The sequence below is a fragment of the Caretta caretta genome, chromosome 24 (assembly GCF_965140235.1).
Source record: "Caretta caretta isolate rCarCar2 chromosome 24, rCarCar1.hap1, whole genome shotgun sequence".
Taxonomy (NCBI): domain Eukaryota; kingdom Metazoa; phylum Chordata; order Testudines; family Cheloniidae; genus Caretta; species Caretta caretta.
The window spans coordinates 4719259-4789579 of NC_134229.1; the positions used below are offsets into that span (position 1 = coordinate 4719259).

Here is a 70321-nt window from a genome sequence, read left to right on the forward strand (position 1 = left end):
CTGTGGAACTCCTCGCCAGAGGATGTTGTGAAGGCCAAGACCATAACAGGGTTCAAAAAACAACTAGATATGTTCATGGAGGATAGGTCCATCAAGGGCTATTAGCCAGGATGGGCAGGGATGGCGTCCCTAGCCTCTGTTTACCAGAAGCTGGGAATGAGCGAAAGGGGATGGATCACTTGATGAGTCCCTGTTCTGTTCATTCCCTCTGAGGCACCTGGCACTTGCCACTGTCGGAAGACAGGATGCTGGGCTAGATGGACCCTTGGTCTGACCCACTATGGCCGTTCTTATGTTTTTATGCTTCAGCTAAGGGGGCATAGTGCTTCAGTTGACACATTAGCAGCTCATGCCTTCTAGCTCTGAAAGTCCTTGGTTCGAGGGTCGGATTGTGTCACCCTATGGCTAATACGCAGGCAAAAAACAACAACCCCAAGGTGCTATTTTTGGGTGGGTTTACCATCATTTTATTAATTTACATGAATAAACTCAATTAGTCAAACTCTTTACTTTCCAGCCTTTCACATATAGACACTGAACGGCTTCTTCATGGGGGGAGCCTGGCGGGTGTTGGGATTAAAAAACAGACCTTCACAAGCACAGTGAGCTGGCTGGGGGCTTGTGTGCACTGCTGCCCTCTGTTGGAATGGAATCAGAGTGGCTCAACTGTGCATCATAGCCCCTATACTGCTGCTAATTAAGGAGATGCTTCTTTAGCTCAAGTGGAAAGGGACCTGTGCTTTGCAGAGCAGGGGGATCTGAGTTGTGACCTTGCTATCGTTGTGAATTTCCACAAGCATGAGTAAGTATACGGAGAGTCAGGAAGTTTTTTTATCTCCAGGGGCACCCATCCCCTGTTGAAAATAGGTGAGTAATGGATACAAAATGCCATTTCCTTGTTAGCTTTAAACTAAACCAAAAAAATCTACAGCTACTGGTTATTCCTCGGAGGGGTCCAGCGACCTCGTGGGAGCAGGACACTGGATTTTTACTGTGTCCCATGGATTCTGTCTTCTCCTGACAACCCCCTGCTCCAGATGGCAGCTAACAAACATCAGGAGCCAAAACCTAGGAGAGCAAAAGCCCCGAGAAGACCAGAGATGTTCTGAGGTTGGGGGCTTTGCTATTTCCATTGTCGCTTGCTCTCTGTGTCGAAAGGGTGGAATTCACCCCTGGGTAGAGGGTCCAAATCGGCCCAGGGGTTGAATTTTGTGTCAGATTCACCGCTCCAGAGAACAGATTCCTCTGTTCACAGAACAGGGCAAGCAGCCTATCGGCCTCTCCCTGCCAGCACTCCTGGAGGAACCACGTCTAGACATGAGACAGGATTCTGGTCTCCATGGCCGGTCCAGTCCTTGGTCTCTCTGCTAAGGCTGACGATGAGAGGATGGGCCAAGCGAGCGTTATGTGCTGCTGGAAACCAGCCTGAGACCCACTGGGAAAGAGAAATATGCATGGGACATGGATCTCATGACCCTTGAAAGGCACAGGCAGCTGGGAACCAGTGAAGAGCAGAGCTGCCGTCCCCTACCCGGCGTCCCATCATCACCCCGCGCCATCCCTATTTCACCGAGAAGCAGTAGGTCCCGTACGTCCTCTGCTCCTTGTTGGGAAAGCCGAAGCTCCGGACGCCGGGGTCCGGAAGGCCCCCGCAGCGGGTGCGAGGGGTGGTGATGGGGTAGCGGACGCTGCCGTCCGCCAGCCAGCCCCCGTCGCAACGGTCCAGCTGGGAGAACTTCCAGGCGGAGTAGAGCTGCCCGACCTTGGCAATGGTGGCCCCTTGGTTGCGGCAAGCCTGCCCCGCCTCTTTGAAGCTCAGGTGGCCCCGGAGGAAATTGACCTGGCCTGGGGAGAGAGAGAGGGAAGGGAGGGTGTCAGGGCGAAGGTCACATGGGACGCTGGGTGGTGTGGGGACCTGCCATGGAGATGCCAAGGGTCCCTCTAGCCTGGCTAGAAAACAGCAGGTCCCACCTAGCTCATGGGCAATGCCTGCTTCAGGAAGGTGGCATGGAGCAGGGGACATTTGCCATTGCCCTGGGAGGAATGACCCAGATGGGGAAGAGGGGCTATCACACCAGACGGAGTAGTGAGCTGACCCAGAACAGGAGGGGGTACCAGACGAGCTGACCCTTTGGTCTGATCTTTTCTCCCTATGCTCTGCGGTTGCATGGAGCCACCACGTTCCCTCTGGACGTACCCCTCACAGCGGAGGTGAAGCAGAATGCGTCAAACCGGTCCTTCTGCTTGTCCTTGGCCCCGTAGGTCCGAACTCCCGGGAGGAGAAGCCGCCCTCCACAAGGCTCTCGGGGGTTAATAATGGGGTAGTGGACGGTCCCGTCAAGAATCCAGCCTGCGTTACACCAGTCCAGCCCTTCGGTCCATGCTGTGGGTTAGTGAGAGAAAAAGGGATGGGCAAGCTCAGTGCATTGCGGGCAGAGCACGGGGACCACGGGGCACTGATGAACGTCAGAACCAAGCTACAGGATACCTTAATAATGACCCTGATTGTCCACTGGCCCGCATCTCGTGCAGAGCAAAGGGGGGGTCTATCCCCAGCTCTGGGAGAGAGAGTGGTCCAGTGCTTTGAGGAACCGGTTCTAATCCCAGCTCTGGGATGGTGGGGTGTGGCATAGCAGTTCGAAGAGAGGGGGTTGGGGGCCAGGACTCCTGGGTCCTATTCCCAGATCTGATGATCCTACTGTCCAATGCTTCTCTAAACCAAAGCTGGCTGTTGTAACGATTCTGTAACATCCGATGAAGTGGGTTTTAGCCCACAAAAGCTTATGCCCAAATACATTTGTTAGTCTCTAAGGTGCCACAAGGACTCCCGGCTACCACTCTGAAACCTGATTACCCTTCTGTCTCTGATATTTACATGGCAATGATCTGCAGACCTGTTAAAGCATCCTAAATAAATAAAGAAATTAACTATTTCCCCCCCAAGCATATCTAGAGCAAAGTCTGTGAATTAGCCACCAGAGGAGGTGGGTGAAACAGACAGAGGCTGGTTACCTTTGTAGAGCTGCTGATAAGTGGCCAGCCTGGAGTCCTGCTCCTCACAGGCCTGCTTAGCCTCAAAGTAGTTGAATCTGTAGCGCCCCTGGCTGGTCTGGTAGGGGAAGACGACACCTGGGTGATCGTAAGAGAAAGGGAGTGAGCTGGTATTCTGGGATCAGAGGGTCGATTGGGAATCTCAGGGCAGGGTGCCGGCCTCTGCACCTGCTTGACAATATTTTGACGGAACCCTTTTCTGTCGGAAAATGCAGGTTTGTCGAAATCCAAACGATTTGCAGGAACTCGTCGACTTTGACGACATTTGCCGTGGGAACAAGTTGATGCAATTCACTTCACCTTTCTCGTTTCGATACAGTCGGAAGCATTTCGCTTCACGGCCACTTTTTTTTCTTTATGTTATAATAATATAAAAATAGTCAATATTATTGAGACATACTATTGGATACTGTGTAGTCTATTAGCCTGTGTCAATGTCCCCGAAATGTTTTGAAGTTTCTGAATCAAAATCCTTCAGAATTTCTGTTCCATGGTGAATTTCAAAATTTCGACTTCTCTTTCCGGATCCGGAATGAAAACAAAGTTTGAAATGTCAGGATTTCCCATGGGACAGAAATTCCGTTTCCCAACCAGATCTGCTGGCACCCCGGGGAACCCCCACGGTATTATTCCATTACAGCAGCGCATCGAAGGCTCACATGAGATCAGAGACACAGAGCAAGAGGCAGTTCTTGCCCCGGAGAGCTCACAGTCTGAATAGGCAGACAGAGGGTGGGAGGGGAAACCGAGGCACAGCTACGGGGCAGAGGCTTGCTCAAGGTCACCCAGCAGAGATTTGGGGAGGAGTGGCCGCAGGGACCCCCTGCAATGTGTCGGGATGGCTGGAAGGACCCAACTCACCCCTACGCTCAGAAGGAGCTGGAGGCAGAGGGGAAGCGAGCTAAGGCTTTTAAAACCACTTTCCTCATGGGCTCCCACCAGGGGATGCAGGTTCTCCTACCTCCCCCCAGGACCCACTTCCACGGGATGCAGCTTCCCCTCTCTCTCAGCCTCCTCTCAGGGAACCCCGCCAAAGGACGCAGCTCCCCCTGCTACCCCCCCGAGGGGCCCCCCTGCCAGGGGACACGGCTCCCCTACTTCTCCCCTGGCCCCCCGCCAGAGGACATGGCTCCCCCCACTTTTCCTCCAGCCCCCCACCAGGGGACGTGGCTGCCCCCAGCCCCCGGGGCTCCCATCGGCAGAGGGTCTCTCCCCTGAAGAGGATGGGGCCATTGCTGGACGGAGGGGGACCGTTCCCAGGCCGCCGTGGGAGCCGGGACTTACCGTCCAGCATCAGCGTCAGCGACAGGCTCTCGTCTTCCAGCCCGTTGACCAGCTGGCAGCGGTAGCGTCCCTCGTCCTCCAGCGCCACCCCGGCGATGGTGAGGGAGGCGTCGTTGCGGTGGCCACGCCTCAGCCGGGCCCGCCCGCCCAGCTGCCCGTAGGTCTTGTGCTGGGCCCCGCTGGTGACCAGGATGACGCTCTCCAGCAGCTCGGCCGGCTCCACCTTGCTCCATTTCACCTGGTAGTGGGGGGGCCGTGCCCGCAGGACGCAGGGCAGGGTGACCGTGGCGCCACGCTGGGTGTGCACCACCTCCTGGAGGGGCTCCAGCAGGTACTGCAGGCGCGGGGTGGGGGCTGTGAGGAGACACCGGCAGGGGGAGGTGCGTCGAACCCCCAGCCTCGCTTGGCCTGCAGCCTCCCGAGATGCTCGAGGGTCGCGGCTCTCCTCCGAGACCTGCTCTGTTTGCCTGCTGATGCCCTTCAGTCCCAAACGGCAACCCTGCACCCTGCTATTCCAGCCCCGAGCTCCCCCCCCGCAGCATCCCCGATGCCCCTCAGTCCCGACCCGCAACCCCACCCTGCTATTCCAGCCCCGAGCTCCCCCCAGCACCCCTCAGTCCCGACCCGCAGCCCCACCTTACTCCCCCAGTCCAGGGTTCCCCTTCCACATGCACGGCTGCAGCACTGGGGTCCTGATTTGCCTCCTACAGTCCAGGTTCCCTTCCCCTGCCCCCCTGCTGAGGCCACTCAACCCCAGCCTGCTGCCCCCATTTCTATTCCAGCCCCAGGTACCCGACTCACAGCCATGCCAGTGCACCTCAAACCGGCCTCCTGCTATTCCCGGCCTCCCCCGGGCTGTGACCTCAACTTTAAACTGCAGCACTTTGTGACGCAGATGGGTTGGGACTAGGGTAAGAGCCAAACTGCCCCATGCTGGAAAGGGGAACAGGGGAAAGGAGCTGGCAGATTCGTTGGGAGGGAGAGAACATGGTTACGCACCTGGACCCCCAGTTACCTTCTGGTAAATACTTAAAGCAGCTGGCAGAGAAGAGAGGCAGACTGAAGCCAGCAGCATCAGCTGGTGCATACTTAGCTGTGGGGCCAGGAACGTGCCTGAAAAAGGATTGAGGTTTTGTTCTAGCCGGACTCACCAGGTGGCACCGTTCCACATAGTTATTTTGCTCCTGTGGAGTTTTTGAAGAAATTCTTCATGGTTAGAGTTTTGCGATTAAGTTTCATTTAGGGGGAGCTGTTGCAAGCAGCAGGAGTGTTTGCTCACAGGGAGCGCGTGGCAGAGCAGGGAATTGTATCCAGATCTCTGGCTAGCTCCCTAACCACTGGACAATCCTCCTTCTCTCCCCATTCATATAATCACAGCAATGTCGGGCTGAAAGGGACCTCGAAAGGTCATCAAGTGCAGCCCCTGGCACTGAGGCAGGACCAAGTAAACCTAGACCATCCCTGACAGGGGTTTGTCCAACCCTGTTCTGAAAAACCTCTAGCGATGGGGATTTCACAACCTCCCTTGGAAGCCTGTTCCAGAACTTAACTCCCCGAGAACGTTTTTGCTAATATCTAACCTAAACCTCCCTTACTGCAGATCAAGTCCCTTGCTTCCTAGCCTAACAAGGAGAACAATCGATCCCCATCCCCTGTAGAACAGCCCTTCACATATTTGAAGACTGTTCTCAGGTCCTCCCTTCAGTCTTCTTTTCCCAAGACTAAACATGTCCAGATTTTTTCACCTTTCCTCACAGGTCAGGGTTTCTAAACCTTTTGTCATTTTTGTTGCTCTCCTCTGGGCTTTCTCCAACTTATCTACATCTTTCTTAAAGCCTGGGGCCGAGAACTGGACACAGGACTCCAACTGAGGCCTCACCAGTCTGCACAGAGTGGGACAATTATCTTCTGCGCCTCATGTACGACACTCCTGTTAATACACCCCAGAAGGATAATAGCCTTTTTTTGCAACTGTGTCCCATTGTTGACTCACATGCAATGTGTGATCCACCCTAACCCTCAGATCCCTTTCAGCAGTACAGCTGGACTCACCAGTTATTCCCCATTTCATGGTCGTGCGTTTGATTTTTCCTGCCTAAGCGAAGTACTTTGCACATGTCTTTACTGAACTTCAGTGCTGCAGGAGAGCAAGGGGATATCGCACGTGTCGTGCAGGATCGAATAGAACAGACCATAGTTTGATTCTTTGTGTTATTGGCTGGTACAGCACCTAGCACTGTGGGGCCCTGGCTCCTAATTGGGCCCCACAAGGGGTTATCACAGCAATAATAATGGTTAACTACAGGATTTGGGTTTCTCTCTAATACTTACTCGGTCGAGCTCCCAGAGGGTCTCCGGCCACTTCTGACACCTGGGCTGTGGAGAGAAATGGGATTCAATGCAGCTGGCCCATTGGTTCCCCACTCACCTCCCCCATTGGCCTCGCCTATGGAGAGCAAGAGGCTGTCAGGGCAAGCTGACCGAGCCCGGGTGAAAGAGGAACCAACTCACACACCCACCCAAGGCTCAAACCAAACCCAGAATGGGCTTCACCATGGTCCCGTATGCCTGAGGTTCACCCACTGCCGATCAACACCAGGTGGCCAGACCAGCCGTGCCAGGCATTCATGGTCTGCGTCCGCTGCCTCCCGGATCCCCAGCTTGTTCCAGTGCCAGGCAGAGCTCAGCAGGTTGTTGGATGCTTCCCTGCACTGTCCCAGACACCTCAGCAGGACTAGTCGAGGCGATTGGCCGAAAAATTTCCTCCAAACTTTTTTTGTGCCAGAAAACGCAGACTTGGGTCAACCAAACCATTTCACAGATCAGTGTTGAATTTGCTGAATTTGTTCTGGTCGTAAGAATTTTTTTTGTTACAAATCCGCCCGATATGATTCTTTCCGTTCAAAACACTTTTGTTTGGCCACTTAATTATGTAAAAAAATGGTTTAAAAGGCTCACGGAGTAACTGTTTTGTTTGATCCGAATCAATTCTCACCAGCTCCAGGGTTTCGACACGGCCAGAGAACTGAAAAAATATCAGTTCTTCACACAGCTCTCGTTCCAACACATGGTTCATGCAGCATCCCAAGAGATTTCTGAGCCTCACCCCAAATTCTGCCTCTGCTTCCATGTCCCTCTTTGCCTCCAATTAACCCCAGTAATACGGCTATGAATGCTTCCACTAACAAACAAGTTCTTTGCACATCTCTCGCATCTTCCCATGCAAAGATGTCAAAGCACTTTACAAACATAAATACATTAAGCCTCATGGCCATCAGGAAGTTTAGACTTGAAATTAGACGAAGGTTTCGAACCATTGGAGGAGTGAAGTTCTGGAACAGCCTCCCAAGGGGAGCAGTGGGGGCAAAAGACATATCTGGCTTCAAGACTAAGCTTGGTAAGGGATGGCATGATGGGCTAGCCTAATTTTGGCAATTAATTGATCTTCAACTATTAGCGGTAGATATGCCCAATGGCCTGTGATGGGACACTAGTTAGGGTGGGATCTGAGTTACTACAGAGAATTCTTTCCCGGGTGTCTGGCTGGTGAGTCTTGCCCACATGCGCAGGGTTTAGTCGATTGCCATATTTGGGGTCGGGAAGGAATTTTCCTCCAGGGCAGATTGGCAGAGGCCCTGGGGGTTTTTTGCCTTCCTCTGCAGCGTGCAGCACGGGTCACTTGCTGGAGGATTCTCTGCACCTCGAAGTCTTTAAACCACGATTTGAGGACTTCAATAGCTCAGACATAGGTCAGAGGTTTGTTACAGGAGTGGGTGGGTGAGATTCGGTGGCCTGCGCTATGCAGGAGGTCAGACTAGACGATCATAATGGTCCCTTCTGACCTTAAAGTCTATGATTCTATGATTTTCAAAGAGGCCAGGGGTGGGCCAATGCCACTGACTGCCAATGGGATTTAGGCACCTCATTTTCTTAGGGTCATTTGAAAGCCTCCCCTGGTCCCATACTGTGGGTATTAGCAGCCCCTATTTTAGAGACAGCAAAACTACAGCACAGAGAGGTTAAGTGATGGCCTAATTTTACACAGCAAGCACAGGCCAGAGCTGGGGACAGAGCCCAGAAGTCCTGGAGGTGAAATCAATGGGTATTTTGCTACTGACTTCAGTGAAGCCAGGATTTCACCCCGGGCTCGTAGCGCTATGTCTTATTTATCATCATTATCATCTGGACAACAGTTGTATGTAGGTTTCAGAGGAACAGCCGTGTTAGTCTGTATTCGCAAAAAGAAAAGGAGTACTTGTGGCACCTTAGAGACTAACCAATTTATTTGAGCATGAGCTTTCGTGAGCTACAGCTCACTTCATCAGATGTTTACCGTGGAAACTGCAGCAGACTTTATATACACACAGAGAATATGAAACAATACCTCCTCCCACCCCACTGTCCTGCTGGTAATAGCTTATCTAAAGTGATCAACAGGTGGGCCATTTCCAGCACAAATCCAGGTTTTCTCACCCTCCACCCCCCACACAAATTCACTCTCCTGCTGGTGCTAGCCCATCCAAAGTGACAACTCTTTACATAATCAAGTCGGGCTATTTCCTGCATAGATCAAGGTTTTCTCACATCCCCCCCACCCCCATACACACACAAACTCACTCTCCTGCTGGTAATAGCTCATCTAAACTGACCACTCTCCAAGTTTAAATCCAAGTTAAACCAGAACATCTGGGGCGGGGGGGGGGGGGGGTAGGAAAAAACAAGAAGAAACAGGCTACCTTGCATAATGACTTAGCCACTCCCAGTCTCTATTTAAGCCTAAATTAATAGTATCCAATTTGCAAATGAATTCCAATTCAGCAGTGGGGTGGGAGGAGGTATTGTTTCATATTCTCTGTGTGTATATAAAGTCTGCTGCAGTTTCCACGGTAAACATCTGATGAAGTGAGCTGTAGCTCACGAAAGCTCATGCTCAAATAAATTGGTTAGTCTCTAAGGTGCCACAAGTACTCCTTTTCTAGTTGTATGTAGGCGAACCGGTCATGGACCGGAGTCCCACGCTGCAAGGAGCTGTCCAGCTTCCTTCCCCACCCTCCACTCTTTGGCCCCCTCCTCTGACCTGTGGCCCCAATTCTCCATCACCCTGCCCCTTGCGCAGTCATGGAGATCCGTGCAAAAGGCATGCAAAGCGGGTGCAAATCGCCAGTGGATCAGTGCACATGTAATTTGCACCCCATAGGGAACGGGTGGGAATGACAGCAGAAGGTGCAAGGCAATGGAGGATAAAAACTCTGTTTCTATAAAGCGTCCCCCTACCCTGCCATACCTCCAGCTCGACACTTACTGTACGAGGTTCCCTACAGCCCATTGTCCTCTACAAGATGCACTCAGTCTGTTACCCTTTGGTAGGAACGACTCTAGACAAACACAAATTGCATCGTTCTGTGGCTTTCACATGGGTTGATTAACATTTCTGGAATCCAAGGGGCTGGCAGTTGGCGGCTCTGTCTCTTTTGGTTCTGTGTTTGGTTCTGAGTTTGGGCTCCTAGGCGCTACCCCAATACGCTAACACATCATGAGAGACAGGCCCTGCCCTGAAGAGTTTACAGTCTACACAGACAAGAGGTGGGATGGGGGGAAAGAGCGAAGGGAAGTGACTGGCCCAAGGATCACCCAGCAGGCTAGTGTCCTACCCACTAGGCAATGCTGCCCTACCTATTGAATCTTCTGAACCTCCTCTCACGTCGCTGAGGAACCACCCCCACTGTTAGATCCCTTTGGGGATCGTGGGTAAGAGACGATGAAGGGAGGCAAAGGAGTATTACGGGGAGTGCGGGTGGTGTGTGGCTGGGAGGGTGAAGCTAATTCAACTCGACCCCTGCCCTCTACAGCAAACCAGGAGGGGGTCTGGCTGACTTCCCACTAGCCCACAATAACCAGCATTGTGAGGCTGAAGAGCTGGGTCTGGATGTTTTGACTCAGCTGCCTCTGACTAGTTCCTGCAATGACTAGAGGCTCCAAGCGAGACTGGGGTCCCATTGCGCTAGGTGCTGTATGGACACAGTCCCTTAAAATCAAAACAGACGGGGAATGGGAGGGGAAACTGAGGCACACAGCCTTGCCCTAGGTCACACAGCAGGTTAGCTTCAGATATGAGACTACCCACATCTCCCCACTCCCATGCCAGTGCCAGATCCACTAGACTGGGGTCGTGAAACTTACTGACCCTCCGAGCCACACATGAGAATCTTTAGACGTTCGAGAGCCAGGGCGCACCTCCCAGGGCTTGGAGCTTCAGCCCTGTGGGAGGTGCCTGCCGGGGCTCAGGGCTTCAGCCACACTCCTGCTGAAGTCCCAAGCCCCAGCAGATGCCCTGAGACCCTCCTCTTCACTGGGCATAATCCCCTACCCCACCATGCTGCTGCAAGGCAGAGGTCCTGAGCTTCCCACCCACCAAGTATGGTAGGTGGAGAGTGGGGGGAGCCCGGGGGACACCACGAGCCGTGCTTTAATGGTAAAAGAATCCCTACCAGTAGAGCCATGTGTGGACACACTAATTTGTATCTGCACCCGAACCACACCCACGCTAATGAACTTGTATCTGACCCGCCCTCCATCTTTTATATGCATCTGCCCCAGTCCCCTCTCACATTGTTAGAGCCCTGCACGGACACACAAATTTGGATCTGCAGCCGATCCCCAAAGATGGTAAACAATGCACCCGCGTCCGGGGATGCAGACATCCATGGATATAAAGCGGCTATCTGCGGAGTTGCAGGGCTCTACGTACCAGCTCCGGTCCCGTACCTTGTACGTTCACAGGGAAATCCTCTGCCAGCCCACCGTACCCCTCCAAACCGAGCCGTGAAAAAGACAAAGCAATCCTTTGAGAGCTCTCCTCCACCACCTGCTGCTGCACGCCCGCCCGGGCCAGACTGCTGGCATAGGGGTGACTCAGCACCCTGTTACGCATCTGGCATGACGCACGCTCGCAAAAACCCGGTCCCGTCTCCATCACAAACGTCCCATTGTTGGACGGGAGAGGAACGGAAAGACCAAACTTGCCGTTGGGTTCATTGGAAGAGGCGGCTCCTGGCTCCTTCCATGGCTAGTGGACACATCTGCTATCATCGGGCATCGGGGACGGTGAGAGGCCTGCCTGCTCTGGGAGAGGAAATCAAATAACCAGAGAACAAGTTCTGCTTTGGAAGATCTAGGCTTTGTGCTCTTTGGACAGCATCAAAATTGTCTGGGTGGTGGCTGTATCTCCTTTTCCCTCTCTCTCTCCCTCTCAATCCCTCCCTCCGGCCCAGGACCAGTAAACAGTTGGTGTGTCTGTATTTTCCCCTTTCACGACCAAGGAGGATGTACAATTTCCCATTGTGAGCATCTTTCCCTTTATTGTTCTGCTCAGCAGAACAGAGCAGCCCCAGTGAACAAGCCCATCTTTATATGCAGCCGCAGAGTTGGGGGAATTCAGAGTAGCTGTCAACACCATTCAGACCCACATCTCCTCCGAACCAGATCCAAAGCTGGTGGAAAGACACCCATTCGCTTCCAGTGGCTTTGGATCAGCTGATCCCTTGAAGCATGAGAGCTGATCATCTCTGAAATGCTACTGTAGGTCTGTAAATTAACTGGTCTTCTCCTCCCCTGTGCCCCCGGCCCCTCCAAACACAGACTGGCAGAGTTTGCTTGAAACAGTCCCCACAATATGTTAGCAAGGGTTGCTCCAGATGGGAAAAGGTTAATGAGTTCCGATGACTCTCTGGTGCTAGGGGCTGGTTAACCCGACCGGGTATAAAAGAGGTGGGCGTGGGTCTCGGCGATAAGAGGATCTAGGGTGTGGGCTGAGCAGTCTTGAGGAAGGAACCCAAACAGCAGGCAAGCTTGGGAGGTCACAAGCCTATCTAGGTTCCTATACAGCACCCATTACAGTGGCAACAGAGTGCTCTACCTGGATCTACTGCTAGTGGTCCCAGCTGGTATAAACTGGTACAGCTCCCATTGATGTCAATGGAGCCTCACTGGTTTACACCAGCTGGCGAATTGGCCCATTGACCTCAAGGCATCTCAAGCACGGCACTGCTAGAAACACAGCATGATGCTACATGGCAGCATCCGCACTGGGTAGGATGCTGGAGACTTGATCTAAAGCCAGAAGCACCAGAGACTCAAGGAAAGGGCGCTAGGGGCTGTACAGACACAGAACAAAGAGACGTTCCCTGTCCCCGAGAGCGTCCAATCTTTCCAAGCAAACGATCGCTCCTGCTGTTTGGCTCACTGTTTGGGGCGGGGCAGGAGCTGCATTCTGTTTCGGGTTTGGCTGTTTCCCTCCCCAACCCCGCCAGTGTGCAACTTTTGATCGGGCAGCTTAGTCCCACTGGGAGATGTCCAAAAAAAAATTAAGTCTTTTGAAAATCACAAGGTCAATAGTTCTATCTGACGGGGGCGGGGGGCAAAAAGCCGGATTAAAAAAAAAAAGCTCGAAAAATTATTTTAAAAAAATAATAACCAAGGGCTGAATCCAGCAGCACGAAACCAGCCTTCCATAACTCCGCAACGTTTGCGCAATTGACATTACTAAAGTGCTGGTCAGCGCTCCGGGCCTTTCCTCATTCCACCTACCCCCCCACGCCAGACAAGCGATTTGGGTGGCTCCCTTTTTGGGGATGGCCCAGTTAAGATGCCTTAAGAGGGGCCTGATTTTCGGAGAGCGCGAAGGACCCGTCCTCTGGAAACCAGGCCTCTTTCGTGTGTCTCAGCTGGGCACTGGAAATCACTCGTGATGTTTGGAAGAACAAGCCAGGGTGTTCTGAAGGCAGAAATCCCTCATTAGCCCAAAAGAGAGAGACTCGGGAACGGACAGGGCTGGGTGAGGGCAATCCAGGGTCCTAGGCGTACTACGACACCGGTCCCCACCCCGGCACAGCCCCGAGTCGTGCTGCCACCTGGTCAGATTTCCCCCGGATCGCCCGTTTTTCGAGGCAGCCGTCCTGGGAAATGTGTCAGGGTGGTGCGGTACAGGCTGCCACTGCCAGCTGTCTGGTTTTGCAGGCTCAGGAGCGTCCCGGCTGCCCTGGGTTTTTGTACCTCAGAGATGCCAATGCATGCAGCTCCCGGTTCCGCTCCGAAACGGAAGCAATGCTCCCCCTCTCCCCTCTGGAGAGACGGGGGTGGTAGCTGGGGATCCCCTCCCCCACAAGCTGCGTTCAGACCCCTCCACACACACAGGCCTATAATCCCAAGGTCTCAAACCAGCCCCGACAGGGACGCGTAGCTCCGCTTCGGTAACATACCTGCCTCATTTTGGCTGGGGCCTGATCCTGAGGCCGCTGAAGTTGATGGAAAGGCTCCCCATTCATTTCCCCAGGCTTTGGATTGGGCCCTTGGTCACAACCCCCCCCCCCCCAGCTAAGGCTGGGGATGATCTGTCTCTGAAAGGAGATGAGGAAAAAACAACGGGGACACAATGAGGCTGTGTTCTGGGGACGCGGGATGGAACTGGGCCTTTTCACTCAGCCCCCCCCCGCCCCGGTACCCCTGCCCTGAAGATCCATCTCCAGGGAAGAAGGAAATGTACATCTCTCATAAAACACAAGACAAGCGGCAGTTTGTCTCTGGCAGCAAGGGACAAAGCGATCCTGGCCTCTCCGTGACACGCACTCCACCGAAAACAAGCTTCCCCTCCGGACCGGATGAAAACAAGTCTCCGGGCCTCACTCTTGCTGGCTCGAACGCCCCCTTTACACCGATCGCCCGCTGCAATTCACAGTCACGCTCACTTTAAGGCCCCTTTGTGCTGCCAGGCCATACAAAGGAAGCGGATGCCGAAAACTGTGGGGGAGAAAAATCATTTTTCAGGGACTTTTTTTTTAAAAAACGTCTGTGAAAATGGAGGATTCCCTCAGAAATCTCAGTTGCAACAAAACAGCCATTTTGCTCCAGAAAAGCTAGCTGTTTATCCAGGCGCTAGCCACATAACCCCCTGCAACATCAATGAACGTATCTGCTTGGCGCTTCTTTGACTCTCTGCTAGCCCCATGTTAGGAGTGGGGTGCTGAGGCATGGGGAGATGAAATGACTTGTGCAGATGAAGTCTGTGGCAGATTGAACCCAGATCTCCTGGCCCCTACTCTTCCACACAAACTTACTTCTTTGCTTGCCAGTGCTGTCAGAGGTGGCAATCTGCAGCTAAGCAATGATCCTGATCTTCAGCTGGTATAAACTGGCATCACTCCACGAAGCTAAGGGATCTGTGCTGATTTATGCCAGCTGAGGATCTGGCCCCTTGAAACCAGGGCCAAAGTTAGTGGGGCGGGGGGAAGTCAGAGTCTGGCCATGTGCTGTCCTAAAAGGGATGGGGGCAGGGGGAGGTAAACGAGTCCCCTTGATCTGTTTGACCCAGACCTGAAAAATGTGACAGCAACATGAATTGCACTGGGGACAGGACAAACGTGCTTTGTAGCCAGGGGAGGTGAAGGTAAGTCTTGCTGTAACCAGACCGTGCTGAACGGAGCGTGGCAATGGCTTTGCACCAGGGTGACCCGACTGTGGGTTGACCGGAGAGTGGCCTTATTGATGGGTTGATGTATTGATTATTGATTGAGCTCTTAGACTGCAGGGGGTCAATAAAGGTTCGGTTAGCTGAGGGCTACAGCCTCAGGAATATTATGAGCAGGAGCATTACAATGAGCGGCCCTCAGCGCGCACAAGAAACAGCTGCAATTTATCACAAGTCCCTTGAGCAACAAATCTGCTAACCAGGCCACCGGACACTGAAGTCCAACAGCAGACGTTCAGGGTGTTTAGCACTGTGACTAGCATCATTCACATCTCCTGCTGGGGCAACCTGGACTGTCAGTCACTATTTTCTTCATCATCATCTTCGTCATAATGCTAGTGCCTCCCGAAATGTTGGCCCACATCTTTAGCCTGAGTTACGCTTTCATCTACTAATGCTCAGACCTACCCATAAGTATTCCAGCCCTTTGCCCCTTGTCCAGACTTCCTCCTCCCACTAATTTAGGGATGCCCCCTTTCTCATATGCTGCCTTGTTAGTTCCCTTTTCACTGATTAACATGGGCGTCACACAGTTGCCATAGCGACGTGTGGCCGAGCTAAAATTCCCCAAGAAGTTTCTACCAGTCATCTTGCCAAATTAACAGATACATTGTGACAGCTTTTCTAAAACATCAGCAATTAGCATGGCTTGTCCTGTAATCTTGGCAATTTACGGCTACCGCGTTAACTAGTGATCTTGGTGAACAAAGTCATGTCAATCTAGTTCAGGCCTCAGGCCTTGTGTGGCTAAGTCGAATATCTTACAGGCCAGAGACTCTGTGTTATGACATTAATTTATACATATATGTTATATTTTAGGATCTACCCCCCAACCCCTTTTTATTTTTTAAGGGGACAAGAGAAATTGGAGAAGGGCTTATCCTCCGAAGAGTTTCTCTGAATACTTTGCATTGAATTGAGCTCTGATGAATGCTGCAGCCCAGAAACTGGAGCCTTCTATTTCCCCAAGAGCAGGTAAAGATTGTTCTCCGCTCCTCCCTATACACCTCATCTTTCCCATGCAAGGCTTGCCTCTGAGGGCCCTGTGCACTCTTCACGACCAGTTCAACCCTTGGTCTCTCCAAGAGTCTGCCAGCCAGGTGGTTACTTTTGCAATGCGGACACCTCTCTGCTGGGAACTGGGATGAGATCCATCCTGCTCATTTCCTAGGGTCCCAGCAGCTCAGGGTGACTTTTACCAGCAGGAAATTAACTGAAACCAGCGACCTAGAACTGAAGGACTCCCAGACCCATCACAAGTCTGTTTAGCTATCCAGCCCTTTCCAGTTTCTTTAAGTTCTAGCCAAACACGGGCATCAGAACCGGACAAAACTCAGCTGATTCCTCCCGCTCAGACTAAAATAAGCAACCACTTTCGTTCCACAGGCCAGATCCTCAGCTGGCGTATATCAGCGCAGCTCCCTCAGCTTCAGCATGACACGGATTTACCCCAGGGGAGAATCTGGCCCTATATGTGAGAAGGCAAACAATAAAAAGGAGAGAATTTACACTGGGACCCACCCCCCTTTACACCACTCTGGCAGCACGAAAACAGCCTCCGAGGAGCGAGCGTAAATGTAATTTATAACTGCTTTCAGTCCCATTTACGCTACTAAGGGACCTCTGTGTAAATGTGAACCAGGGCCAATGTTTGCATTAGATAAGCAGCCATTTCTAGGGCTAGATCTCATTAAAGAACCCCGTTTGTTGATTGCATAATGTTTTGATTGGCTTAAAAAAAACAGATGAAGCATGAAGATAAATAGATTGAAATCTTAGGTTTAATGATTAATTGGGTAATTGCTTTGTTTGAGGTCACTTGAGTTTTATCTGTGTCAACCAGCAGGGGTAAGAAGCCAGATTCTCATTTACGCTTGGGCCCCTTTACACCTCTCTGGCTGTGTAAAAGGGACTCCAGCATTTGAGAGTATCTGGAGCAATATGAGTAAATCTGGGAACACATATTTCCTCAACTGGCTACGTCCAAATGAAATTTTGCCCTGAGTAGCGTGAGGGGTGAACTCAGCTTTAGTAATTAACAGCTACCAGGTAGTTTGTGGAACAGTCTTTAACTGGTCCCCCCCTTTCTTTTCCGCCCCGGTGGGTATGTTTACACTGCAAAAGAAGACCTGTGGTAGCGAGTCTCAGAGCCTACGGGTCAGTGTAGATGTTCCTGCTCAGGCTTTGAAACCCAGCAAGGGAGGGTGGGTCTGAGATCCCAGGCTTTAGCTGGGATGGGAACATCGACACTGTTCTTGTTAGCCCCATTGTGTGAGCCCGAGTCAGCTGACCTAGACGCTGAGACTCACTGCCGAAGGGGTGGGGGTTTGCCTTGTACACATACCCAGTTTGATTTGGTCTTTGAGGATGCAGGAAATAATACTGGCCCACACCCTGAGCTGGTACAAATTGATGTTGCTTCAGTCAAGCCACGCTGATTTACAGCAGCTAGGGAGTTGGCCTAAAATTTAGAGCCAACTATGGCCTTGGTCCTTCTTTTGCTTGCACTGGGTTAACGCAAGGCTGACATCATTGGCATTAAAGTCATCTCAGTGGCAGAATTATCAACATGTCCAGTCCTACATTTCTATGGTTATTAAGATAGCATCTAGGGGCTCCCTACTCCCAAAAGCTAACTATACCTAGTTCCTATATGGGGCTTTTGTAAGCAGTACATCTCAAAGCACTTCACAGTACTTATCCTTACAGCACACTTGTAAGGCAGAGCAATTAGCCGCAGTGTACTGGTGGTGAAACTAGGCACAGAGAAGCTAAGGGACTTGCCCAGGATCACCCAAAGAGTCTGCAACAAAGCAGGGAACTGAACCCAGCTCTACCAAGGTCAAGGCGATTGCCCCAACCATTGGGCCATCCTAAGACAGATGCAGGCTAAGGAAAAGTATACAACAGACAAGCAGAGTGACTAATGGGAAGGCAGCAGACAACATGTTCATTCCACTTTCTTTTGTTTTTTTTGTGAGCCAGATTTCAATCTTTTTTACACAGCCGCAAATCTGGAGTAACTCCCGTTACACCAGTGTCATTCCACTGAAGTTAACGGAGATCAGAATCTGATTCAGAGCCTTTAAAATTAAAAAAAATGTGTCCACGTCACTTTCCAAAGGCTGTTTTAGTTTATTCAGCGTTTCTCCGCCTCTGCTTTCTCGAGTCTTGGAATTCGCACTGTCTCTGTATGTTACAAACACCTCTCAGCAAATGCAGATGCAGAGAAAAAAATGAAATCACACTCTCGGTTCCCCACACCCACTGCCTGCCCATAGAGATGTGTGAAAGAATTTATAAACAGTACAGGCTTTATTAGGAGCATAGAATTTATACACAATACAGGCTGACACAGCTTCTCTGCCCCCAGTTGGGAGACCAAACTTTCTCTCCTTTTCAGCTAATTGACAACCTGGAACTGGGCAAAAATTTTTGGTTCAAACTTTTTTTTGGTGAAAATTGCTGATTCTATAACACTGAATTGTTTTGCGAATTCACATCAAATTCACCAAATCATTTGTTTTGAATAAAAAACAAATTTTTTTAGAAAAGATCAAAACGTTTTGTTCTGATGACATTTTCGAAAATGAGATGGATTGTTTTGGTTTGAGATCACTTTCTGTTGAGAAATTTCATTCAAATTCACTACTCAAAAGCAAAACTTTTTAAAACCTTTTTAAAAAATTTTTTAAAATTTTCAATTCTCTGAAAATTTCAAAAATTTTGTTTTCAGTTTAATCCAAAACATTTTTTTTGGGGGGGGGGGGATTTTTCAGAATTGCCAGCAAATCAAAACATTCATTTTTCACCTAGCACTATTCTGCAGTCCAATCCATCTAATCTCATATCTACCCAAATCCGTTGAATCTAGACCAAAAAACACTTTACAATTGAGTTAAGGTTGAGAGTATGTGTCAGTAATTTAAAAGCTAAAAGGCATTTCAGATATGTTGTAAGTATCCCAAAAACCACACACCGTAAATCCAGGAAATTCAGAGTTAAAGATACATTTAAAAGAAATGCAGATTTTATAGTAAGAAATGTATAACAAAGTTATCCAAACAACCTTAACTCTGCCCTGCCGTGACATCATGCAATAAACATATGATTACAATTAAGACTTTTTAAATAATTTTGGTCCTAAATTAGATACAACTGCTTTTTAAAGACACATTTACTTTTTCCTATATTTTGTTCCCTTATAACATTATGAAACCATGGCAAGAGTGCCTTAACTGAGCATGTCAAACAACCTACCCATGAGAACTCTTGACACAACTGACCAGTCCCTTACTGGTGGTCATTACAACCAACAGCGTTGTTGCATGCAAATTAGCTTTTGAGGAAGTGTGGTGATTGGTTGAACTACCTTATCTGACAATGGCCTTCCTTAAGAGTTACCTGAGCTGAGCCTGCCTTTAGTCTGTCTAGTCATAAAAATTAGATACAACAATTCAGATAAATTACAAACTAATTTATCCAGTTCACCTGGTTAACATGCTCAAGTGCCTGTGTTATTCTGTTGTTAACAACATTTGGGCCAAAAAAAAGACTGATGGATACTAAATTTCTTCCAGGATCTAGATTTGGGTTAATTTACACTAATAAACTAACAAACGTATTTATTTGTAAATTCTCAGAAAATTAATTCTGTGCTCAAAGAGTAAGCACTGTAAATTTGGGGAGGGTACGGGTTATTTTTCATACAAAATACAAAGGTTGAAACTCCTCTTTAAGGGCAATAAACAACTCAGCTTTGATTGTGGAGTCATGATCGACACCTCCATAATAATAGAAACCAATTTATTACCTCTGTCTAACCTAATTCATCTAATCCATCTGGTCCATAAATTTATGCATCTAATCTCTTCAATCTTGAATCTCTAGAAATTAGCATACTGTGGACACTAACACAAATGAACACATCCAATACCAAACTGAATCAATCTAATCCACAATCTAAAATAATCCATTCAATATATAACCAAATACAATCTAATCCATCTATTTTCTAATCTAATTCATAGATTCATAGATTCATAGATATTTAGGCCAGAAGGGACCATTATGATCATCTAGTCTGACCTCCTGCACAATGCAGGCCACAGAATTTCACCCACCACTCCTAAAAAAGACCTCACACCTATATCTGTGCTATTGAAGTCCTCAAATTGTAGTTTGAAGACCTCAAGGAGCAGAGAATCCTCCAGCAAGTGACCCGTGCCCCATGCTACAGAGGAAGGCGAAAAACCTCCAGGGCCTTCCAATCTGCCCTGGAGGAAAATTCCTTCCCGACCCCAAATATGGCGATCAGCTAAACCCTGAGCATATGGGCAAGATTCATCAGCCAGATACTACAGAAAATTCTTTCCCGGGTAACTTGGATCTTACCCCATCTAAAAACCCATCACAGGCCATTGGGCCTATTTACCATGAATATTTAATTACCAAAACCATGTTATCCCATCATACCATCTCCTCCATAAACTTATCGAGTTTAATCTTAAAGCAAGATAGATCTTTTGCCCCCACTACTTCCCTCGGAAGGCTATTCCAAAACTTCACTCCTCTGATGGTTAGAAACCTTCGTCTAATTTCTAATCTAAATTTCCTAGTGGCCAGTTTATATCCATTTGTTCTTGTGTCCACATTGGTACTGAGTTTAAATAATTCCTCTCCCTCTCTGGTATTTATCCCTCTGATATATTTATAGAGAGCAATCATATCTCCCCTCAACCTTCTTTTAGTTAGGCTAAACAAGCCAAGCTCCCTGAGTCTCCTTTCATAAGACAAGTTTTCCATTCCTCGGATCATCCCAGTAGCCCTTCTCTGTACCTGTTCCAGTTTGAATTCATCCTTCTTAAACATGGGAGACCAGAACTGCACACAGTATTCCAGGTGAGGTCTCACCAGTGCCTTATATAATGGTACTAAAACCTCCTTATCCCTACTGGAAATACCTCTCCTGATGCATCCCAAGATGACATTAGCTTTTTTCACAGCTATATCACATTGGCAGCTCATAGTCATCCTATGATCAACCAATACTCCAAGGTCCTTTTCCTCCTCCGTTACTTCTAGTTGATGCGTCCCTAGCTTATAACTAAAATTCTTGTTATTAATCCCTAAATGCATGACCTTACACTTCTCACTATTAAATTTCATCCTATTCCTATTACTCCAGTTTACAAGGTCATCCAGATCCTCCTGTAGGGTATCCCTGTCCTTCTCTAAATTAGCAATACCTCCCAGCTTTGTATCATCTGCAAACTTTATTAGCACACTCCCACTTTTTGTGCCCAGGTCAGTAATAAAAAGATTAAATAAGATTGGTCCCAAAACTGATCCTTGAGGAACTCCACTGGTAACCTCCCTCCAACTTGACAGTTCACCTTTCAGTAGGACCCGTTGTAGTCTCCCCTTTAACCAATTCCCTATCCACCTTTCAATTTTCCTATTGATGCCCATCTTATCCAATTTAACTAATAATTCCCCATGTGGCACAGTATCAAACGCCTTACTAAAATCTAAGTAAATTAGATCCACTGCGTTTCCTTTATCTAAAAAATCTGTTACTCTCTCAAAGAAGGAGATCAGGTTGGTTTGGCACGATCTACCTTTTGTAAAACCATGTTGTATTTTGTCCCATTTACCATTGACTTCAATGTCCTTAACTACCTTCTCCTTCAAAATTTTTTCCAAGACCTTGCATACTACAGATGTCAAACTAACAGGCCTATAATTACTTGGATCACTTTTTTTCCCTTTCTTAAAAATAGGAACTATGTTAGCAATTCTCCAATCATACGGTACAACCCCTGAGTTTACAGATTCATTAAAAATTCTTGCTAATGGGCTTGCAATTTCTTGTGCCAATTCTTTTCAGTTAATCTACTCTCTAAACCAATGGATAGCACAAAGGAGCCCAATTTGGAAGACATGTAGTCTAGTTTTGGGTCTGCCATTGGCCTGCTGAGTAACCTTGGGCAAGTCACTCCACCCTTCCGTGCCTCAGTTTCCCTATCTATAAAATGATGATAATGCTACAGACCTCCTTTGTAAAGTGCTTTGAGATCTACTGAGGAAAAGCAGGAGATAACAATAACAACACCCATTTCTTGTATAATGCTTTTCACCAATAGGTCTTAAATTGCTTCACAATCTTTAATGTGAGGTTGGGAAGCAAGAGGTAAGTATTATTAATCTAATCCAGTCTGTCTGTTCTGTAACCTAATCTATTGAATCTATAGGCTAACGGAACCCATTTCTCCCTAGCCCCATTCCAGTGCTAGGACTTGCATTTAAATTGTCATCTTCATGCAACAGTTGTGCTGAACTCATTTAATTTGTCTCTGAATCATAACAGGCTGACTCAGCTGCTGTCATGATATGACGCAGTGGGCCAGATCCTCAGCTGGTGTAAAGCAGTTTAGGTCCATTGACCGCCATGGAGTTACAATTGATTTACCTCAACCAGGGATTTGGCTCTAGGAATCCATACCTGGTGCCTCAGTCACTGAGCCATTGGCAAAGCTGGCTCTCCACATTCCTCTGTTCCTGCCTAAACAGACAGTTGCTTGCAGGCATGCAGCAAAGAAGACATGAGCAAATATTTTCTCATCCTCTGGAGCTGCGCTGTGTTTCAGTGGGAGGGACCCAGCTGGCAACTCATTGACTGGTGGGCGAGGCTTTCTACAAGTAATTAACAAAAGTCTTGGCACAAGGGCCTCAGCTTGTTAACTTCCACCTGCGGCCAGGTTGGAAGATTAGTTTCATTTTCATCTCTCTTACGCTTCTTTCTCCTCCTCAGGAGCATGTCTGGCCACACAACCAACCTCAGGCTCAAGCTCCCAGCAATATGCTTCCTCCTCCAGCTCTTCACCATCATCCTCTTCGCTCTTTTCGTCCGCTACGATCAAGAGACCAGCGCCAGACTCTGGCACGAGGAGCTGAGCCACCACAACAAAAGCAACCGGGACAACGATTTTTACTTTCGCTACCCGAGTGAGTACAACCCATCCATGCACTCAGCTCCTGCTTCATCAGCCTCGGTCATAGAATATCAGGGTTGGAAGGGACCTCAGGAGGTCATCTAGTGCAACCCGCTGCTCAAAGCAGGACCAACCCCCAATTTTTGCCCCAGATCCCTAAATGGCCCCATCAAGGATTGAACTCACAACCCTGGGTTTAGCAGGCCAATGCTTAAACCACTGAGCTATCCCTCCCCCCCCCAAATTCAGGAGGTCCCACCTACATTGCCCATCACCATGGTCAGATGCCATCTGTAGGAGGGGAACCCATGCATTTCCGTGCCCCAGATGTTCCATGGCCCCTCTCTGTGACAGAGGACGCTCATCTCAAGTGTGTGACACCCACACAGTCTCTTAAACCCCAGATGAGCCCCCATTTATATAACAGCCACCTTCTTGGCTGATCTCTGGGATTGAACCAGGGACCTCCAGTCGTAAAATATGACCCTCTACAGCTGTATCAGACTCACAGCCTATCTATCTTAGGGGTATAAAACTGCAGCCCATCCCCGTAGTATCTGAGCACTTTCATGTAAAATCAAGAGCAACAGCAGCAATCTTTGTGGCTCAGGCACCGAGGGAAGTGTATATACATTAGAGGCCCAGAGGATCTGGGCTATGCTGACTGGTGGGTGATAACTTTCAGGGGGAATTTAAGAACTTAGAAGTGCCCCAAGCTGATGCCCGCTGTTGGCACCCTCTTGGTTTTTCTTCTTGGTGCAGACACATTGTGCAGAGCATGGGAGAAGCTAGCGAGGCCGGTGCCGGGCGCGTGGGTTGAAAAGCACTCAGAGTATTATCCTTGCGTGCGCGGGAGTTGGTGGGCAGTACAGCTGCAAGGCAAACGGTAATCCCTTCCCGGGGTCTTGCAATTCAGAGCTGGCCTCTGGGAAAGGCGCCTCTGTGTGCCAGGACATCCCTCGCAGAGCAGAGGCGTTTGGAGGCTCGTTTGGAACCTAAAGCCTGAAAGAGGCGATTGACTTCGGGGGGAGCAGACAGTGCAGTGACATTGCTAAGCAGCTGCTCCGTGGGGGCCTGCACTTCAACAGCAAATGGTAGTCAGGGCTGGTGGATGAAGAGTCAAGGGCCTGGAAGGGAGGCATGAGGCTGCTCAGGGATTCATTCATTCCTCGGTTGAGATCTGTTCTTATTGTGGCAATCAGAGCCAGCTTAAATGCTGGGAATCACACACGGGCAACTTGCAGCACCACAGGGGACGTTTGCTCCACTTGGCCTCATCGAAGAATAGTCTTGTGGGTCAAGGCGGTTGGCCTAGCTCGCTAGAGAACAGGGTTCAAACCCCCTGCTCTGCCACAAGATCCCTTGGGCAAATCCCTCAGGGGGTGACTGCAGCGTGTAAGCAGGTTCCGACCTCCGCCAGCTTGGGTACCAATGGCAGCGAAGCTGTGGCAGCCTGCTTTAGCTTTGGGGGGATTGCGCTGCAGCTGCTGTCGGTACCCACGCCAGGTAGATGAATGCTCCCTGAAGCTATCGGTACCCTCCGCCGGCAGTGTCCAACATAGCCTCAGGCTCTCTCTGCCTTGGGGTATGTCCACATTGTGATAAAAGACCCGTGGAGCACGGCTGGCCTGGACCAGCTGAGATGGGCTGGTGCGGCCATATAATATGGCACTGTAGACATCTGGGCTGAGGCCGGATCCCAGACTCTGAGACCCCGCCCGGACGTGGGTCTACAGAACCAGAGCTCCAGCCCAAGCCCGAACATCTACCCTGCAATTGTTAGCCCCGCCGCCCTTGCCAGTTGACCTGGGCTCTGAGACGGGGTGCCGTGGGTTTTTTATTGCAGTGACTTACCCTTGGTTTCCCTTCTTAAGATGGAGATAATCTCCCTTTGCCTAGTTAGAAAGGAGTGGGCTTTGCTTGACCAAAAGCTTGACAAGCAATGGTTCGAAGCACTGTAGGATGACTGGTCCATTCCCACGGACTGTGCTGTAGAAATATTGGCCTGTTACAGTTGAAACGTTAGACAGGAACCCTCAGAAATACTGGGTCATGACTAGAAATAGCAAGGCCCACGCTGAACTTTGGAAATACTCAAAGAGACTGCACAAATACTGCAGAAATCCTGAGCCATTCATTTAGAAGCCTTCCGGAGGGGTGTTAATATCCGGAGAACACCTGTTGCTTGACAGTGCATCTCTTGTAATAACCTCACACTGCACACTGCTCCTGTATCAACATAACTAACGCCTAAGCTAATAAAGGAGATCTTTGTACTGAGCTATGCATACACTGGATTTATATGTGCTGTTAAGTAGATGGTATGCTTTTCTAGCCCTACATCTCTACTGTAGGGGAGCCTGTAGTTTAGTCTGCCAGCAAACTTGTGTCAAAACTACAACTGCCTTGCCTTCGCTACTTTCCTTTGTTGTTTGCAGTGTTATTGTTGCCGTATCGGTCCCAGGATATCAGAGAGAAGATACCTGAAGAAGAGCTCTGGGTAGCTCGCAAGCTTCCTCTTTCACCAGCAGAAGTGAGCCCAATAAAAGATATGACCTCGCCCACCTTGTCTGTGCTAGGATTTTAATGCTTGTTAAGAACACACCTTTTTCCCCCTGCAGCAAAGACATGCTCATAAGGAAATGTCTCTTGCTATTTGCACACACAGTCTCTAGCACAATTGGCCTCTAATCTTGGTTGAGGGCTCTAGTTGGTAGTAATCACTGCTTGGCATAGCTATACAAACAACATATTTGTACGTATTTGTATGCTTTCCAGTTCCCTAACCATTTTCATTGCTCTCTGCAGAACTTTGCTCAATGTTCCCACATGCTGGCTGTCATCATGGGCTACTGTGGGATATTCACAGTGGGGGAAAGTAGTTCCGTTTCATGGGGGATTTTGATATTTCAAAATTGGGTTTCACTCCTATTTGGAATGAAAACAAAAAATTTCAACATTCTCCATGAAAAGGAGAGGAGCCGGACCCCCAGGGCTGGATGCCTGACCCACTGCCCCAGTTAGCCCATTGGAACATTGGTGAAGCCAAACTGTGTCTATGGAACCTTTTGACTTCACCGAATTGGCAATTCTGATGAAACATTGTTTGGTTGGAATTTTTCCGACCAGCTCAAATTTCTACCCTGTGTGGATCGGTCATAAACTTAACCATAGACACAACCACTTTACAGCTTAGGACCTGGCTTGTGAAAGTCACTGCGAGACTTTCTGTTGACTCCAACAGGGTTTAGATCAGGTTCTGGTTGAGAAAGACACATGTTTTTAAATCTCCAAGGTGATCTATTAATTATAATTACTATTTAGTACCATCCTACTATTATTACTATTCCTTATCTGTATTATGGTGGCACCCAGGAGCCTCAATCACAGACCAGAACCCACAGTGCAAGGTGCTGTATGAATCCAGAACGTAGAGCTTCCAATCGAAGTACCATCTAGTGCATCGTTTCTCACTGCAGACGCTTCCCTGCTCCAGTACTGACAAGGTTAGAGGTCAGTGCGCTGCTGAGGAACGCTCTTTGGAATGAGCGCGATTGCAAAACATAGGCTCGGACCACTCATGGGGATGGAAAGTCCCGTGACTGTTGTCCTAAACCAGGGTCATTAATCCTGATGTCCTGGTCAAATTGCTAAGGGCAGCCAGCAAAACTGCCAGGCCTGAAACAGATACGGATCAGACACTTACAGGAATAATGAAAACACGCCCCCTTTGCCTTAGCTAAGGGAGCAGCATGAAATAGATTGAAACTAACGCTGCAAAGCAAGTGAAAGAGAAATTAGGTTTGCAGTGTTATAGCTGTGTCAGTCCCAGGATATTAGTGAGACAAGGTGGGTGAGATCATAGCTTTTATTGGACCAACGTCTGTTGGGGAGGGAGACAAGCTTTTGGGCTACACAGAGCTCTTCTGCAGGTCTGGAAAAGGTGCTTAGAGCTAGTCTACACTGGAAATGCTACAGCGGCATGGCTGTAAACACTATCTTCAGTGTAGACCCTACCTATGCCAAAGGGAGGGGTTCTCCCATTGGCGTAGGTAATCCACCTCCCTGAGAAGCGGCAGCTAGGTTGACAGAAGAATTTCTTCTAGCTCTGTCGACATGGGGACTTAGGTCAGCTTACCTACGTCGGTTAGGGTGTGGATTTATGAACACATAATTTTCTCGTGTAGGCCAGGCCGTTGTCTTTATTTCGGCCAGGTCTGCACTAGAAAATTAGCTCAGCATAACGACACTGCTCAGGAGCATGAAAAAGATCCACACCGCTGAGTGGTGTAGTTAAGCCAACCTAACACCCAGTGTAGACAGTGCTAGGGCAACGGAAGAATTCTTCCGTCGATCTAGCGATCGCCTCTTGGGGAGGTGGATTATCCACAGTGGCTCATTGTTGCTGTAGCATTTTAAGTGTAGACAAGTACCTGATTTTTAAGAGAAATTCGGGGCAATTTTGGACCAGATCTTTAGCTGGTATAAATCAACATAGCTCCAGTGACTTCAACAGAGAGTTGAGAGTCAGTGGTTACTTTTGAAAACGTTGGCCTCATGGTTCTGCAATAGTGTGTAGGGTGGCAGCATTGCCTAGCACACAGATCACTGGCCTGGGACTCAGGATACATTTTTCAACTCCTAGCTCTGCCAATGGACAGACGTGAACTGCTCCCCCCTGAGCCACACCTGACTCTCCTCCTGAGTCTGACACGCCTCTGCCTCTTCAGTTGGATCAAGACTCCTGCAGCCAGATGGGTCATTTTTATTTTCTCCCACCCCCTCCCCAGGGGAAAGGAAGTTGCGACCAACAGTGCTCCAGGCACAAAACCAAAAGCTCACCGCGAACCCTGCCTCTAGGCTTCCCAGGACTCCCCTTACCATGCGGATCAGCACGTCACAGCCTGCGATCCATGCCGCTTCCTGCTCTCATGGAACCCCTGCCCAAGAGGCGGGGTACGTGGATGCAGGGCTGAGACCTACGCTGCTCGGCCTTGGTGAAGGCAGGGCAACCGCATAGCTGCAGTCAGGCTTTAGCAGGAGCGGACGTCCTACAGGTTCTCCCAGTTTCATCTGCCAACTCTTAACTCCACCCAGAGCTGAAAGAGAATTACTCACACCCCCCCCCCCCACCCACACACACACATTCAACACATAGAGACATGCACTTTCTATCAGGAAAGAGGTGGCCTAGGGTACGTCTACACGACCGCAGAGCTGAAGCTGCGCGGGTGTTGTGTGGATGCTTCCGGCATCCAGGGAAGGGATTTTTCCCTCAGTGCAGATAATCCAGCCCTCCGAGAGGCCGTGGAGAGATCAATGGAAAAATGCTTCCATCAACTTAGTTGCCCCTACAGTAGGGGTTAAGGAGACCTGCAGGGCGCAGAATCTTTCACAGCCCTGAGCGACGCAGTTAGGGCGACCGACGTCTCAGGTGTAGGCCAGGCCTTAGATAGCTGGGGGTAGACAACTTTTTTTTTATTGGGTGGTGGCAGAGTTGTTGCATATTGCTTCCAGGAGCAGCTTTGTACCAGGCCTGAATTTGTCCACTTTTAATAAAGGGAGATAGACGAGCTTCTGGCCCAAGCTCGAGGTTTCTTTATTAATGCAATCCACGATGTTTTCTGGAGGAGGGTAAAGTCCCCCACAGTTGTCTACACCCACGTCTGGGCCTTGTTAGCATAGCGTCTGAGCCCCTCATCATCGTTAGTGTATTTGTCCTCACACCATCCCTGGGAAGCAGGGCAGGGCCCATTATACAGATGAGGAACTGAGGCAGGGAGAGACTTGCCCCCGGAGCACCCAGGAAGCCTGTGACAGAGCAGGGGATTGAAATCAGTCTCCCAGCTCTGTGATCACTCAACCTTCCTCACCAGTTCTTCTGTGCCATCTGAGGTAGGATTAGAACCCAGGACCATTTGCACACACAGGAGGACACTTTCCACCACGCCACTGAGCTAGGAGACCTGGCATCTCCGGGTATGTCTACGCTACAAGCAAAAACACCCCCAAACACCAACCCCCTGCACCAAACCCCTACAGCAGTGAGGTTCAGAGCCCCAGTCAACTGACAGGCTCACGTGACGGGTAAAAATAGCCATGTAGATGTTCGAGCTCAGACTGGAGCCTGGGCTCTGAGACCCTCCCTGCACACTGGGTTTCAGAGCCTTGAGGGCCAGATGTCCTGCTATTTTTGGCCCTGGAGTGTGAGTCCAAGTCAGTTGACCCAGGATCTGAGACTTGCTGCGTGGGTCTTTTTTTGCAGGGTAGATGCCCCCTCATTCTTCACTGCCCTGTACCTTGCGCCCGCGGGCGTCCTATTTACACTAAGGCCTCTTTATTCTACTTGGGCAGAGCACGGGTGTCAAGCACATGTAAGTACACTGCCAGAGTGGGGTAAAGGGGCCCTGGTGTAAATCAGCATTGGGCCCCTTGGGTTGTTATTGGCACTAGTATGAAATAAGTGTAAAATGCTACAAAATCATAAACTAAGCATACCAGGCTCTGAGATAGCATTTGTCATTGGTAGATCTCCCAAATGTTTTGTCATCTTTAATATATTGATCCTCACAGTGGTAGATGCAGAGTGTCCTTTATACCATGGGCCTTTTACACCACTCTGGCAAGGGAAGCAGGATCTTAGCAGGAGTGTAATGAGTCTACTTCCTCTTTAAGACCTGCCAGACCAGCGTAAAGGGCCTTGGCGTAAATGAGCATCAGGCAGGCGCCGTTTCACACCCACTTCACACCAGAGCAAAGGACTCCCACAGGGTGCAGGGCACCACAAGACCAGGCCCTTGCTTTGTTCCTGAATCATGAGCCTAATGCTTGTGCACCTGCAGAGTTTATATTTACTTTAGTCACTTTCCGTGCAGAGCACATGGTGGCATGGCCGGAGGCCATGAGCGAAAGCCTGTACCTGTGACTGTCGCCAGTGTCGAGTGTTAGCTCCATACGCTGGCAGCAGCGAGGTGACGAGACGGAGGGGCAGGTGCTACCCAGGTGTAGTCCCATTGGCTGCCGTGGAGTGACACCGGTTTACACCCGCGCAGGATCTTGGCACTCTGTGGGCTGTGTTAACTCCTGTGGAACGAGGGGGTGGTGAAGAAGCTGGCAGATCTCTGTGCTGGGGGTGGTGAAGGGGGAGAGTTTAAGAGAACACAGCAGACCCTGTACTCGCATAGCTCTCTGGTTCGCTGCTGTTCCTGCTATAGACCCGATTTCCGCCGCCCCCCTTCCCCCGGGCATGAAAGTTACAATCATTTTTATACCCACCCAGTGCTGATGGCTTGATTCTCATTTACACAAAGGCCCCTTTATGCCGCTCTAGCCTAGTGAAAGGGGCTTTCACGCTGCCAGAGCAGTGCAAAGGGACCTTAATAGCGGAAGTGAGAATCAGGCCCATAGTGCGGTGCACATGCTTAGCATTGGTGCGAATGAAAACAGGAGGTGCTGGACCAGGGAGAATAAGACCTTCTTATTCCCAGCTGCATTTGGCGCACTGGTTTCAGAGCGATTCCACAAGTGGCTTGGCATTCCACATCTCTGCGATTGTTTTCACTGATCTAAAATCCACTGGAGTCAGGGGAGTCACTCTGGATTTACAACTGGTTTAACTGGACAAACAGCCCACTTGGTCTAATGGTTATAGTAAGGGACTAAGAGTGATGAGAACTTGGTTCCCTTTGCAGCTCTGCCACTAACTTGCTGTGTGACCTTTGGCAAACCTCTTCCCCTGCTCTCTGCCTCAGTTTCCCTGTATGCTAAATAAGGATAATAGCAACAGTGTTGCGAACCCCATAACGGTTCAAAAAAAAAATCATGGCTCAGGCACCCAAAGAAATCATGATATTGGCTTAAAATTGTGAGATTAAAAAACAAAAACAAAACTCCGGGTTCTATCTATCTTCTGTCTGGTTTCTGAGCCTTTAGGGTGCACTAGATTCACTTGCACTTGCAAGCTTTTCTCTGCAGACATGAGGGCTAGAAGTGGCTTTGAATTCTCCCCCCACCACTTGACTCCCAGAGCAGGGCTTTATCAAGAACAGCAAATATCACGAGACTTGTGATAAAATCGCGAGAACTAGCAATGATCTGTAACCGCTCCCCACTTTTGTAAGGAGAGATCTAGGCAGGAAAGGTGCTCTGCGATGGCTAAGAATTATTGTCCATGTTCCCACAGTAACGCCGCGTAAGATTCTGGGTGGAAATGTCGCCCTTACAAGTGCAACACTGTTCATGATGCTTCTAACCAGGACTTAGGTTTTCGTAGCACTAGTCAGCCCGAAGAATTCCAAAGTGCTTTACAGAACAGGGGTCACCTGTCCCCCACTGAAATGCAGCCACGTCTGGAGTGGAGCACTGCACTTCTGATTCTTCACTTCTGAAAAGTGGGGAGGTGGGGGGAGTGGCTCCAGTTGGAAAATGTCCAGAAGACATCCCAGAGCTCTTGCGAAAGGTGTCACAGGTTCTTTAATGTCAGGACCTTGCTTTTTACGTCCCGCCTGAACGGCGGAAGAACAAAGCGGTGAGGTACAGTGTTTGCGCAGCTGCCACTCAGCGAGGTCATCGTTCCATGGGGCAGCCCCAGAGAACGGGGCCACATGGCACGTCCGTGCTCGGCGAATTCTCAAGGTCGCTTGGCTGCTCTCTTGCCCTGGATGATGGCTTCCTAGAGCCGGCTGGGGGCTGCTCTCTGTTCTGATGAAAGCAGAGGGGAAAGAAACGGTCCTGGGAAATGCTCACCTGCATTTGTGCTGAGAGGATGATCTTAGCACTGCAGTCTACCTATATCCTCTGGGGTGGATTCTCCGGCTCTTCTTCCTGACAGAAAGTTTAAAAATGTTTTGAAGTTCAAAGGCAGTTTCAAATTCAGATTTAAAAAAAAAGAAAAAAGAAAAAAAAAAGTCAACATTTTTGTGGATTTCTCCCCTTCTGGGTTATTTTGCACCAATCCTGGAGCATGTCAAAAAGCTGTCGATACTTGAGGGTTTTTTGGGGTGGGGTGGGGGGAAATAAATATTTCAGAAAATGTGTTGACAAGTTCCCTCTCCCCCGGGATCAAATCCATTTGTGATGCTTTCCCCAGGTTTCCAGGATGTTCACACCATGATCTTCATCGGCTTTGGCTTCTTGATGACCTTCCTGAAACGTTATGGATTTGGCAGCGTAGCCTTTAACTTCCTGATCGCGGCGTTCGCTATCCAGTGGTCTACACTGATCCAAGGCTTTTTCCACTCTTTTCACAATGGCAAGATTCACATCGGAATAGAGAGGTGAGTGGCTGGAGGCCAGGTGTCAGAGAGGAAGGATGTCAGGTGGGTCATTCCCAGCTTGGCCACAGACTCTTTGTGTAACAGTGGGTAAGTCTCTGTACTTCAGCTCCCTATTGGTAAAACTGGAAGAACAGCCCTGCTCTGGCTCCCAGGGGTTGCAAGGATAAAGGTTCAGAGGTGCTCGGATAGATGGTAACGTGGTGTGAAGTCACACATACAGCTTTCCTTCCGGGTCCAGCTCTAAGCCAGGGAGCCGCACAGATGTTCATGTCAGACATGCTTGTGATCAGAACGCCATTGTGTTGCCTCAGCCTGATTTGCTCATTTATGCAGCAGTCAAAAGCGGATTTGGCAATAGGCATGAGAGGGCCTAGGCTGAAATCCCATGTCTGCTGCAGACTCCCCTTGTGACCTTGTCTCCCTGGGCCTCGGCTCCCTATCTGTACCATAGGGATAACAAGAGCTCATTTCTCTCGCCTCCGGGGCGGAGTGCATCTCTCCCTGTGTGTATGGACAGAACCTAGCACAATGCACTCTGATCTCAGTTGAGGCTACTGTAATACACGGAACAACAGAAGGGCTTTTTTCACTCATTAGATCGAGACTAGAAAGGATCAATAGATCATCTGGCCTCCTGCAGACCACAATACCGGCTGGGTAATTTCACAGATGTGAAACCCTCCAGCTCAGTTCTTAGCCCTTCCACCCATTCGTTAGATGAGCCTAGCATTTCTGTTCCAAAGTCTCCAATCACACCTGCTAACCGATTCTGCCGTTCCTTCTCTGGAAAGCTTTTCTCTTGGGGACCCTTGTGAATTTCCCAGACTGTCAAGTGCACAATCTTCTCCCTTATCCATTAAACTGAAGGCTGAAATTCACCCAGGTGCAAGGGTCCCTGCACCATTTAAATCTAGAGGAAACTGGTCTTGTGTTGGCAATCTGCCCGGGGTAACAGTCTCCTGCAACCTGTTCTACTTTCTTCACTATTCCTGCTAGCATGATCAATGCCGATTTCTGCTCCGGAGCTGTCCTGATCTCCTTCGGAGCAGTTCTGGGCAAGACAAGCCCCATCCAGCTGCTGTTGATGGCCTTGTTTGAAGTCACACTCTTTGGTATTAATGAATTCGTCCTGCTCAGCGTCATTGGGGTAAGTCACACTTTTCATGGCTCTTCCGTTCCCCAGAGCAAGCTGTTCTAAGCTGTTCTAAGCTGGGTCACAGCGTGGTTGTCAAGCTGAGCAAATACCTGACTTGTTGGTTCAGTGGCTAAATAAAATTTAAAAAATTGTTTTGGGTCAAACTAAACATTTAATTTGACCCAAAGCGTAATTATTTTCATTTAGTTTTTGGGTGGTTTTTATCCCCACCTTTATTTTTAAATAAATCTAGCTATGTTTTCTTGCAAGCATTTAAAACGGTTTTTAAAATAAAATTCCAGGAAGCTTCCAAATGAAAAATAGTTTTCAAGTCAAATGTTTAGATTTCTAAAGATTTTTTAGGGCTCCCTCCCTTCCCCTGCTCACCAAAGCCTTCGACAAAACCGACATGACTTTGCGAAACATTTCAATATTGTCGAATCCGTGTTTCTTTGCTAAGCGCAGTTGGGCTGAAAACATGCTGCCCAGTGGTGGTACAGACTGTATTACCTCCTGCCCCCTTTTCAGCACCATCCTTTGCTTCCTGTACCAACCAGGCAAAGGATGCTGGGGGCTCCATGACCATCCACACCTTCGGGGCTTATTTCGGATTGATGGTTTCGCGGATCTTGTATCGGCCCCAGCTGGACAAGAGCAGACAGAGGGAAGGCTCCGTGTACCATTCAGATCTCTTTGCTATGATCGGTAAGGACTCGGAACACACGTAGCTCGAGCCCCGGATGGGGCCAAAATAACATCTGACGAATCGGAAAACTATGTCTGTGGTATTTTTAGGGGGCTTTATCTTGAGATCCCCTTGCTCAGATGACTCCAAATTTGGACCCTTAACCCTGTCCCAGTGTGACATTACCCAGGGTACCGTCTGGACCACTGAACAGCTGCTGGGACCACTCCCCTCTAAGTTCAATTCTTCAAGAGTTGTTGATGTCATGAGCAGAGGAGGCCTCTGTCTCTCTCTTATACCAACCTCCCCTCTCTGAGGATTACTCCTGACTGGGGTGCAGGCGACAAGTAGCTTCTTGGGGACGTACGGGTTGAACCATCTCTGTGATGACATGTGAATTTCTTGTTTACACCTTCATGTTGCTGAAGATTGGCTGCTTAAGCCAGTGACAGCTCGTTAACACCTGGCTGGGGGTGCTAATGCGTCTTTGAAGAACTGGTTTGGACCTGCCTTTTTAGCTCTGGAACACGTTACAGCAGTGGCTCTCAAACTTTTTTCCTGGCGACCCCTTTCACATAGCAAGCCTCTGAGTGTGACCTCCCTTATAAATTAAAAACACTTTTTTATATAGTTAACACCATTATAAATGCTGGAGGCAAAGCGGGGTTTGGGGTGGAGGCTGACGGCACGTGACCCCCCATGTAATAACCTTGTGACCCCCTGAGGGGTCCCAACCCCCAGTTTGAGAACCCCTGTGTTACAGCAATGTTATATAGTAGAAACTTATAACTTACCATACAATGTTGATACACATATTTTACCAGGACAATAATGTTCAGCGGGATATGAGTTTTCCAATGATCTCTCACAAGGTATGCTTTGTACAAAATATATTAGAGTCTTGTAAAAGTGGTGACCATAACAGTATAGACTGGCACAGATACGGTACAGCAAGTTTCAAAACAATCCAAGCAAGCATGTGTATTATAGGGCACTTAGAAAAGTCCTTTGTTAAACAGTAAACAACTCTCTCAGTAAACAGCTGGGTGAATAGCTGATTTGTCTGCTCAGCAGCAGTTCTTGGGGGGGGCGTTTATGTCAAACCAAACCTGAAAATTCCATCAGAAAAGTCAAATTTTGAGTCTTTTCTAGAGCATGGATTCGAACCCAACATTTTCCCCTCTGAATTTTCCATAAACTGTGTGTGTGTGGGGGGGCTTTTTGTTGAAAAATCAGAAACTGAAAATTTTTGGTAAAAGTGTTTTGGGTTTTGATTTAACCGAAATCCAACACTTAGTCTTTCATTTTCTGTTTTTTTCAATGGAAAAAACAGGAAATTTCAACCCAGAAGAAAAGCGTGTATGCCCATTTACATTTTGGTCAAAGACCCATTTTCCGTCAAAAAAAGTTGTTTTGACAACAAGCGGCTTTTGATCAAAGCAAAAGCATTCACAGAACATTCCCCATCAGCTCTGTGGGAGATTCCCTGCCTTCCAAATCTGCTTTCAACTCCTAATTCCTTCCCATGCAGGAACAATCTATCTATGGCTCTTCTGGCCAAGCTTCAACTCTGCCATTACAGCTTGTGGCGATGACCAGCAGCGGACAGTCATGAACACCTACTTCTCCCTGGCCGCTAGCACGCTGGCCACCTTTGCCACGTCAGCCCTCATCAATGGGGAAGGCAAACTGGACATGGTGAGTCAACTCAGTGGCAGCTCTGTCTTTTTGCTGCTGACTCCCCAAGCATGGGCGGTGGGTGAACCCTACCTTCGGGGAGGCTAGCCCCCAGCCCCGCCCCTTCCTCCCAAGGGCATGCCTGAGCCCCGAGTCCACCACCCTCACGACCGGCCTGATCCCCGAGCCACCACTGGCCGTCGTCTGCAGCTGAGCCCCTGCTGGCTTCAGGGGAGAAGAGGACCAAGGGGGAGGCCTCAGGGGAGCCATGGCCTGGGTTAGGGGAGGCTTAGCCTCCTTTGGCCTTCGATACCCGCCACCCATACCCCCAAGTCTCCTGCCAGACACATTTCCCCCTTCCAATGAGAACCTCAGTCTTTTGGCCGTGTGGACTCTGCTACGCACCCCCGAGGCTCTGCAGGAGAGGAGCCCTGAGCCTGGCGACCTGCAGAGATGCACAAGAGTGGGGCTCCCTTTGTGCAGACCTGTCTCGCCAGGACCATCCTTCCCAAGATGGTGGACAGGTGAGCAGGTGGGATTATGGGTGTCACAGTTGAGGATGCCTGTATTTCCCCCATCGTGGTCCACCAGGCGCTCCCAGTTCCCCAGCCCTCACATCGCTTGGGGAGAGACCCCCGTCTCTCTCCCTCCTGACTGAGGGTTTTCCAGCCTGCATTGTGATATTCCCAGCAAGCCAGTCAGGCTGCACAAGCAGCCTCTGGAGAGAAAGCAACGAGCAGCGTAATTGCTCGCAGTTATGTTACCACCCAACGCTTTCTAAGCAAGCGTATTTATTCTTAAGGTAGCAGCATTACAGAGAAAACTTATTTAAAACAATACAAGAACTTACCCACACGCTGAAAGGCTCACTAGAGCCCACTCCAACTCCAGACTCGGGCTCTGGGAGGTGTCAGTCCTTCAAAACCCCCAATCAGGTTTTCCCCATGGTTATAAGTTCACACCTGTGTCAGGTTTCAGAGTAACAGCCGTGTTAGTCTGTATTCGCAAAAAGAAAAGGAGTACTGTGTCAGTTCACCGCTGCCATGAACAGTTCAGCCTCTCCTTTATACAGCTTGGGCCTTTCATCTTGTCTTCACGTACCAGGCCGTCAGCAGGCAGTGATGCGATCTTCAGGGTGTAGCTTCAAAAGGCTGGATTTTGGTGTAACTAGCGGTGGGGAATTTGCATTCTTTGCCCCCAACTATTCTCCAGGAAAACCACTTAGCGCTTTCTGTTCTAAAAGTCCATTCTTGTCTGGCACATTGGTCATTATAGTCATTTCAAGCCCCAGGTCTCACATCTGTCACATTTGCCCCCCGCCCCTTGAGAGGTTACAAATAATCTCAGCCCACAACACCACAAACCATTCATTTAATACAAGGGAGCCCAAAGAGACAAACTTAATTCAATAAAACTCCCAAGGATATTGCCAGAGGCAGCAAGGAAGGATGGCCTAGTGTTTAGGACATTAGCCCTATAGCTTGGGAGACCTGAGTTCTATTCCCTCCTCTGCTACAGACTCACTCTGTGACCTTTGGCAAGTCACTCAGTCTCTGTGCCTCAGTTTCCCTATCTGCACAATGGGGCAATAGCGCTGCCCTACCTCACAGGGAGATTGTGAGGATAAATACACTGCAGACTGAGAGGTGCTCTGGTGCTGTAGTGATGAAGCCCACATAAATACCATTGGTAGATACTATGGGGACAGTTCCTCTCCCTTTGGGCCTTCTAAGATCTAAGATTCCCCTTTCGAGGGGCTGCTGTTTTGAACCGTGCCTTCCAGACGCAACTTTGAAATTCTTCCCAACTTTCTCACCACCTCTCCTTCCAGTCTTCACCGCACCTGACCAGCGGTGGGTGCGGGAGTCTGAACTGAGCTCCTCCCCCCATGCTCTCTCTCTAGGTCCATATTCAGAACGCAGCCTTAGCCGGCGGGGTCGTGGTCGGGACGTCAGGCGAGATGATGCTGACTCCATTCGGTGCCATGATCGCTGGGTTTCTGGCTGGGCTCGTTTCTACCCTGGGCTTCAAATTCCTCACGGTACGTCCCGTCGGTGACGTCTACGCAGCACGCCTCTTGCCGCGGCACAGAGGGTCCGCGGAGCTACCCGCCACAGTGAAAAGCGGGCGGTGGTCACACAGCGGCGTGTAGCTTTGCCTGCCAGGGAACGGGAGGAAGCGTCGGGCTGTGTAGACAGGGAAGGCCCTGCTTGGGCACGTAGAAAGCCGTGTAGGGTCCACACCCACAGAGGCCAGGTGTGTCTTTACTTGCCTAAACGGTGCCTTGCAACCTACACTGGTAGTTATACCCATGCGGGGGGCACGTTGTTCAGGCACTCTACCCATGACGGACGGGAGCGTGTCGTGCGTGCGTACGTACCTTTAATGTGGGGCCTGATCCTCATTGGCAGTAAGGCCCCTTTTCTCCAGGGCGCCAGCCAGGGCCCTCAAAGTGGGTGAAAGTTTCCTTTCTGCCCGCTGTGCTGGACCTTGGGGTCAGTGAGACTCAGGCCTTCTAGCAAGGCCCTCGCCCTCCTTTACACAGGGAAAAGGAACTGGAGTAGCATAAAGAGGCCCTGAAACCCCAGCTGGGGCCAGGGGAGGTTTCCTCCAGCGCCGGGACTGTGGAAGACAGCCGCCCTGCTGCCTCTGCCTCGCTACCCCCAGCATCGGGTGTGCCGTGGGGGCCAGGCCTCAAGAACAGCCCTGAAGCCCGGGGGTGGGGACTGCTGGGGCCTAAACCATGTCTGTATTACACAGCGCTGGCGGTGATGCGTAGGGTACACGTGGCCACGTGCCGCAGCGAAAAGCGAGCTGCGTCCACACTGCGGCGTGCGGGTGGCAGCGAATGGCTCTGGCCGGGGGCGCGGGAGGAAGACAGCGGGAATGCTACCTTGTGCGTGCAGAGAACCGTGTAGGGTTTGTACTGGAAACATACCCACAGGGGTCAGGCGCGTCTTTCCTTTGCCTGCCTAAGCCCTGCCTTGCCATCGACACTGCTATTTGAACCTGCGCAAGGGGGAGGGAGGAAGCCATCTATGTACTCTCCACACTGCTGTAAGAAGCGTCCCGCGTGGACGTGCCTTTAGACAGGCTCCCAGGGATGTCTCAGTGACACCAAGGGGCTTTCCAGCCCCCGGGGCAGTCCAGAAAGGTTGCTTTAAGCCCTCCCACCCCCTGCACTGCGCCTCTTAGATACCCGCTGCAGAACTCGTGCCCTGAACGCGCCTCTAGGCCTTCATGTCCTCACAACCCCTCTGTGCTCTCCACAGCCCATCCTGGACGCCAGACTAAAAATACAGGACACGTGCGGGGTCCACAACCTCCATGGGATGCCGGGCGTCCTGGGTGCTCTCCTGGGAGCTCTGGTGGCAGCTCTGGCAACACAAGACGTCTACGGGGACGGGTGAGCGCCGCTCGGCACGCCAGTCTCACTCACTTGGGGGGCGGGGGGGGGGCGGGAAGAGACCATCCTTCATCCCAACCCTCCCCTCCCAGTGGATTCCTTGATTTCGATCGTAAATCGCACCCCACCCGATGCCGGTGACGGAGTGGGTGGGAGGTGACATCTAGGCAGCTCCATGCACGCCAGGCATTGAGCACGCACGGTTCACTAACACACCACCCTGTCCTCTGCTCACTAACTCCGTACGGCCACCGAGAGGCCGAGAATCACTGCATGGCTATTCCCTGGGAGACGGTATTTCTATAGCAGCCGTTCTCCATCTTTTCAGGACCAAGAACCCCCTTCCTGTGTACCAGCACCAGAAGGTCAGTGTGTATTATGGAAAGGGCAGGGCAGTTCCTATTCCCTCCCCCGACACCTGTTCGCAACGCTGCTCGGGGCATGGGGGGGCGGGAATAGCCCACATATCGAAGACCCAGGCTTTACAGCGAGACTTAGCAATGTACGACTATGTTTTAATATGGTCGCTGGATAACACAAAGGGTTATTTTAAAGCATTTTTTTTTCAAGTTATCTATTTACTTGTTCACAGTTGTGGGGAAGTTATGGGGGGTGGACAGACCACAGAGGCCGTCAGACAGTCATTAGTTAACGAGAGTAGACGCGGAGATGCAGGAAGTTGAAGCTTTAGAACTCGAAGGCGCAAAGAGTCAGCGGCACGTGGCAAAATGACAGGTCAACAGCCTGAAATCAAGTTCTTAAGCAGCGTTTTTGTTTTTCTTACTTTGCCCCGCTGTAAATTTCAGTCATCAGATATTTACTAACATTGACAGCCAAGCCTATCTATAGTACCTTCCAACCCTGGGTGCTTTACTCACACTAGTTCTGCCTCGTAACGCAACCCCTGGGAGAAGGACATTATTATTGCAGTCATATTGATGGGGAAACCGGAGCATGGAGAGGTGAAGGGAATTGCTCCTCAGTGGCAGGACTATCCACTGCTGTGGACAGTAAGCTCCCCCTCCAGCAATAGATGCGTCTGATCCACCCCCAAAAAGCCCCTGTCAGGGGACAAGCAGTGAGTGAGCTCCAGAGGTCGAGGACTGTCCAAATCCTCCACACCCCTAACACTGCACCCTTTCTGCTGCCTCTGGACCCTTCTGTATCTAGGCAATCCTTCACGGTTACATCTCTATGGCTTCATTAGTTCCACAGTAGCAAAACATCAGTCCCTGAAGCCGCACTGAGCGCCCACAACCTGGCTTTGATGCTGGCCCATGGGCAGGATTTGAACAGATGACCTTCAGCACTAGGAGCAGACGGGCTACAGCTCAAGCTAATGGAATAACTCCACTGACTTCCAGCAGCAGTAGATTCTTATCCCCTTAAATGAATCAGGCGTGTGATGGGGACAAGGCCTTACCTTGGTCATCATGAGTTACAGGAGTTCCCAACACATACCTGGTCTTACCGATCTTGCAGGATGGCCGACGTGTTCCCTTTAATTGCCAACGGAAGCCGGACGGCAAAGTACCAGGGAGCCTACCAGTTCTTCGCGTTACTCATCACGCTGGGGTTCGCGGTGGTCGGAGGGAGCCTCGTGGGTGAGCTTTGTGCCTGTTGATGGGGCATCTTTTCACTGTGGTCACAGTACCGCGGGCAGAAACATAGACTTTTATCCTCCACCCCTGCTCCGCTTGAGGCCCTGCCCCCACTCTGCTCCCTCTCCTGAGGCCCTGCCTTTGATCCATCTCTTCCCACCCCGGCTCTGCCCCTGCCCTGAAGCTCCCGCCCGCTGCTCTCCGCCCGCCCCCAAGCCCCGCTCCCAGCTGCCAAACAGCTGATTGGTGGTGCCCCACTTTTTATTGTGGGTGCTCCAGCCCCAGAGCACCCACGGAGTCGGCGCCTAGGACTCCAGGAACATCTCATGGTAACGTTGCTACAGGGCTTCGGGACCACAAAGTGCAGCATTTTTGGTTTGATTCAATAGCAGTTATTGATGGTGCAGTAGCACAGATCTCGGCAGAGATCAGAGCCCCATTGGGCTAGGCACCACACGTGGGTATAACAACCGATGGCCTTGGACCTGAAGACTTTGCAGTCTAAATAGACAAGACAGAATCATTATCCCCATTTTGCCAATAAGAGAACCAAATGAGAACCAGATCCTCAAAGATATTTAGGTTCCTAAATCCCTTTCAAGATTTGGGCCTAAAGTGACTTGACTAAGGTCACACAAGGAGTCTGTGGCAGAGGAGAGAATTGAACCCAGGTCTCCCGATTCTCAAGTCGAGTACTTTACTATTATTAATTATTTGTGTTGTGGTAGCGTTTTGGAGTTCTAGTCACAGACAGGCCCCCGGGGCACTAGGCACTGTACAGACACAGAACATAAAGGAGCTTATAATCCTCTCTTAAGTAGCGTCTACACTTCGAAATTAGTTCTCCATAAATCCCTATTAAATACTATAACCACTGAGTGCCAAACTCCTGTCCGGCCACTAGAGGTCAGCATAAACCAAGGCGTCGGGAAATCAGCAGCTGTTAAAAACTCTAAGTTTTTCAAAGTTGGGTAGTTGAAGTTTGACATCCAAAATACAGGCAACAAAATAAGTGGGCCTGATTTTTAGTGGTACTGAGCCCTGGCTGCTCCCACTGGCTACAAGAGGAGCTGCAGGTGACCAGTACCTCTGAAAAGAGACTGCAGAATGGGACGAACTTTTCCCTCACCCTTCCTTTTACTTTCCCAGGAGCGACTTTGAAAATCAGGGCGCTTGGGTCCCCTCCAGACACACAGTGCTTCGAGGATCAGATCTACTGGGAGGTAAATCCTTGATTTCGTCTTCTTTCGGCAAGGTCCCACAAGCAGCAGAGGCTGATCCCTGAAGAGCCGTAGCAGACTGAGCGCCACATATGACTTATTTCACCATAGCACTTAGCAGCTAAGACCAGGATCAGGGCCCCATGAGCCAAGGGGCTGCACGTACACATAATGAGACCCAGGCCCTGCCCAGATGAGCTTTGCCACCTAGCTAGGCAAAAAAATGATCCACTCCATTTGACAGATGTGGACTGAGACGCTGAGGGGAAAAGGCCCGGTTTTTCCAAAGCGCTCAGCAGCTGCCTTTGCTTTGTAAAGTCGCCAGTGGGAGCGCTTGAAAACGTAGCCCCAGGTGATTTGTCCAGAGTCACGGGGCAAATCTGGAGCAGAACTGGGAATTGAACCCTGGTCTTTTGAGTCCCAGGCCAGAGACTTAAACAAAAAATCAGCCATGACAGAGACAGTGGCTGGGAGCCAGAAACCTTTAAGTGGGTCCCCTCCCAGGACCGTAGGGGGCTGGGAAATAGGTGCATTTGCCCTGAAACTGTCACCGACATCCTAACACTCACCTTCTCCATAATAGGAAAAGAGTTTCCCAATCACTGTGTCTAATGCTAACACATGCCCTCAGCTGGTGCCACTTGCTGTATTATGGTCACCATCAATGCCCAGAGTCATGGCTCACAGTCAGTGTCTCTTCCGCACAAGGTTTCCGATTGTCCCCAGATGGTCTGAGCAGGAAAATACCCAGTGTCACCCTGTGTCTCTGGTTTCATCCAGGTCCCTGAGGATAATCAGGATGGGTACATGACAGCTGTGAACTCTGAGGACGCCGAAAGGAGTGCAAGCGTCTAATGGGATTTCCCTCTCTGGCTAAGCTCTGCATCGGCACACCTCAGCCTGCTAACCACGTGGGCCCACCTGATTCAAGCCATCCAGTATAGGGGGAGATTTCCTGAGCATCTGCCAACTGCAAGGGGTGTTAGTGTGGACTTAGCCTTTGTTGTGGACAGAGGAGTAGCAGCTTGTGATGGGAGGAAGGAAGCCAGGCCATGGTCTCCACCCCATCCCACCTCCTCTTGCAAGGATCCCCGGGTCAGGACTGTCCCTGCCCATCTACCCCATGCCTGGAATACGAAGCGAATGGAAGCCAGGATCAACGTTCCCATGGGGCTAACGCCCTCTTCACCCCCATTCAGCCTCACTCGCTGTCCAGGCTCCTTTCCAGAGAAAAGGAAGCCGTGGGAGGCTAGACTGAGAGATCTGGGTTCAGTTCCTGGCTTGGTCAGAAGCCCGGTGTGAGATCAGGCCAGTCTTTTAAGCCTGGCGTACACACCAGCATCACTGAGCTGATGCAAACTGAGTGGATTCTCTTATTTTGGTTTAAACAGTGGCTGATCTTAAACCTGCTCCTCGTTGATTTCAGTTAAATCAAAATAAAGCGCTCCGACTGAAAGGGTCGCCTCCATCCAGCCTTGGGCATTGGTATAAAACACACACCTTTGGCTTAACCAGTGCAGCTCTGCCTGCAGGCAAGCCCTTCCTCCCTCTGGGCCTCAGTTTCCCCTCTCTGTATTAAAAACGAATCCTTCCTGAGCTGTTTAGATCTTCGGGCAGGGACTCTCTCTCACTATGCATCTGTGCAGTACTCAGTCCAATGAGGCCCTGGAGGTGCTACCGTGAAAGTAACTAATCATTCAAGAAGTCTTGAAAGACAGGTCAAAAGCCTTCTCTACCAGCCCAAGACAGAGGTGCCTAAGATGTGTCCATTTGAAGTGCCATGGATGCAACAGGAGTCTGTTTTAACCGCAGCCTTTTTACAAACTGTTGTCCCCGTTTTCTTGCCTTGACCATGGGATTTAGGCTGGCTTTACATACAGATTTTCTACCAGCTCTGCAGAAACTGGTGGCTAGGGGTGGGGTTCGTTTTTAAACAGAGCTATCCCGGAGCCCAGGAGCAGTGGAACAGGGGTGCAGCAGTTCTTGCTGGCTTGAAGGAATAATAGCAACCAAACGTCTGGCTTCCATCGTAGGCAGGATTTACCGTTTGGTTCAATGGCTCCCAACGCCTGCACTATACAATTGTTCCAGTGCCCCTGCCTGGACAACTCCTACAATGGATACAGCTATACAAGTACCAAGGCACCTCCTGCCAGTACAGTTTATATTCCCCTGGGGGGCCATGAGCAGGTTTCAGGGGGTCCACCAAGCAGGGCCAGCATTAGACTTGCTGGGGTCCAGGGCAGAAAGTCAAAGCCCCACCGCATGGGGGGGAAGCCTGGGGTCCCAAGCCCTGCCACCTGGGGGCTGAAGCCTGAGCAACTTAGCATCATGGCCCCCCCTGTGGCGTGGAGGCCCCAGGCCATTGCCCTGCTTGCTACCCCCTAACGCCGGACCTGGCTTTTATATGCAGAAAAACAGTTGTTAGGGCACAAGTGAGCCGTGGCGTTTTTATAGCCTGTTGTGGGGGCCCCAGAAAGAAAAAATGGCGGAGATCCCCTGCCATGTAGAGCACCTCCATACTGATGTAATTGCGTCCACACGTGGGCCTACTGGTAGAACTAGACCCATTTAGTCAGTGGTGTGTCCCGCAGGCCTTAAACTGCACACGTTTGGGCTCGCGGAACGTACCGTCACCCCATTAAGAGCCATGTCTGACGAGGTTATTAATAAATCACTTTATTTTTAAAAACAATGGAGGGGACTGAGATATACCAAACCACAAGGAAATAAATTAGTCTTTTATTGAGAACGATTCCGTTCTTTGTTTGGGGTGAAACATGGCCCAATGGATGGGGCGTGGGAGTCGCTGTCAGGAGACCCAGCTTCTATTCCTTGCTGTGCTATAGGGCGATCTTGGGCAAGTCACTTCCCTGCTCGGTGCCTCAGTTTCCCTATGGGGATTATGATCCCATGCCACCCTTACAAAGTGCTTTGAGATCGCTGGATGACAGTGTTATTATACAGTGTACTGGGGTACTCGGCTTGGTCACATATCTGCACAAAAGGTTTTGAACAAAAAAAATTCTTAGAATTTTCAATGAAACAAATCTGAACCAAAACTATTGTGTGTTTTCTGACTTTCCCCCTCTTTCAGCCTTTTCCAGTGGGGGGGGGAGAAAATCCACACACCCCAGCAAAATGTAGGGACACCACACACACAAGATTCCAATGAAATGAAACTACATGCCGTTTTCAACTTTGCTCCCCTTTGTCAAAGAATTAAAGTTTAGAAGGGAAGGTTTCTTAGGGGAAGGGGGATTTTCCATAACTTCTAGGACACACTGTGAATGTACGTTTTATTTCTGAGCCACTGAGCAGCAGAGAGTGCTGTAGTCTCGGACACATGGCGCACGTCTACACTGCAACAAAAGGCTTGTGGCAGAGAGTCCCAGAGGTCGGGTCAACCTCCAGTTTGTGCTGTGGGGCTTAGAATAGCAGTGTAGGAATTGCTGCTCAGGCTTGTAACCTGGGGTTACAAGTGCTGGACTCCCATGGGAGTTGGGCACCTAAATATCTTTGAGGGTCCAGGCCTCAGAGGTACAAGCTAGAGGTGGAAATTGGGGAAATTGGTTCCAGGAACATTTTCATTGTGCCCCAAACCCAATTTCCCATTAAAAAAAAAAGCAATTGGATGGAAATGTTTTTCCCCCAGACCCCTTGGGGGCAGGTCTGCCTTCTTACACGGTACATCTACCCTGCGAAGGAAAACCCATGGCATCAAGCCTCGGAGCCCTGCCCACTTGTCTTGGGCTCACCGGGCTAAAAACAGTGGTGCAGACATACCCACGGGGGCTGGTCCCCAGGCGCTGAAACTCAGCGGTACACCTTTTTCTGTTCAGTGTAGACACGCCCTTTGGCACCACTTTGCCTGGCTCCTCCTGCTCACTCAACTGGAATCACAGAAGATTAGGGCTGGAAGAGACCTCAGGAGGTCATCTAGTCCAATCTCTGCTCAAAGCAGGACCAACACCAACTAAATCCTCCCAGCCAGGGCTTTGTCAGGTCGGCCCTTAAAAAACCTCCAAGGATGGAGATTCCACCACCTCCCTAGGGAACCCATTCCAGTGCTTCACCACTCTCCTAGTGAAATAAGTTTTCCTAATATCCAACCTAGACCTCCCCAACTGCAACTTGAGACCATCGCTTCTTGTTCTGTCATCTGTCACCACTGAGAACAGCCGAGCTCCATCCTCTTTAAAACCCCCCTTCAGGTAGTTGAAGGCTGCTATCAAATCTTCCCTCACTCTTCTCTTCTCCAGACTAAATAAGCCCAGTTCCCTCAGCCTCTCCTCATAAGTCATGTGCCCCAGCCCCCTAATCATTTCCGTTGCCCTCCGCTGGACTCTCTCCAATTTGTCTACATCCCTTCTGTAGTGGGGGGAACCAAAACTGGATCCAATACTCCAGGTGTGTCCTCACCAGTGCCAAATAGAAGGGAATAATCACATCCCTCAATCTGGTGACAATGCTCCTAGTAATACAGCCCAATATGCCATTGGCCTTCTTCTCATACCCAGCTTCTCGTCCACTGTAATCCCCGGGTCCTTTTCTGCAGAATCCAGAGGCTTCTTCCAGCAGAGGGTGCTCCTTGCCCATCAAGGCTGCAGGGAATGGGTGCTGTGGATGGAGCAGGGCTGTACTGCATTCCCCTCTCTCATCAATGGGGACTTTGTTTCTTAGCAGCCTCATCTCCCCCCTCCAGCATGCAGAACTGAGGTCTGGCTAGGGACATCCCTGCAGCTAATCGCTGGCTGTTCACTCAGCCGGAGGAAGCGGTTATCTCCAGCTAGAGGGGCATCAAGCTCCCATCTAGGCTCTTCCACCACCTCCACCCCGACCCCTGTCTGTGCCCTAACTGCCTGTCTCGACTAATGTCGCTTCCCTCCTCTCTCTGGCCTCCCTACACCCCACCTCACGTGTTCTCCCCACCCACCTATCCCGGCCATGTCCCTTCAGGAGCCCTGCTCCAGCTCCACATCGCTGTCGAACCTGCCACCCTGGTGGCCACGGCCCGTGTCCGAGTCTCTCCTCTGACGCCCAGTCACATCCCCCTACAACGGCCACCAGCTGGCCCCTGTCTCTTGTTAAGCGTCTCCGTTCCTTGTCCCTGCTGGCCACCATGCCAGAGACTTCCTCTGGTCCTGCTGACCGTGCATCCTCCGGCTTGACCTCTCTTCAGTGGGGGAGGTTTAGATTGGATATTAGGAAAAACTTTTTCACTATGAGGGTGGTGAAACACTGGAATGCGTTACCTAGGGAGGTGGTGGAATCTCCTTCCTTAGAGGTTTTTAAGGTCAGGCTTGACAAAGCCCTGGCTGGGATGATTTAACTGGGAATTGGTCCTGCTTCGAGCAGGGGGTTGGACTAGATGACCTTCTGGGGTCCCTTCCAACCCTGATATTCTATGATTCTATGATTCTTCCCTCTGCACATCTCTCGTCCACTACTGTCCTCCTGAAAACGTGCATCAGGTCCAAACTCCGGCCCCGGCAATGCCGCTGGGCAAGAACTCAGCAGACTAGGAATACAAACATAGGACACTGGAGCAGATTAGCCCAGGAATCTGTCTCCCACACTGACCAGCCCCAGCTGCTTCAGAGGAAGGTGCAAGAACCCCTGCAGCGATGGCATGACCTGCCTCTGGGGATGCTTCCTCCTGACCTCCATCCAACAGAGCTTGAGTCAGACCCTGAAGCATGAGGTTTTGAGCACTTCCTCCAATTATTTGCATTTCATTGTTTGTTCTTTGCCAAGATAAATCCGGATGTTCTCGTTCGGTGTATACATGAAGCCAGTCCATTTTGCGAATTCCACTAAACTTAATGCTTCCTTGTGGCAATGAGTTCCACAGGCGAATGTGTGTGTCAGATGAAAATGTAGCTAGACAATAATAGCCAGCACAGCTTTTCCTTGTATTTCAAGGGTACCTCCACATTAGAACCAGAATATCTTTCCTCTCTTTAAGGCCCCAAATCCTGTCAACGGATCTGTATGCAACCTACTGCAGAGGCAGCCAGGCTGGGGTTGTGGAGGCAGAGATCTGAAGAGCTCAGCTTGCCTGGAAGGGGGGAAAAATTGAATTTTTTTTTTTTTTTTTTTTTTTTGGCAAAAATGGAAATTTTTCCTGGGGGAAAACTCTGATTTTGCAAAGACAGAATCTTTTCAGTCACAATCATTCCACCAGAAGATTCCTGAGCGGCTGTATGCCGTGAAAAGCCAGAGAGAGCAATCCCATGTTCCGGCCATGACAGAGTTGTGGGCAGGCATTAATTACAACACCTCCAACTGGTCTCATTTATTGCCAATTAAACACCAAGAGGTAGAAGGGGCAGAAAGGGGAAAGATCAATATATTGATGACAGCCAGGGCAGACCTTTTTTCACTCCCCTTCCTGCTCCGGAAGGCCAGCTCTGCTTCTGTCTCGCAGGCAACAACGCGAGTGGTAATTAAGGCCTGTGGGTTAATGAGGATGGGCTCGAGATGGAGCCCAGAGCGCTGGCTGGGACTGGAAAGCCAGTGGAGAGGGTTTGGTGGGGATGTTTGGCACTGACATACCTCAGACCTTGCAGGAGCCTGTTACGGGAGCCTAGAAGACAAACAATAGCGTAGTGGGAAAGGTTGAGGGGTGGGGAAGGGGTAGTTCCCGGCTATTGTCACACTGCATATCTGAGCCCTTCTCCAGACAGATTTAAATCTCTCTCTACGGTTGGGTCTGGTGGAACAGAAGTGGAATCGGCGGAAGAGGGACAGGTTCCAGGAGGGCTCTAATTGGATGCAGCAGGCCTCTCAGCATGTACCACTGGCCTCTACGTATGCAGGCTGCCAATGAAGCAGTCAGGGCCTCGTTACGCTTGGAGCTGTACATTCACCTAGTAGGAGATAGCCTCTGTCCTGCACAGCTGACGAAATAGACAAGACAGGCAAAGAAAACATCATGATCCCCTTATTACAGATGGGGAACTGAGGCCAGAAAGACTTGGGCCCAGATCCTCAAAGGTATTTAGGCACCTAACTCTCATGGGTTCCAATGTGAGTTGGGCACCTACATACACCCCAAAGGCACCTCCAGTAATCTGGACCTAACTTGCCCCATTTTCAAAAGGAATATTCCCGCAGGTCAGATTGGCAGAGACCTTGGGGTTTTTTTGCTTTCCTCTACAGCGTGGGGCACAGGTCGCTTGCAAGTAAATGGTAGATTCTCTGTCACTTGAAGTCTTTAAATCAAGATCTGAGGACGTCAGTAATTCAGCCAGAGGCTACGGGCCTGGGAGGGGAGCGAACGGATGGGATTCTGTGGCCTGCCACGCAGGAGGTCAGACCGGATGAACACGATGGTCCCTTCTTGGCCTTAAAGTCTCGGAGTCAGAGATTGTCAGTTCCATATAGCACTCAGTCCGGTGTGGCCCTATTCTCCGTGGAGGGGCTCCAGGACCGGAACGACTTTGTCCTTTCTCCCGTGCTGCCTCTGATGCTTGGGAGGAGCGCTCCATAACCATCCACAAAGCTATGTCCTTCACACCCCTGCTTAAGACTCTCCTCGGCTTGGACACCTTCAAAAACCTCAACACCTGCCAGACGGCTGCTGCTCGTGCTGACCATTGCTGTTTCCTTGTACTCCCCCGCCTGTCTGCTTGTATCCACCTGTTGTGTCTTCGCTTGTACCTAGCTTGTAAACTCCTTGGGGCAGGGACTCTCTTTTTGTTTAGTCTGTGCAGTGCTTAGCACCCTGGGGTCCTGGCCTTGCAATTAGGCCCTTGCGGGCTCTGGTGACAGACATAATTAATGGTAATGGATACAAATGATAGAGGTGCCAGTTATGGCTCCAGAGTTAAGGCACAGTTGAATTTTGCAGCTTAACAACAACAGTTTAGGAAGTGAGAGGAATAAGGGCTGGCTGGAGGAGAAAAAGAATTCACAGGAGTTTGGAGAGAGGCTCAAATCCCCCCGATCCAAACATTCCCCCAATGCTAGCCATGTTTGCCCTTGAAGCCACGGTCCCGTGGGCCTGATTCTCCCATGGCTCACAAACCGGGCCCGACTCTCCGTTCCCTTAGGCCAGTCTCCACTTAGCGCGTAAACCATCCGCTCCCTTGGCTTACGCAGCCGTGCCCCGACTCACTGAAGCACAAGGGAGAAAAGTGTCGGGCCTGCAGACTTTACACGGTTGCAGCTCCTTGGAAGGGAGCCTGGGATCCCGATTTGCAAGGCTGCTGCTCGGGACAGGTCTAGGAGAAAGCAAAAGCACCTGCCTCTGCTGTTAGTCTCTTGCTTCCGTGAGCTTTAAATTCACTTGTACATGAAGGCAGAAACCCTTGCCTATAACCAAGGACTAATTGCTAATTAGCGCAGGATCGACTCCCCCAGCTAAGGGGCCAGGGCTGTGAATTCCGCAGCTGCTGCTTGTAAATTACAGAAGGATCTCACTAACCAGCCCTGGCTAACACCTGCAGCCGGAGGCTCATCAACAACTGCTTGATTAAATGGGGCCTCACGGCACAGGCTCTTCCACACGGCTTGGCATGTTACACCTAATGCAGGGGGAAAGCAGGCCAGCTGGGCTCCTCACCCACCCTATGCTCCTGCCCCAAGGGATTAGCCGGGATACCTTAGCTCCATACAAATATATCGCCCCGTCCCTGAATAGATGGAACCCAAACACACTCTGGTCCAATGGCTTTAGGGCATGCCAAGTACAGGCATAAAGTAGGCAAGTGGGCCTCCCACCTTTAGGGCTGATCTCCTGATTTCAGAGAAGACAAGCAAGCATACAGCCTCTCCTGGGCCCAGTGTCTGAACATGTGCGTTCCTAGAGTTTAAAACCAGACGGGATCACACGATCTGATCTCCTGCATATGACAGGCCATAGCGCTTTACCCAGTTGCTCCTGGAGGGGGCCCGCGGATATAAAAATCTTCTCTAGGGCCAAAAGATGTGTCCAGTGAGCACCTGCAAACCCTTGTTGAAACCAAAACAGAGAGTGCTCCGTGCTGCTCAGGATCAGGCCAATGATTCTGTCAAGGGTTGGGGGGGCGGGAGGGGAGTACAGCTTTAAATGGGTAACTAGGACTAGTCCGAGATGGACCACAGCAGCTTGGATCTGGCTTGGTCAGAGTCCAGCAAAGGGAAAAGGCTGCCTGCGACAGGAAGGTCTGGGTCAGAGTTAGCCACAAGGCCCGAACTCCCATTGATTTCCACTGGAGTTTGGTGCCTAAATACCTTTGAGGGTCCAGCCCCAAGTTACTATGCCAGTAGTATCCAGAGGGCTGACTAAGTTCAGGGCTCCATTGCGCTAGGTGCTGCACATGCAAGAGTCAATCTCCACCTCCAATGTAAAGACAAAGGAAGGAAGGTCACCAAATGGCGGATGGGGAAACTGAGGCACAGAGAGGGGAAACAATTTACTTAAGGTTCCCCAGCCTGGGAGTTTGTGTACCAGAGTCATGAACTGAGCCCAGACATCCCTGCCAAGCATTAGCCTTGTCTACAAGACCAGCCTTCTGCACTCGATGGGCTCTGAAGATCAGGTATAGGTGTTTGCCGCTTGGATTTCATTCTAGGCTCCTCCCCCACGCGCTGCCTCGAAAGGCAAACAGGGAAGGCTCAGGGTCACTGGCTTCTGTGGATCTACTGATGGCCTCACAGAGTTGAATCTGGCATATGCAAGACAAGGGCAAGATGCTAAATAGAGACGTCCAGGCCTGGATTGCACCGGGCTGCTGGCAGGAGGAGTGGTGTGAGCTTACCTCCTGGGAGCTTGCGAACCCAGGGAGACGGGCCCCAGATGCTTCATGCCTCTAGCGCCAGACTCTCGCACGGGGTGTGCATGTCTCCCGCTGGAACAGGTGCCACCCAGCTGATTGGCTAGGTCCCGCTGGAGCTGGAGAAAGGAGGTGAGTGCGAGCCTGTCTGCGCAAGGCTTTCCAAATTGGCCATTAAGGAAGAGCTCGGAGAAAGGCTCCGGGATGCTAGTGATGCGTCGTGTCAGTTTGGAGGATAACAGAGAGGAGTAAAGAAGCAATGTGATCTAGTGCCTAGGGCATTGGGAATCTTTAGTTCTAGCCCTGTCCCTGGCCTGTTTGCCCTTAGCCTTCCTTTCCCCTCCTGCTGCTTGACTCTTTAGGTGGTTTCCACACGCAGCAGCCCCACTGAAGGCAACGAATCTTGGTTTTAGTCTCCTAAATAAGCAGCCTGGTTGCCAGAGGAGCCGAATGGCTCTAAACGGGCCTGGGGCTGACCTTGCCAGACACCATGTTGGGGATCTAGTTTTGCCCAAAGGCAGCGGCCGCATTGCCAGCACTCACAATTTTCTCGAGAATTGGATGTTTTACTTAAAGCGCCAGCTTCTGGGGTCCTGTGAGGGCATGAGACTCTCAGCTTGTGTTTAAAAAAAAAGACATTTGTAGATCTCGGGGTTATGAAGAAAAACTTGACAAGCCCAAAGGCTCAAAAGCCAGAAGGCAAATAAAGAGAACCCGAGTGGAAGTACTGAAGAAAATGTCATGATTTTTAAGACAATCTCATTATTTTTCTTGAAGCCCGACTCATGATGTTGGACGGTTCGGGGTTGTCAGCATTGCCATGGATCGGAGTGACCCCCAGAGGAGATGGGATAAAGCATCGGGAGTAAGAACAGAGTGGGGACAGGTTTAGTGATGCTTTTTACAGTATCTACAAAAATGGGGATGGCCCATCACCCTTTCCAGAAAGGGATAAGGAAACTTTGGATCCAGATGCTTTGCTCTCAGGACCTAAGGGAGTTAGGTACAGTGCCCAAATCCCATGGCATTTCATGGATTTAGTGCTAGTGAAAACTTCCAGAAGGAGTGGCCTTCGATTTCCCCCGCATCACAGAGCAGATTTCCCTTAGCCAGCATGCTGCCAATGTGCCTCACCCCTGAGCTGCGAGAACGCTACCCAGCTCTTACCCAGTGCTTTTCATCCATACAGCACCAAGCGCTTTGCCAAAGAGGGCAGGATCATTGTCTTCATTTTACAGATGGGGAAACCGAGGCACGGAGGTAACAGGACTTGCCCAAGGTCGCTCAGCAGGCAAGTGGCAGAGCTGCGAACAGAATCCAGGTCTCCCATGTCCCAGAATCAGCCTAATACAACCCAATATCATCACCCTTTCCACCTCCTTTGCTTTCCCATGTAAACCACCCTCCCCCCGTTTTTGATCTCCGCTCGGCAGGTTTCAAAAGCAACCTACTGGGACTGAAAGAAAGGCTCTTCCAGCGGGATCATTACTAAGCCGTAGACGTCCAGGGCCGGTGTGAAACTGACCTCCCTTCCCCCATCTCCATAGAAGCTGTTATGTTTTGTAATCGGATTAAGAGAACTCTCTCCCCTCTGCTTCCCCCCGGCCCTGGCCCTTTTTCTAGCCCTACAGTTTGAGCCCGGCTCCTCTGTAGATAGATTGTTTAAGTGAGTCAGTAGCTAGGCGAGTTCAAGCCTTCCCCCAATGGCGGATTTGGACAGCCAGAGCCTGAAAGGTTTAGTCAGTGAACAAATTGCTTCTCTGTAGGGGCCGTTTTTCTTCCCAGGTTGAACGTAATGATGGCAGTTTGGTGAACAGATGGTGCAGCTAAGCAGTTAATCCGGGCAGCCCACTTTGGTTGCTACCCACAGGCCTGTCCTGGGGCGGAGCGGTCACCCAGACATTATGGGCATCAGGATTATGATGATTAGAGACAGGCCCAAGCTGAAGAATTCACATCAGATCTCAAACAGCCCCATCTTTGGGAGGTTCTACTTCAGCCAAGCAGGGAGGCAAAGTTTGCCTCTGGATCTGGTTTCCAGACAAGTCTGTGTTTGTGGAGTGTCAGGAGCCAGGATTCTAAGTCAGCCCTATTCCATTGGGTTCGGGGTGGGGTGGGGGGAGGGTTGTGTTGCCGCTCTGTGCCTCAGTTTCCCCACATGGAGGGAATGTCACCAGATCCACCTCACAGGCTTCATTCATTTCTGTGCAGTCCTTTGCAGGCCTCCGTGCATGAGTAAAGCGTAACTTCAGAAAACGCAGATGGTTAGGCGGTTTAGGGCGAGAGCGCTCAGAAGGCTGGGAAGATCGGTCTGGTGAAGGCACTGACCCAAGACTCAGAAAAGCCTGGTTCATTTCGTCTTTCTGCCACAGTCTTCCTGTCCGATTCCGAGCAAATCACCTACAGTTTCCACTGTGCTTCGGTGGTTCCAGCCGAATACAAAAAGAACGGGGCTAATCATTCGTTAATTCTTCCAGGCAGGAATTGTCTGTACCAGAACTGGCTGGAGAAGATGAATACGGTTTCATGAAAAGTTTTGAGTTTTCAGACTTTGTTTTTCTTCCGCATCAGGATGAAACTGAAACATGGAGTTTTTTTTCTGGGGAGAGGGAAGCAAGAGAGATATCCAACCAAGATCCTAACCACTACGGCGGGGACGGGAAGGGGAGCTCCGCCTCTCCCATTCTGAGCAGAAATTCCATCCCACACCTGAGCACCCATCCCGACACGATTTTTGTTGAAACCAATCCACGGCCGAGAAAAGTTTTGGTTCCCACAAATCTGCATTTTCCAGCAGAAAAATATTGTCCTGACCAGCTCTAGCCCGTGCAGCACCTAGCACAATGGGGTCCCGATGTTTTTTTAGGGCATTTAGAATCGACTGCCATGCAAATAAATAATACACAGCGATTGGGAGATCTGTCTAAAATAAAAAAACAGCCCCTCCCTAAAACTTCACTCCACTTTCCTAAACTCCTCCTTTTTCACCTACATGAAAGAATGGACAGTCTAAAAGCATGAACCAATCAACTCTTCACTTCCTGAATGTGCTTGCAGTATGGAAAGGGAGACACAACGTGCTACACGCTTGGATGCAGGTCAGAGCTTCCCTAAATTTCAGGATACGTGTGAGGATCTGGGATTGTGGTTCAGGCCTATCTCAAGATTTTGGGGGTTTCAGTATTGTCAAAGCTAAGTGTTCAAAAATCCAAAGAGTCACAGCTGGCTTAAAAATCATGAAACTTAAATATCTAGAATACCTTTGGGGTTATTTTTATTTGCCTTCTAGTTTCTAAGCTTTTGGAGGTCATGTGTGCAAGCTTCTTTCTGCAACCGAGAGAGCTAAAAGTATATATATTTTTAAAATGCCAGCTGAGATTCTCATGTTATTGGCTGACTCCAGGAGCTGGGGCTTTAAGGAAAAATCTCAAATAGCACACCCAAAACACCCCCACCATCATGAGCTTTGGAAACACCGGGTTTTGACGACACCCGAATGCAAGCGGATTTCACGTTAGGCCTTGCACTGGGCGTCGGCAGCTCTTGCGTCACGCTTGGTGTTTCGAGCAGCATCGCTTCGGTGGGCAGGGGCACAGAACCCTGACACTGGCCTGAGTGCTGGTCCCTTCAGAGGCTTCCGCAGCCTAGAGAGCACAGCGGCTGGGACACCTTCTACTTTAGGAAAGAGACAAGTGTGCCCCTTTTTCTGTAGTTTTATCTCTAAACTTATACCGTCAAAGGATCCCCCCACCCCCTCCATGAAATGGCAAGCTGGTAATGCCCCGAGGACACGCTTTATACTTTCAATTTCAGTTCAGCTTTATAGGGGGGTTATTTAATTCAAGTGTTTGCCTTTCTTCATCCCCCCCGCCCCACCCTTATTGGGCTCCCTCTTTGCTCCTCTTCATCCTCCCCCTCTTCGTTCCAGCAACAGCTCCCCTGAAGCTTTCATTTTCCCCAAAGCCGTGACCTGTTGATTTAACCCACTGCCACAGCATTACGGATGGAGTAGGATTATAAAGTGCAACTTCTCCTCCAGCTCTGCAGAAAAGGCACCATCGTAGTGAATAAAAATAATCCTTCGCTCTTACGTGGCATTTTTCAGCCTCAAAGTGCTTTGCAAAAGAATGCAGTATCATTAACCCCATTGCCCAGATGGGGAAACTGAGGCACAGAGCAATGGCCCACGGTCACCCAGCAAAGCAGTGGTGCAGAGAGGAATAGAGCCCAGGTTGCCTGGGTCCTAGTTGAGTGCTCTAGCCACTAGACGTCACTGCCACTTAACACGCTGCTTGTTTGTATCAGTCAGATCTGCTGACTTTTGATTCCCGTTAGCCCAGCAAAGCCAGCCCAACTCTGGGAGCTGGAGGTAGAGTCTATTCCACCTTGTGCATTATGCTCAGAACTGTTTGCTAAATCCCAATCATCTGCACCTTTGCAAACCACTGGAAGGCAACAGGGCCGCAAAGGCATCTCCAAGGTGCTAAAATGATCTGTAGCAAGCTCCCTGGAAAACCTACATGAGAACTTCCATGGAAATTAGCCTAAAACGGGCAGAGACACTTTCACAGCCAATCAGTTTATAAATTCCCCCATGCAGATTGCTTTTTTTTTTTTTTTTTAAATCCACCTACAGTTATGACTAGCATGAGCTAGGGCTGGAGATCATCTGGCCCACAGCAGGACTTAAACCAGTTTTCCCATTCCAGGACAATTTGAGCTATGGAGAGATTTCCTCATCCTGAATCAGAACAAAAAGTTGAAGCCTGAAAATTTTCACAAACCAGAAAAAAAAATTCTGTTCAGGTCAAACAAAGTGTTTCATTTCGATAATTTTAAAATGGGTTTCGATTTTGACCCTGTCAACTCCTCCTCCCCTTACTTTAAATTTACTCAAATTTCAAGACCTTTAAGTTTCACCTAGAAACGCCCCCCCCCACACACACACAACCCCTACACATTTTCTGGTTAAGACCAGCCTGATCGCCTTCTATGACGAGATAACGGGCTCTATGGATATGGAGAAGACGGTTGACGTGATGTTCCTTTACTTTAGAAAAGCTTTTGATACAGTCTCCCACAGTATTCTTGCCAGCAAGTTAAAAAAGTATGGATTGGATGAATGGACTATAAGGTGGATAGAAAGCTGGCTAGATCATCAGGCTCAACTGGTAGTGATCAACGGCTCGATGTCTAGTTGGCAGTCGGTATCAAGTGGAGTGTCCCAGGGGTCGGTCCTGGGGCCAGTTTTGTTCAACATCTTCATTAATGATCTGGATGATGGTGTGGATTGCACCCTCAGCAAGTCTGCAGATGACACTAAGCTGGGGGAGAGGTAGATACACTGGAGGGTAGGGATACGGTCCAGAGTGACCTACACAAATTGGAGGATTGCGCCAAAAGAAATCTGATGAGGTTCAACAAGGACAAGTGCGGAGTCCTGCACTTAGAACAGAAGAATCCCATGCACCGCTACAGGCTGGGGACTGGCTAAGCGGCAGTTTTGCAGAAAAGGACCTAGGGGTTACAGTGGACGAGAATCTGGATATGAGTCAGCAGTGGGCCCTTGTTGCCAAGAAGGCTAAGGGCATATTGGACTGCATTAGTAGGAGCATTGCCAGCAGGTCGAGAGAAGTGATTATTCCCCTCTGTTCGGCATTGGTGAGGCCACATCTGGAGTATTGGGTCCAGTTTGGGCCCCCCACTACAGAAAGGATGTGGACAAATTGGAGAGAGTCCAGCGGAGGGCAATGAAAATGATTAGGGGGCTGGGGCACATGACTTATGAGGAGGGGCTGAGGGAACTGGGATTATTTAGTCTTCAGAAGAGACGAGCAAGGGGGGATTTGATAGCAGCCTTCAACTACCTGAAGGGGGGTTCCAAAGAGGATGGAGCTCAGCTGTTCTCAGTGGTGGCAGATGACAGAACAAGGAGCAATGGTCTCAAGTTGCAGTGGCAAAGGTCTAGGTTGGATATCAGGAAACACTATTTCACTAGGAGGTGGTGAAGCACTGGAATGGGTTCCCTAGGGAGGTGGTGGAATCTCCATCCTTAGAAGTTTTTAAGGGCTGGCTTGACAAAGCCCTGGCTGGGAGGATTTAATTGATGTTGGTCCTGCTTTGAGCAGGGGTTTGGACTAGATACCTCCTGAGGTCTCTTCCAAACCTAATCTTCTATGAGCTTTTAGGGGCATAGAGGAGTTGTGCTGATGAGCCAGCCTGTCTGTTCTTAAAGTGCATTTATATTTTAAAAGGTGACGCACTGTGACTGATGGCCCCAAGCCCAAGCAAACTGGTTCAGAAGATGAGGCCCTGGAAGCTTCGGCCTTAGGGGATGTGAATATGGGAGGAGATTTGCTCTTGGATAGGGGAACAGTTATTCCATCATGCTGGCCCTTGTAGGTTACAGAACAGAAGCTATGCACCCCCTCCCTTTGGTAACACAGCTGATGTCATAGGCTTCCTTGGATGGAAATCCAGCTAATCTTCTTTCCCACCTTCATTAGAGTGTGACTCGTTATTCTAATGACACCTGTAATGCTTCTCGTTAGCTGAGGTTTGTGCGATATTATAATAATGGGAACCATATGGGAAAGCAGAGAGAGATAATCAACAACAGGGAGCAGAGAGAGTCCCCTACCCGCCTGCCCCCCGGTTTGAACAAAGGGGAGTATGGCTAATCGTTCTCCAGCCAGAAAAATCTGTCACGAGCTAACAAAGTCCCTTACAACTCAACCCAGGGACTGTGGCCATTTTAAATACCAATGTCACTGCACTGTACAAAATCAATACAGCTGGAAGGGCAGGATATACTGAATATTCCAGTAAATATTTGGATCCAGATTCTCATTTACACTAAGGCCTGCTTGATGCACAGATTTCGTATATATCTGTGATAGATTTGATATAGCTATGTTGGTTAGGCTACAGTGGCTCTCAACCTTTCCAGACGACTAAACCCCTTTCAGGAGTCTGATTTGTCCTGCGAACTTTCACCTCACTTAAAAGCAACTTGCTTACAAAATCAGACATAAAAACACAACAGTGTCACAGATTAATGATATTGAAAAATTGCCGACTTTCTCCTTTTTACCATGTAATTATAAGATAAATCAATTGGAATATAAATATTATACTTATATTTCAGGGTATAGTATGTGGAGCAGTCTAAACAAGTCATTGTCTGTATGAAATTTTAGTTGGTACTGACTTCGCTAGGGCTTTTTATGTAGCCTGTTGTAAAACCAGGCAAATATCTAGATGAGTTGATGTACCCCCTGGAAGACCTTTGCGTACCCTCAGGGATATGCGTACCTCTGGTTGAGAGCCGCTGGGTTAGAGGTATAATTTTTTACCGATATATGCTATCAGTTGTACTAGTAGATATAATTAAACCACTGTAAACGTGCCTTTTACCGATATAGCTTATTCCCCTTCCCACACAGGAATAGCTATACATAAACACTTTTATATTGGTATAATTGCATCCACACTGGGGAGGCGGGTTTGGATCACTTTAAACTAGGCTGCTATACACTGCTCTGGCAGTATAAAAGGGCCCCAAAATGAGTGTAAATGTAGCTTAGTGAATCCACTGGGCAGAGAACAGTGACTCAGACACACCAGTTCAGTTCCCGATCCTAATGCGTTTCCAATGATAAATAACGAGATGAGCCCAAAATCAGAAAGTTTGTCTGAGGATTTGGAACATACCAGAGCTCAAGAGCATTTGGAAACTGCATTTGAGTTCAGGCCCATCTTTAACAGACAGCAGGGAGAAACTGAGGCCATACAACCAAGTGAGAAATATACAGGTTTTCATCAGCGATTGGAGGCCATATGGCACAGGTAAGTCGGGACAGGAAAACTCCCTTTGGGGACATGTCCTTCATCCACCAGTCAATGCAGGACTATTGTGACCTTTCTATCGCAGAAGTAAAGACCAAGTGCAAAGGCTGTCTAGGGCTTCTGCTTAAAATAAATAAAAACGATTGGGTCAAGCTCCCATGTAGAGCCATTCTCCCACGTCTGGCTCTCAGAAACACTCTGTATTGCAGCACCAGGACCGCCATAGAAACCCAGAACAAAAAGACAGTCCCTGCCCCCAAAAGCTCACCATCTAAGTAAATGTCTTCCCACCACACCCACTTTCAATGGTATTTAACCTGCCTGTTCACAGATATCTAGGGTTTGGATTATGTGGGAACATGACCAAGGTTTTCTTTAGAATACACAAACCCCAACAAACTATAAACTAATTGGTGGGGGCTAACCCCTCCTCTCTCTTAACATCTAGCTCCTTGATGAACCCACAGCAAGGCTCAGTAGATGGGGGGGATAGAGAACCCCTTTTTTCTGTTGTGTTTGCACCACCTCTAGCACAAGGTGACTCTCGTTCAAAAAGAGAGAGACAACCACAGGACCAATCAAAGCTGATCCCCAGGTCCCGTCAATCTCTTGTTTCAGCTAGAGAGGAGCAGAAACCATAAGTCTCTAGATACTTACTACAATCTGTTGCTATTGTGAATCAGTTCAGTCCTCACCCACTTCTCATCAGTAGCCAGCATCCAGTCTAATTCCATTTTGGACAGAGCAGACACACATCCCAAGTAGAACGTTAAAAGACTTTGCTCCCCTGGGACTGGGCTACCCAGTCTGAGTCGAATACTTTCCAGATTAGGGTGGCCAATTTTCCCCCTTGTCAACCCCCATATGTTGTCACTATACCCTCCCTCCCCACATCATGTAGGTGCAATTACACAGAATATTTATCAGTTTGTAAGTGTGGCACATGGGGAAATTCCAGATTGAACAGCTTTAGATGCTGTCTGGAACTGCTGATGTATATGCAAATTTATACCTACCAGCAGGTAAGGAGCCTTGCATTTTGCCATATGCAAATTAGCCAGGCAGCAGGTAGGAATGCACCCCCAGGTAGGAATTCACCCCGATGAAGTGAGCTGTAGCTCACGAAAGCTCATGCTCAAATAAATTGGTTAGTCTCTAGGGTGCCACAAGTACTCCTTTTCTTTTTGCGAATACAGACTAACACGGCTGTTACTCTGAAACCCCCAGTGCTGTCACTTCACCTTTCCAGGGAGCCAAGGGGCTTCTGTTTTCACCCCTGCTGGGACTGTAGCTTATGACATTACTGTTATGTGCATTATAATCGGGCCGGCTGAAATCAGGGCACTGGTGCGCTTGCTGTGGCATCCACACACAGAGTGAGGGACAGTCTCGGGGGCTAAATCTGCAAAGGGACATTGACGTTGCAACGCTCAGCATTGCAGCACTGCACTTTCCGATGTCTTGCCACCCAGTGGAATCCACAGCCCTGAGCTAGGCACCCTGTACAATGCCTGGGCCACAACAACCCTGCTGGCTAGATGGCATCTGCCTAAGCTAGCTAGAAGCTGAGACTGCAAGAAAGAGTTCCCTTGTGACCTTTAGCCTAGTAGTTAGGGCAGTCACCCGAGCAATGAGGCACCTCGGTAGTGCCTCAATGTTGGACTTAGGCCTCTAAGACCCTATGAGGATCTGAGCCTTGCCCACCAGTCTGTGCCTTCATCTCCTTCCACCAAATGATTCAGGTAAAAATTGGACCTGCTTTGTCCTTAGCTCTGCCCTTTGGAAAATGATTTCCGACCTTCTCTCAGCCCACCCCTGGCCTCCAAGAGCCAGCCTTTTTCACAAAGTAACGACACGCCCTCCACCCATCCCTGTTCCCAGTAGGCGAGACATGTCCCTCTCGGATACAGTGCAATGGATTGCCCCAGGATTTACCAGGCTGTGGGCACTGCATTGATATCCGGGATGCGCTGCCTGAAACCAAGCTTTCCGGTGCCTTTCGGAGATTTGAGGACAGTGCCTCGGCTGAAATTATTTAATCATTAAAAGACGCCTTCTATCCCAGGCTCAAGTAATCACGGGACTGCAGGAGCTGCGGCTTTAAAGACAAACCCTCAAATCTCACCAGGCGTGCCAGTCCTAGGCTCATGATACAGGCCAGGAGTCCCACGCTCAAACCGACCCGGCCGCTCCGCACTGAGCACAGAACCCAGGTGTCCTGGTGCCCTAGTCATTGGCCCATTTGCCACACTAAATCAGTGCCCTCATCCCAGGCCCAGACACCTGTGAAAGAGACACACACAGCACTTGGGCTTTGACTTTGGCCCAGGGCAATTTCCACATCCTATTTTCTGCTCCCTATTGACCTTAGGCAGCGTAATTAAAATATTTGGCACTGTGGCCGTGCGGGAGGTTTTGTGGCTTGCTGTTGTTAGTGCCTGTTTGGGGAGAAGAGGCACCTCAAGGTCGGGGCTCTCCAAGGAAAGCGTCTCCCTTTGACACGAACAATCGGCTCGTTCTTTGCTGGGTTAGGAAAGAAAAGGCCCCAGTGCAGCAAGGAGTCAGGTTTATTTACAAACCGAATACGAAGCGAAGGACTGCGAACAAAGGGGGTTATGTAAGGGGACAGCCAACGATGGCCTCTGTGCTAACGCTACATGGATGCCATTTATCTCACGGCCTGAATGGCTTCTTTGGCTTTGATGCTGGAGCATTATCTGTTTCCAGAGCTGCGCTGGCCCAGTTAGCCTACCATACACATATATGTATTCCCCCTACCGACTTGCTGAGAAATAAGTCAACTGGTTACTCTTGTTTCTTCCTGAGAAGAGGCATTTGCTTGCAAAGCTGACGGCTGGCTGTGTGTCAGGGGAAGAACGCTGAACACGTTCTGATTGTCCATCTGTAGATCTTCCGGTGCGCCCCGAAGGTGAGTATCATGCTCGCGCTTTTGCACAGGGAAACTGAAGCACGAATGGGATTGGGAGGAAACTATGGCTAAGATCTGAGAGTGGCAGGCTACCCACTTCCCGTGGGCGTCTTTGCTTCCAGGTTCCTGCTCCACCCAACAGATGGATTTATGCCAGCTGGTGCTTTGGCTTAAGCGTCCAGTTCCCAGGAGGCAAATTCTTCCCGTAATTACCCCAATTTGGCTTTGTCTCCCTCTACCGGTTCGATCACGTGAGGAGTTCATAAGCGGAAAGCATGAGCCTCTGCTGTAAAGGATCAGGTCAGCTGGCCCTGTGGCTGGAGCAGACTCATAAACCTCTCACTAGCTCCACCACACTAAATCAATGTTTCTTTAGCTGCTCCGTGCAAACCCAGCCCTCATCCTGGCCCTATGAAAGAGACACACACAACACTTGGGCTCTGACCTTGGCCCGCTGCAATCACCACCTTCTGTTTTCAGCTCCTTAGAGCCCTTCTGCACCGTAACGAGCGCTCGAGACTTCGAGCAATGTAATTAAATATTTGGCACTGTGGCCGTGCGGGAGGTTTTGTGGCTTGCTGTTGTTAGTGCCTGTTTGGGGAGAAGAGGCACCTCAAGGTCGGGGCTCTCCAAGGAAAGCGTCTCCCTTTGACACGAACAATCGGCTCGTTCTTTGCTGGGTTAGGAAAGAAAAGGCCCCAATGCAGCAGGGAGTCAGGTTTATTTACAAACTGAATATGAAGTGAAGGACTGCGAACAAAGGGGGTTATGTAAGGGGACAGCCAACAATGGCCTCTGTGCTAACACTAATTGCCCCTAGCTACACGGATGCCATTTATCTCGTGGTTGGAATGGCCTCTTCAGCTTTGACGCTGGAGCATTATTTGTTTGCAGAGCTGCCCTGGGACAATTAACCTACCACATATGTATAGATATACAGATAGATAGATTTGTGTATTCCACCTACCTACTTGCTGAGAAATAAGTCAACTGGTTACTCTTGTTTCTTCCTGTGAAGAAGCATTCCCTTGCAAAGCTGATAGCTGGGGTGCATGTCAGGGGAAGAATGCTTAGCATGTTCTGCTTGTCCATCTGTAGACCTTCTGGCGCTCCCCAAAGGTATCATGCTTGCACTTTTGCACAGGGAAACTGAGGCACCAATGGGGTTGGGAGGGAAACTTGGCCAAGGTCCAAGAGTGGCAGGCTACCCACTTCCCATGGGCATCTTTGCTTCCAGTCTCCTGCTCTACCCAGCAGATGGATTTATGCCAGCTGACGCTCTGGCTTAAGCATCCAGTTCCCACAAGGCAAATTCTTCCTGTAATTATCCCAATGTGGTTTTGTCTCCCTCTATTGGCTGGATCACGTGAGGGGTTCACAAGATGAAAGCACGAGCCTCTACTGTAAAGGATCAGGTCAGCTGGCCTTGTGGCTGGAGCAGACTTATAAACCTCTCACTGATTCAGCAGCTAGAAAGGTGGAAAGACCTTCCTGGCCAGAGCAGCTCAGCCTGGGTGATGGGGTCCATGAGCCACCACTTGGAATAGCACCTGGCCTTCTGCAGGGACCAAACACAGGCCATCTAGATCAACAAACATGAGCCGCACCTTTATGAGCTAAAAATGAGAGACAGCAACTACTCCCCACCCCTGTACATGGGTTACGTTCCCTTCGTGCGGGTGGCTGTCAGAGATGGTGCAATGGTACAATGTTCTGATACAGGCCCAACACCGCCAGTGTCCAGGGCTACTTAGATCTGGGGTTTGGGTTTGGGCCATTTCTTACATCAGATCTGGACGTCTCACAAACTCTGCGGTGGTTGGATTTTGGCTAGGAATCCATCTCCAGAGTCTTTTAGAGGCCAGCGCTGTAATCCTGGCGCACACCCACTCAAAGGGCTAGATCCTCAGAAGGGCTGAACACCTGGAAACTGGGCTCAATGCCGGAATCGCTTGGGGGAGATTCTTTGGGGCTGCCTTAGAGATTCATAGATGTTAAGGTCAGAAAGGAACATTAGCTCCTCTAATCTGACATCCTGTGTATCACAGCTACCCCTGTATCGAGCCCAATTACTTGGGTTTGACTAAATCGTCTCTCCCAGACAGGCAGCCAGTCTTGATCTGAAGATATCAAGTGATGGAGAATCCACCACCTTCCACTGGGAGATGGTTCCAGTGGTTAGATCGCCCTCACTGTTAAAAGTTTATACTTTATTTCTAATTTGAATCAGTCTGGTTTTAAATTCTAGCTGCTATCTCTTGTTATGCCTTTGTCTAGTAGGTTAAAGAATCCCTTGGTACCTAGCGTCTTCTTACAGAGAGCTTTCCCTTCCTTTCCAAAGGTTATTCGGGACTTGAACACAGCTCCTCCAGCATGACAAGAACTAGCTCAGCCCCATAAACTACCAAGCTAGCTGTGCTAAATGTATTTATAAAGGAGGTCAGATTAAGTGAGCATGAAAGTCCCATTCAGCCTCGGCGCATCTCAGAATCAGGCCCTAAAACCAGGCTGTGATTCCAAACAAAAGAGTTGGCATTCAGGACCCACTTCTACAGGGAACATGCCTCCGAGTCATTGGGTAACTCATATTTGGGTGACTTTAATTAGCGACTGGCAAACACAGTGTTTATTTGACTTGCGCTGAGAAAATGATAGATAAGGGTTGTAAAATGAGAACAATATTTGGATAACGTTTAATGAATTCAGTGCTTCAGATAATGTTCTTAAGTTCTTGGGATATAAATGCCAGACCAAAATAAATGGCAAGCACAATGTAACCCCATCTCGACACTATGAGCTGCCTTTCACTTACGAGGTTTTCCGTTGTCTGTTCAAATCCCGCAAAGAAATTCTAAATGAATGGTTAACCCTCTTGTGCCCAACACAAGCTCAATGGTGGGCCTTACATAGATGGGAAAAAGAACTCCCTCCAATGCAGTAAACATGGGGTGTGATTCTTTGACCTAGGATATCAAATAAATGACAATAGATGTCCCTGTTTGCTTTAAAATCTGTGGGCCTGAGTCACCTCTTATTGACATTGATGTAAATACAGCATAGATGGTTCGGCTGAATTCATTTTGTAACTTCAACAGATGCCTATTTTTGATTTATTTAAAGCACTTTTTCCAATGCAGGAAATAATGGCGGGGTGTGTGTGTCAAAAATGAGGGGGGGGTGTCAGTCAGACAATTATTTAATGACACAGACACTGCAATTCAAAAAGTTGAAGCGTTATAACTGTTAAAACACGAATGATCACCATCGCATGTCAAAAGATACCAAGGAAATATACTTAAGTCAATCCCTAATCAGTTCCCAAGCAGCATTTGTCTTGCTTTGCCTAGCTGTCAATGTTGATGATTGTCTATAGAAATCGTTTTTTCCATCGGCTTCAGTGTCGCTGGTGAAATCGACATTTACCGATTAAAAAATCCAAGCCAGAGCATAGACAATGGAACTACTCGGGTTTACACCAGCTGAGTATATGTACACTAAGGTACACTGAACCCCGCCTCTTGAGGTCCCTTCCAGTCCTATATTTTATGAGTCTCTGCACTGGGATTTTTTGCAGAACTTGGATCTATCTATAGGCTCTGATAACGACACCCCACTCTCTGGTGTTTAGCTGGCCCCCCATTACCACAGAATTTGTGCACTTTACAATCTTTAATGCACTTACCTTCACACCACCCCTACGAGGAGGGCAGGGCTCTTATCCCCATTGTCCAGATGGGGAAACTGAGGCAGAGAGTGGCTAAGTGTCCTGCCCAAGGTCACAAAGGGAGTCTGTGGTGGAGATAGGTATTGAAACCAGGTTGCCCAACTCACAAGGTCATTCCCTAACCACTGGGTTATTCCACTTCACCTAAAGCATATGGGTGTGTCCATCTCCTGGATTTTGGGTCAACCCCCCGGAGGGTTTCATTTGCCAGATTTGCAGCCAAATCTGAACTGGACCCTGGGGCTTCGGTTTCCATGGTTTTTGGCTCATGCCCGTCTCTGAGCAGAAGGCAAGTCTTGTGGTTAAAGCACTGGGCTGGAGTTCAATTTCTGGCTCTGCCACAGATTTCCTGTCCAACCTTGGCAGCGTCAAGTAATTTCTTGCCCCCCTTCCCCGCCCCAGGGACTGTCTCTGACTGTGTTCAGTGCTCTGCACAACAGAGCCCCAGTCTCAGCAGGGACCTTGAGGCATTAATAAAACCCTACAGCTCAGCAGCTGCTGAGCTGAGACCACGGTTTCCCAGGCCTCCCAGACTTGCCTCGGTTTCCCCTTGCGCTCCCCTGTCTGTTGGTTTGGATCCATCTCTTGTTGCTTGTCTTACATTGTAAACTCTTTGGAGCAGGGGCTGTCCTTTTCGCTCTAGGTCTGTACTGCGCCGAGCACAAAGGGACCCAGGACCGAGGTTTCTACTGCAATGCAATGATGAAATGAGTGAAGTTCCAGATGTTTGGAGACTCGAGGCAACTGACTCCCAAATCTCTTGCTATTCCCCCCTCTCTCCCAGGCATCCTTCTTCAGTGGAAATAGCCACTCCCCAACCCCACCAGCCCGTTCCCTCTTTCCTCTTCTCCTTAGCTGCTCTCACTTTCTTTCATCAGGATGCTCCTCCCCCTAGGTACTGGAGCCCTGTCCTAACAACCAATTCTTGAGTCCTAACAACCTTGTGCAAATTGTTCTGTTCCATTCTGCCTGAATGAGGGGGAGGGGAATGGCCCTCAGGAGCTGAGAGGTCAGTTTTATTGACAAACTGCCCTCTTGAATGGAGCACTCTGGGAGACAAGACAATAGGGCAGCGAGGGGCCTGGTTTAATGGCTTGAGTGAAACCCTTCAATCTAGTGGACTTTGTCCTGGTGTGTATCTAACCCTGACCTCTCCCATTGTGGCTTAATTGAAGTCCTAGTTTGGTGACAAATTGACATGATCCGGGGGCCGAGGGGTGGGGATGTGAATGGGAGAGCCCCGCTTTGGTGTGAAGTCCACTCAGTGCTCCGGCTAGAGACCTCGTCAATTCCGCACCAGGCTACGCAGTGGCTGATGCTTTGTCTGGGAGGATTATGGCTGAAGGGAGAAAAGGTCGGGCTAAAAACCCGTGTAGGTGGAGGCTCTGAAAACAGCATTGAAGTTAAATGTGCCCGGCGCAGGGATGTTGCCAGATGGGGGGATTAGTGGGAAAAGCGTATTCGGATTGCTTTCCCAGCCTGCGTGGGAGAGGAGCTAGGCACAGGACCAAAATGCGAAATTCGGGTCTGGATTTCTAATGCCGCCCAGCAGGGCTCAAACCCCGGGTTTTTATTTTGGCCCATTTCCAATAGGAATGCACCTTAACCGCATGTGAAGCAGCCAAGTCTCTGGCACACAAGCCCTGTCATTGGAGGGTTTTAAGAACAGGATAGACAAACATCTGACAGGGATAGCCTAGGTGTGTTTAATCCTGCCTTGGCCTGGGCTGGGGGGTGGACTAGATGACCTCTTGAGGTCCCTTCCAGCCCAAAGTTTCTATGACACCTTTGGGAGATTGGTGCACGTGAACAGTCCAACTCTGAGCCTTCCCTTTATCACAGTAAAAGGCAGGCCCCCTCAGTGAGATCAGGGCCCCATTGTACTAGGTGTTCTACGTGTGGTAAGAAACAGCCCTTGACCGTAAACAGTCAAGGGGGTTATTCCTAGCCCCATTTTACAGCTGGGGAAAATGAAGCACAGAAAGATTAAGTGATTTATCCAACGTCACAGAGGATGCCAGCCGCACAGCAAAAGATTGCACCTCTCCCTTCTGAGGCTACATCTACACTACACAACGTGCTGTTCACACTGGCACTTGCTGTGGGAAAACTTTTGTCTTTCGTGAGGGGCGTTTTGTCATTCAATTGCCAGTGTAGACATAGTCTGAGTCTAGTGCCTAAATGACAAAACCACCCTTCGTCTCCTCCCAGATTATCCATGGGCGGTCACAAGGGAATCCCTGGAAAGGTAATTTCCCCTAGGTTTACAATAAACTGTCAACTTTGACCTTCACTCATGATGTCTGAATGATTATCATCACATACAGCCAATGGGCAGATCACTGCTTGAGAGCATGGCTAGAATGCGGTTAATGGAGGAGTATGAATTTCACTCACTGGAATTTGTTTATTTCTGAAAAAAAAAAAAAATCCCAACATTTTACTATTCACTTTTTCTACTCGTGCCTAAGGATGCTCAGAAAATGTTTTGCTTTCAGGAAAATGTTGACGTGTTATTAAAACACTGAAGCCCAAGAATTTTAGGCCAAAAACTGCCAACATTAAAACAAATGTGGCCATAATATATATATATTTGAAACTCACAAATCTGCAAGGCAAGACGGCACTTTCTATGAATATTGTCATTTTGTTGAAAACATGATTTTCTGTCCAAAAAAAAAAAAGAGAGAGAGAGAGAAAGAGAGGAGCCCAACTCACTGTGCCTGTTCTTTGAACAGGCAGAGTGTGTGAAAATGAGAAGAAAATTTAGATTGAGACTCAGAAATTTTCCTGGCAGTATGATCTAGTAGGTGATGGTGGGAAACGTAACCCTTGAGTTATTTAAAACTGCATTAAAAAAAAAGGAAAGAATAAAACTGGCTGATATTTTCTGCAGGAAAAATTTGTCATCCAGAAATCCCATTTGTTTAAAATAGTGACATTTTTAAAATTTTGAGGTTAGACTCTCTTGAAATTTTTCTTTCTTTTGAATTTTTCCAATGGAATAGGCAGAGAAAAATAAATCAACACCTGTATTGATTTTCAAATTGGAGGGTTTCAAATGTTCAAGTTTTTGAATTTTCATTAGTTTCCATTTTCCTTTCCTTTATTCTAGATTTTTTTTCTTTTTCCTTTCCCCCCCATTCTTCTCCCGCCGAGTCAAAATGAAATTTTGATTTTTTTGGCATTTAAAATTTTTCACTTTTGGAAAAATGACCGATTTTCAGAAATGAAACCTATTCAGTTTAAAAATAAAGTTAAAAAATGGTCAACAATTTGAAAAATCAGTACATTTAAAAAACAAATTACGTGAAGGTGAATTCAAAAATTTTGGTTTTATTTTGTCAACCAACTGTTGGCCCTGATTTGGGAAGGTATTTAAAGTGCCCCGCCACACACCCGAGCATAGGCCCATTGAATGTATGCCTAACTTGGTGCTTGGGAATAGTCTCAAGGGCCTCTTGGGCCTGGTTCTGTGGTCACACACGCCAGTGTAAATCTAAACCTTGTACATGGACCAGCCACTCCTCCTATTGGGCAGCTATTCCAGAACCTCACTCCTCTGATGCTTAGAAAGCTTCCTCTAAGTTCCTGCCTCAATTTATCCATCCCCCACCTCTTTGGTGATGCTAGCTTGGGAGCCGCATCTCAAAAGCAACATGCAGGGGTGATTTAACTCTTTCCATCAGAAGCACGTCACACCGCCGCTGATGAGCATACATCCCTGGCCTTGATTTGCGCTAAATTACCTTACAACTAGAGCAGCCCCGATTTATCACCGATGGCAACCACTCAGCATTCCAGACATAATTTCCCACGCTGGCCACATACTTTTAAATGGCAGATTCCATCTTAGTCATCTGTCACTGATTAATACATTTTGGTTCTATTATTATTATGGCAAAAGACAAATTTGTCTGATTCACAAACTAAATAAATCACTAGCTAGATTGGATGCAGTAGGAATCCAAGTTAATTTTCAGGAGGTAGGGTCATAATCAAAGAAATGTAGAGCTGGAAGAGACCTCAGTCCACCACCCTGCGCTGAGGCAGGACCACGTATATCTAGATCACCACTGACAGGTGTTTGTCTAATCTGTTCTTAAAAACCTTCTGTGACGGTGCCCCCCATAAGGCTTTATGGAGATATGCTTATGAATGTATATATGACATAACCAGAATACGTTTTATGCTACGCATGCCATGTAA

General features: G+C 49.4%; 2 protein-coding genes across 7 annotated transcripts; one reads left to right on the top strand and one right to left on the bottom strand.

The window, feature by feature from the left end:
* Positions 1 to 441: 441 nt before the first annotated feature.
* HAPLN2 (hyaluronan and proteoglycan link protein 2) lies at positions 442 to 22487 on the bottom strand. Of its 5 annotated transcripts, none has more exons than XM_048828072.2 (9): positions 22362 to 22467; positions 13593 to 14130; positions 11101 to 11457; positions 6667 to 6711; positions 5335 to 5448; positions 4336 to 4689; positions 3013 to 3129; positions 2198 to 2383; positions 442 to 1845 (listed from the first exon to the last, which is right to left on the bottom strand). In XM_048828072.2, exons 3-9 carry the CDS (start codon positions 11306 to 11308, stop codon positions 1562 to 1564), a joined length of 1308 nt encoding a protein of 435 aa, XP_048684029.2. In that variant the 5' UTR covers positions 11309 to 11457; positions 13593 to 14130; positions 22362 to 22467; the 3' UTR covers positions 442 to 1561. The 5 variants fall into 5 exon arrangements, with proteins under 5 accessions (XP_048684029.2, XP_048684032.2, XP_048684031.2 ...); XM_048828075.2 differs by having other exon boundaries at positions 11359 to 11457; positions 22362 to 22466; XM_048828074.2 differs by having other exon boundaries at positions 11084 to 11457; positions 22362 to 22466.
* Positions 22488 to 22588: 101 nt separating this feature from the next.
* Positions 22589 to 44912, top strand: RHBG (Rh family B glycoprotein). Of its 2 annotated transcripts, XM_048828071.2 has the most exons (11): positions 22775 to 22864; positions 25290 to 25384; positions 31940 to 32126; positions 33123 to 33273; positions 33819 to 33966; positions 35478 to 35644; positions 37527 to 37664; positions 38896 to 39029; positions 40512 to 40633; positions 41780 to 41853; positions 42631 to 44912. In XM_048828071.2, exons 3-11 carry the CDS (start codon positions 31960 to 31962, stop codon positions 42703 to 42705), a joined length of 1176 nt encoding a protein of 391 aa, XP_048684028.1. In that variant the 5' UTR covers positions 22775 to 22864; positions 25290 to 25384; positions 31940 to 31959; the 3' UTR covers positions 42706 to 44912. The 2 variants fall into 2 exon arrangements, with proteins under 2 accessions (XP_048684027.1, XP_048684028.1); XM_048828070.2 differs by lacking the exon at positions 25290 to 25384 and having other exon boundaries at positions 22589 to 22864.
* Positions 44913 to 70321: the final 25409 nt, after the last annotated feature.

Bases quoted from the DNA above. Each gene is read 5' to 3' on its own strand.
- RHBG (XM_048828070.2), top strand. From the start codon at position 22,675: ATGTCTGGCCACACAACCAACCTCAGGCTCAAGCTCCCAGCAATATGC. The intron at 35,645-37,526 runs GTGAGTCAACTC...CTCTCTCTCTAG, and splicing joins GGGAAGGCAAACTGGACATG to GTCCATATTCAGAACGCAGC. The intron at 41,854-42,630 runs GTAAATCCTTGA...GGTTTCATCCAG, and splicing joins AGGATCAGATCTACTGGGAG to GTCCCTGAGGATAATCAGGA.
- HAPLN2 (XM_048828072.2), bottom strand. From the start codon at position 11,308: ATGGAGACGGGACCGGGTTTTTGCGAGCGTGCGTCATGCCAGATGCGT. The intron at 6,712-11,100 runs GTACGGGACCGG...TTCTCTCCACAG, and splicing joins TTTCCCTGTGAACGTACAAG to CCCAGGTGTCAGAAGTGGCC. The intron at 4,690-5,334 runs GTGCGTAACCAT...GTCTCCTCACAG, and splicing joins GAAGGTAACTGGGGGTCCAG to CCCCCACCCCGCGCCTGCAG.